The sequence below is a fragment of the Agelaius tricolor genome, unplaced genomic scaffold, assembly GCF_023055355.1.
Source record: "Agelaius tricolor isolate 1412-34295 unplaced genomic scaffold, bAgeTri1.0.p SCAF_3, whole genome shotgun sequence".
Lineage (NCBI taxonomy): Eukaryota > Metazoa > Chordata > Aves > Passeriformes > Icteridae > Agelaius > Agelaius tricolor.
Genome location: NW_027269263.1, coordinates 28740799 through 28812887, shown reverse-complemented (window position 1 = coordinate 28812887; position 72089 = coordinate 28740799). Strand labels below are relative to the sequence as shown.

Genomic DNA, 72089 nt, shown 5'->3' with positions numbered 1-72089 from the left:
GATTGTGGCCCAAGTTTGAAAATTAAGAGCTTAGTGTGAATACAGAAATGCTAATACTCACCTCTGCTTCTCATTCTATACAATTAATCCTTTCTTATAACCAACTCCATAAAACAGTCTGGAAATAAGAGATTCTGAGATACAAGGGGCCTGTTGGTTTTTAAAGTTCGAGCATGGGCTGTTGAATTCGTGTCCGCACATGAACATGTACACTTGGCTGAAAATTTGTAAAATCTTAAAATATGTTTTCTGAGGATACTTTAGATATGTGAGAAGTGGCATAGGACAGAGTACAGTGACCTTCTGCATTATTTACCATAACCTAAAGTCTAAACCTGACTTCAGTTTGGGTTTATGAGCTATTTTAAATTGTCCAGCAGCCTTAGAAAGGTTGAGAATACTTTCCTTCATAGCACCCTGAAAAATTCCTGCTTATTCTTTTGCCTTCCCCCAGCTTCCTTTTAAAAATGTTTGTAGAATTTACAGATTTTGTTTTGTTCCAAGAAATAGGAATCTGAGTATTGACCAAAAAAAGGCCAATAATTTTTTGTGAATCACAGTTATTATAATTTTTTTCTTTCTTTTAGCAATTTGGTAATTAATTTTAATTCAATTTATTAATGAAATTGTACGATAATATTTCTCAAATAGTTTTTATAATCCTTACTGTTCAAAAACTTTGAATGTGATTCTGCAGAATCACTCATTTATACCATGAATTATTATTTCTATTCTGAAATTTTTTGTTTTTTATTGTTTTGAATAGAAAACTGCTTAAGAAAAAACCTAGTATATACATTTCTATCTAAATTTCTTAAACTTTCAGGCTTATCTATGACTTGTATGACAATATCTAGTCATGAGTGTTAAGGCTAAAATCTATAGGCAAAAATGGATTTCTTACAGCTTTTTATGAATACAATAGTTTTATCAAAAGTAACCAAAATATGACTGGAGGAACTCTGAATTAAGCTTCCTTTAATTATTACTACAGCTAGGGCAGAAAAAACAGCTTTTGGATTTGTAATGTTTCAGTAAGAATTTACAAATTTCAAATTTATAATAGGATGAGGCTGAAAAAATATTTTTCCCTGGGGAAAAAGGTAGAAACTAATAATTCCTGCTTCACTGTATTTTTCTTTCCAAATATTTAATTTTTTTATATGAGAAGCTAAAAGAGTACAAAATGTGTTTTGATAAAGTTCGATATTTTGCTTTCAAAGTTTGGTTAAAATTATTTTAGCCATCAGTAGGAGTACAAATGTCTCTAAGGTGAAGAAATATGTGTAGTTATTATATAGCATTATCTTACTACTGTAGCTAGTAAAACATACATGTTCTAGACATTGATGAGGAAATTTTATTCTGGAGATGATGACATGGTTAAATTCAAAGGAAAACTGTTTCAAATACACTTTGACACACGCAGATCTGAAAATTAAGCATGGGCTTACAAGACATCTTAAGCAGGGCCTGAGATTTTTATATGGTGTTTGCCCTAGTCTTTATCTTTTTAATTTCCTCAGAAATATGACATGCCCACAAAAATATTTTTGCAAAGCATTGATACATATCATCAGCAACTACAAAGTAAAATATACTTGCAAATGAAAATGATGAAAGCAAAATTGTACGCTTCTATATGATTTGCCTTGGGATATGCTTATAGGATTCTGGAATTCAGACTTCTATCACACAACTTTTTGGCAAGGCTGAGGAACAACGTGGATATTAAGAGTATTATTTTTAAGTATGCTTTTCCACCCCTGTTCTTTCCAGTAATAGCTATAGGCTCAGATAAAGACCTGTGTTTATGCCCAAAGGTGTGTGATACTATGATACTGGCTTCCACAACATCTAAAAGTTTGACAGACGTATAAAGGATTGAGATCATAAATATCCAAATCCTGAGATATGCGCAGGGAAATCACACTGACATAAGACAATTGTTGAAGTAAGAACTTGGGGTTTTAAGGTTGTTACGGTGCCAAAAGGATAATACAGGGCCTTTGCAGATGAAAAAACCCCAGGTCCCTTTCTGGAGTATGCCACTCCTAACTACCTTGGCTCTGCAAAGCTAGAGTTATGTGCATACATATGCCATAGGAATATGAAAGCCTTTGGATAAGGCACCTTAGAAAATGCTATACTATTAAATTACAACAGCTGGTGCCTTCCTCTCATTTTATCTATGACATATTTCCTTGCAATTAGCAATGTTTCAAAAAAACCCCAAAAGCCTAATAACAAAACTCCAACATAGTACAGCTATTCTGGTATCACATTTTGATGGGAAAATCACACATAAATCAGATTGGTGTCAATATTCCTAATGTGGATATTCACCATAATTCAGTAATGTAATCTGCTAATCTAAATATTGAATTGTGCCTCTTGTTTGGTCTAAAATCCATACTTGAAATAATCAGATACCTAGCCAGTGTACTGCTCTGATGTAGGGTGTACATGAATGAATCCCAAACTCATTCTGTGTGCAGTGATCTTCAGAGATAATTTATGGTAAATGTCAACTTCAGGGTGAAATAAGATTTTGAGAGCAGGCAGTACATTCCACTTTATTTGTCTCAAGAAATTGATTTTATAGCAATCTTTCTTTACATTAATCTTTCTTGTCTACATTATTTGCCAGTACATTGGTTTTTCTGGTTTAAAGGGAAGACATGGATGACAAAGCTAAAACAGAATTGCAACTTCTTCCTCAAAATTCTACAGCAGTCATTATGTTCACTAACCTAAACCTGAAAAATCCATGTGAAGACTGAAAATATATTTGCATCTGCCAGTAATCTTTATTGAATAATTGTGGTCTTTTTTGTTTCCACAAACAGAGAGCAAGCTTTAATATTGTGCAACATATATGATCATTGTGCAACAAATTTAATTTTTTTTTAAGTCTGGAAAGCCAAGTAATTAAATATTTGTATCAGAGTTATAATTAAAGGTGAGAAGTGGAGTTATGCCCACCACTGATTGCTGAAGAGATTGTATAAATTAAGCAATAGGGACTTCTGGATGGGGGTTCCACTTCTAGACTGAATATTGCAAGTATTTGGAAAAGAACCAAGAAAGATGTTTAGTCTGTGTCTGCTTTGAATGCAAGTTTTAGTTCAACAATAATGCTTTGAAACAGTTTTGATTGGATGAGAACACATAATTAGTGGAAGAGAGAGAGAACCTCTCTCTTCCACTTGATTGGATGAGAACACATAATTAGTGGAACAAACATATAATTTATGGAAGAGAGAGAGAACCTATGAGGAAGCAGCATGTACAAATGAGATATCCAGCAGCAAAAGGGATCAGGGAGTAATGAAGTTTTGCCAGATATGGTAGCAGGTAAAGCTAATTATTTTTAAATAGTCAGCAAATCTATATGCTAAGAAAGTAATGAGTAATCTACACACCTGAGGTTTTAGTTTAGCAGTCCTCTGTAACATACTTAATCTATGTTAATCTCATTTTCTTAGTCAAATGCCTCAGGCTTTCACTTAATCCAAAATTCCAGTTAATCTAAGGGACCACGAAGATAGCATCAGGGTGGGAAAAGCTTGGCAGGGATCTAGTTAAACATGATATGAGCTGCATACATTAATGAGTCAGCAGCAAACTTACCAGCTAGATAAAACATGTAACACTGACAGGTAGGAATGGAAAATGAGTCGTGGATCTCCGTGTTAGTACATTATCACAAATTACTGATTTAGCTCAGAAAATGGCCAAATCATTTTGCAAATCGGAGGAATACAGTAGCTTCCTTGAAATTTTTATAGACTAAGAGACGTGTTAGAAAACACCCTCATCACACACACCCAATCACAGCCCCCCATTTAAAAGTTTTGAATGTAGATATATGGTATATTGTAATTAACTGAAAGAATAAAAAAAGATAGGAAAAAATTCAGAACCTTTGCCTAGAGAAAGGCTGAAGGAAGATGGGGGAGAAAGTAAATGGTCTTCTGCATAGAGGCCGTGGTGAAGTAGTATCTGAAAATGAGTGTGACAGAAGAGAAATAGAGCAGCAATTAGTTTTGCAGTACAACCTCAACATGATAGCAAAAAGACTACATTAATTCTGCTGTAACAAATATACAGAGTCTATGAAATAAAAACATTTGAAGTAAAAACTTCAGTATAACTATCAGTCTATATATACATAGCAGTAAAACTTCAGTATATAACTATCATCTTTTTCATAACCAACCCCTTGAAGTTGTTCTACTTAGTTTGGATTGATAGATTTGGACAAGAAGCATCTAATGGAGTGAAACCTGTGAGTGTCATCTTTTCCTCTTTCCTCATTACTCCTCCTGCCTGAACATCTTAGATGATGTGGACTTAGATTTTCCACTGCAAAACAGCATCTCTAGGCTAGAAGAACTCCTTTGTGGATGATGTGAAAGCAGGATTTCTAGTAAAATTATTTTAGATAAATCATCCCATCTGTAACCTGGAAGTCTATTTCTACCCTCAAGAGAAGATGAGATTTTACCTGTAACTTTACAACAATCAGCACTTTAGATTCAGCAGAAGCTGTTTGGCAAGTAGGGATAAAGAGGTAAAAGACAGAATCATCTTTTCTCTGTCTTTGTAACCACCTTGAAAAGGTAATTAAGGATGTTGCTGTGTTTATAGTGCTTTTGTAAATGAGATGTGTGAGAGCTGCTGTTATTCTGCTGTTCCTCCTGACTTGATGAGGAGAAGTGACTTGGTCTAGCACGTAAATATAAATGCTGTGATGTGTGAGACATGCAGAAGGGGAGTTGGGGGATTTATTTGTTTTTAACCAACATAATGGCAGACAAATAGCATTCCTTCAAATTGCAGCTGTTCTGGACACGAGGAAGACACTTCAGGTTGAGCATTTAAATCCCTACTTTTACATGTGATCTTTTTTTCTGCAGGGAAAATGGCAGGGATTTGCTAGACCCAGTTTTCCTTGGCAGTGAGGATGGCTGCAGCAAAAGTGCACCATGACTGTGACTACTGGCCTTGGCTGGAAGGAAGTCAAGCAGTGACATTGTTGTGGCTGTGTGGGAGAGTTGCCTGGCTGGAGCTGAGCTTTCAGGGAATAACCTTGGAGACCTGCCAAGTAAAGGGCCTTTTCCTCATGCTGACTGCAGATAGCACTGGCAGGGAGAAGCAGGGCTGGACATCTGCCAGAGCAGAGGGTGCCAAAGGGTGCTGACTCACAGAGCCTTTTTCTTAAAGCACAGCCCTTGTCCCCTCCTGAAAATCTGTCCTTTGGTGATGAAAATGTCATCACTGTCACTAGACGCTCACCAAAGCTCCCATTGGGTGACACACACCAGGATTTGCTGGAAGCTGTGGCCAGGAAGAAGCATTGGAGGATAGTCTGTCAAGTGTTTTATCAATCTCAGCTTCAGAAAGCAATGTGAAAGAAGAATCATAATTTTTGTATTTTCCTGCCAGGATTCCTGTGTTAGAATAAAAGCACACGTTTACATGATATTAACAGGTACATACTTAGTATTAACAGAATATCTAGATCAGAAACACTGTCAGAAACACTGATTCATCTAAACGTTGTGTCAACACACTGAGTGAACTGACTGGCTCACAGCCTTCATACAGGGGGCCTTTATTGCAAACTCAGATTTCCTTGGGTCCCATTTTATCTGGTAGTGGCGCTCTGCTCACCAAAGTTCTGACCCAGTGGTGTGAAGCTCTTCAAGTAGCAAAACGCTCTTTTCTCTCCTAGCGTAGCCTGTTTGGAAATATGGAACCTTCTGCTCCCAAGGTCATCTATCTGTATCTACAATTTCTTTCACTTCATGATAGGTAGAAACAGTAAAACTAAGAGGAATTATAAAAGAAATACTTTGGAAAATGAGACTGGGAACTTTATAGCAGTTCCAGTAAAAGGTGAGGTTATCTGGGGCTTAGTTGGGTTGGAGAGGTTAAGATAACTTCCTTGAGCAAGGTAAGAAGAGAATCACTTATTGCAGTATTCATCCACATCACTTTCAGGACCACTGCACAGATTAAAATTTTTTGGTTGTTGCTATATGGGGAATAAAACTCATTTTCATGCCCCATGTGTTAGAATATTGCTCCTCACAAGATTCCAGACGTTGGTGATTTCCACACCTTTGTGGACCTAGTTTGTGTCATTTATGTTGACAGGCGACACAGCATTGGATAAAGTTAAGCAATTAATATTGAAAAACATTTTTCAGATTATATGTTTCACTTCATCAACTGCAATACAACAATCCATTATTGTTTCTCTTGTATATAATGCCACAGGAATCCTCTCTTGCCTAGACAAGTGGTTGCATTTGCATAACTGAAGTCTGAAAATTAGGCCTCTTGAGAGTTTTAGAAGAATATGATGCAAAAGTAGCATCATATATTATATGTAATATCATATTTTTCAGTATTTTGGATATTAATTTCAGACACATTAATTTCTCATAATAATTGGCACTTAGATAAAGTCCTCTTTTTAATAATTCTTATAATTCATCATGCATATAAACAGTTCCAGGAAGTTCTATCACATCTTCTAAGAAAAGTTTATTATCTGAAGTGCTTCAATGATCTTCTGCTTTAGGTAAATTAAATTCAAATTTGAAATTATTTTTATCACAGACTCACAATTTAACTCCTATTAAACTAATTAACTAAGACTGAAAATCAGACTTTTAGGTAGAAGTCACCTTTATTTTAACTGAAACTAACAAAAATATTTAAGAATTAAGATTATTATTTCATCTTTGTTTTAGGAATAATGTACTGATAATGAAAAGTGTTCTGTTTGATTACAAAAGAAAATGGAAATTAATTATTCAAGAAAAATAAAATCTTTCAAAAGTTTTTTTAAAGGTATATTTCTTTGCTGGATTTTGTCTGCTAATGCTTGATTCCTTCTGCAATTTTAACTACAAGTATAGAATGTAATATTTCTCAGAGGAAACACTAACTAGGAAATGGTCAGAATACTGATTTTGAAAACAATCTATTTTATGAATATTACAAACACGGATCAATAAAACTTTAGATCAGATTGCTTTTAACACTACCCAGGCTACTTCAGTCATCCAGAAGGCAAAAGGCTCAGCAAGAGAGACAAAAAAAGCACATGGAACTTCCACTGCCTTGAACACAGCTTTTTTTCTAGTTAAAGTTTTGCACAAACGGTAAAATCTCTATCTACTATGTCCATATGCTACAACTAAGCAAAGGTGCAAAGTTCTAGCAAAAACCATAAGCATGAAATGATGCCACCATTATTTTTATGACTTTTTGTGCGACATACTGGCATCAGTTAACATTCTTTGTATCAAGTTAAATTTCATTTCTGAAAGCGTTTTTTGAAACACATGTATTTACACTTACACTCATGTCTTATGACATGGAAGAGGAAAGGATTCATAAGGAGAGTTAGAAGGATGGTTTCTTAGAAACACCACCAAATCTTTTTTTCAAGAGGCCTTCTGATTTTCTTTGTGTGATGGTAGAAAATTATTTCAGTCAGCTTAAAGTTTCCACTCTTCTTTGCAGGAGGAAACCATGGGGTTTTCAGGGTGCACATTTACTACTGCACTTATCTTGTGCAGGATATAAGAGCCTTAGGTTATCTAATCACTTCCATTTGCAATATTACAACACTGTATTTGTCCCTTACCACAGACATATTAGTCCACTGTGGTGTGCAAGACTTCCTGGATTTGACACTTAGTCTTCTGGGAGAATATCTCAAAAATTTTAATGCCTCACTAAACAAAGTACTCATGAGCTGGTGCACAAAGGCATTGAGTGATAGCAAGTCTGTTCTTCCCAGACTAATAAATGGATTTGGATCGTTGCTGCTTATATCTCAGGCACTCCCAGCTCTGAATATGTAGATAAAAAGCTTGCATCCTCTGGGAAATAGCTCTTTGAGTCTGATTTGTATTTGGAATTACTATGTTAATTGATTAAAGGTTAATCTCCATGAAAACTAAGAGCTAGAGGAGCACCGACAGGCAGAACACAGAAATGTAACTTTGAACAGGAGATTTATTCAGCAATGCCAAATAAAATTTACCAGCAGGAGATAGGAGTAACTACCTTTGAAACAAAAGTCAGTTCATGGAGAAGAGGTTTTCCAGCCTGAAGGAAGGTTGCCAGCAGCACAACAGCTAGCAGTGATCCTCTGCTTGCACACATAATTCTATGTTAGTTTCAATTTTTAATTTTTGCAAATGCTTTACATGGAATACCTATTTTGAAAATTAGAAAAAATTTTTACAGAGGATTGTGTCAAATTCGTCTGACAAAAAGTATCTTTTTGTAACTGTTCAGCAAGAAAATACTGCAATGTAATTATATATGCAGTCTTGAGAGATGAATAATCTCCCTCATGCCTCAGCATAGGAAAACAAACTATGATCCTGAAGCATCTGGCAGGCATGAACAGTCATAAGAGAGTGCTGATGTGCTTTACACATGTGAAGGAAAACTAGATGCTTTGAAGGAAAGTGAGGTGTATAAACATTACATAACATGTCCTAGACAGCTAAATATGGCCATTTCTCAATGACTGGTATCAAGAAACTGCTGACTGCAACCCTAGCCCATATAATCAGAAAATGCTGGAAGAAAATCAGACATTGTGGAGAGGAGACGGATTTTTGGTATCTATGATTAGCTTGGAAGGTGATTTAATTAAAAAATAAAAAAAAGGAGAATTTTTGATTAAAAGAAACAATAGAATATATGAGAAGCTTCATACATTAACCAAATCTCTGAAGGGTGATAATTAAATAATTCTTAGACACAGTATTAGCAGGCTAGACTTTCATCTTCCATTACAGTTCACCTCTTTGAAAGACAGAGATGATGAAACTGCAGTATATGCTTTATATCTCATTAAGGAAAAAGAAGACTCATGTCTTGTTTTGCTACAAGATTAAGGCCATGATTTAATATATTGCTTATCTTGTATAATCCTCTCCTGTGTATTGTTTTACATTCAAATTTGTTAGTATATACAGGTCAAAGAGAATTATGTTTCACAACATATTTAATTTATATATATGTATATAAACTGTTCAAAAATACAGTTTCAACAAAACCATCTTCAAATATTCTTAGACATTGTTGCAGTATCATTTTAGTCAAGTTCCCAAAGTGCTAATCTACATGCAGTGTAAGAAAATGAAATTTTTCCTTTTTCAGGGCATGGAAAAGATGCATCAGGTAGGGTGAAAAGCTGTGTAGATCAGGACAAAAGGAAGATTAGTCATGTCAAGAGACAATGCCTTCTGAGTCTACGTTCTTGCCTCACCTTGGCTGATGAATAAAGGCAGGTCAGCTTGCTAAAGGGAGATAGAACATGCTCAGTTGTGACATACACATCTTTCACTGGCAGCAACCCTGGGAGCTGCCCTCACTGAGCCACTTCCAGGGTAACCACTGTGTGCTTTCCTGGGAAGGCCCCCTCTGCTGGGGATGACCAGTGACCAGAACATGCTTGCTCTGAACCAGTGGAAATCACCCTGAAGATCTTTATGGGATGAAGTACAGGTAGCCACACTTTCACTGGCTCTACAGATTTCATGATAATTAGGAATGGAGCTCACAAATCAGGACTGTTCTTTATATATTGAAATCCTAAAGTGAGAATGTAGTGTTAGGCACAACACATGCCTAGATGTCCATTTGAGTCTGGCGTTCAAATGGGGATGGGGTATAGACAACACACACAGTAAATCTGTAAGAACAAGATCTGGCAGTGTTCCCTGATGATAGTCTTTTTATCCCAGGGCTAAAATTGTAACCCCTATGTTATGTCCTTAAAGACAGGACCATAGACACCCTAAGAAAGAGACTTGAACAATATAAAAAAATAAAACCAAAATCATAAACTGAGAATTCTAGTTAAAATTTCAGCTCCCTAGGAATTTCTGAATTAGACTATATTAAAGAAAGTATTAGCTCAAAGTTCTCTATTTCACTTTCACTTGAGAAAGCTTGGGCTTTTTTTACTGTGCTCTGGAGGGAATTATTGGGCTACATTTTCACTGGGGAGAGGAATTGCAGACAAAGCCAGATGTCCTTCCATAAAGATTAAAAGTAAAGTTTTTGTCCTATAATCAGTGATGCAAGGTTGAAAATCTAGTATGACTTTCAAACAAATGGCAAGTTCCAGGGGTTTCAAAATGTATTTTTAGAAGAAACATATGCTAATCAAGATATGCCCCACATAGTTCAAACAGCATGATTCACAAGGGAACTTCATTAGCCTCAAAGATGAATAGTGCTACAACTCTTGGGAGATCCAATAAAAGAGGTGATTTAAAAAAAACCAAAACCCCTGCATTCTCCTAGTTAATCCCCATGGACTTCCAAGAGGATTGGTGGTTTTTTTTCTCTTCTTCCATTACTATTTTGCTGTCACACAGAATGTAGATTGCCATCCAAAAGAAAACTGCATTACTTTCCATTCTGCCTGGAATGGACAGACAGATCATTAATGCTGTATAATAGCAGGTTGAGCATGTCCTGTCTTCAGCAAAACTGGGAGGTGAGCAACTCATCATCCAAAGGGGGCTGGACAGGTAGGGTCAAAAATGCCCCAAAACCATAAACCCAGCAGATTTAGTAGAATAAAAGTAGTCATTAATTTGTAGGTAATTTAGAATATTATGCCTTGATAAAATAATGTCTGCTATCTCTGAACTATGATAAATAGAGAAAAATGAAAATATAGAATATTAAGATTAATTTTTCTCATAATCCATTGTAAAAAGAGCAATCATTGCCAATTTATGTGATGCAACATCTATTGTATTCTTTTTTACACACAATTATGAATGAGATTTTAAAATATTCTTTCTGCTTTTTTTTCTTTCTGTATAGGAAGCTATTTTTCGAAAATGAAAATGACATGGAAAGCAACAACAGGCAGAAAAAATTCAGCATTGTGCCAGACTTTGTACATCTTGTGAATTTTTTCTTGAACAGAGAAGCCAAAGGGCAAAGCTGCTGCTGATGTCTCGCTGGCTTCATTTAAATCCTAAATCAGCCTCTCCTCTGTGACAGGAACAAATTCTGAGATACCAGAACAAATTCACTCCTGGAAAAGTTTCACAGAAGAGCCTCAGGGCTCTTGTGATATTTCATTCCTGCACCTGAACTGTGAGTAAGGACACATGAAAGCTATTCAGGAATGACTGGGAGGAGGATGAAGTCACTGTGTCTTCACTGTCAGGTCTGAAGTCAAACTGACTGACTGTCCATAACCCATTTACCTTCCACACCTCACTAAGGCCAGGCTGGAGAATATTAACAACTCTTGGCTTTCTCTAGCACACCCCTGGGCCATAGCAGAGAGGATTTGATCTGAAGGCTCTTGTGGGTGTGAGAGGCCAGTGGAGCTGGTCCCTGGCTGCTAGCTGGGCTTTGGGCCAGGATCCCCCAGTGCAGGAATGCTACAGCTGAAATCAGTTTGGCTTCTGGCAGCAAGAAATTAGCATCCGTGCATGGACCATTAGTCTCATTAATCCCATTCTCCTCAGCACTAACTGAAGAATTTCTCTATTCTTGGACATTAAGGTACCTTTTTGGTGTTTCTGTTAGAGAATTAGCAAGGCCTTTCCCTTTAAAATAATTAGTAATAATTAGTAGGACCTACAAAGGCTTTTAAGTTTCTGCATGGCTGCTTCTTAAAATGTATGTGGACATTTTTCCATGAAAACAGTTTGCAGCTGGAACCCAAACTGAAACCTTTTTGCTAATGGCAGGCATTTTTCCTGTGGTTGCTCTCCAGTGCTCTGTGATTTGAATCTTTCCATCTATAACCAGCTTGTATTAAATTTTGAAATTAGAGGCAGACAGCCATGCTACTTCTTTTTTCTCTCTTTGTTTTTCTGGAAATCAAAAGGTTGCAGAATAAAACTTGTGCATTTTGCTTACTAAGTGCAGAAATAATGATAAGTTACACTCTCCATTGCTCTTTACCTGAGAGTTATTTTGCAGTGTTACATGTAGGTTTTCTTGTCCAGTGACTCCAAACACCTTCTCTCTAACACACATTTTGTCTGGCTTCCATTTCAACTGGCATTCTATTTCAACTGGCCTTAGCATGTCTAGTTCCTACTGATTTTCATCTTTGACTGTGTTGGCAGCTTCTGAGTACCACTTCACACTAGTGTGGAACTTAGAAGTGCTTCAGTATTAACTATTAAAAATAAATATCACATGTTATACCTACAACTAAATGGGCTTTGCAATAGTTAAATGTACAAAAACACTAAGTATTCTTGTCCTTTAACCTGGTTATTTCACTTAGAGATAATTTTGATACAGCACATTACTAATAAAATATCTCTTGAAAGAACAGTTACTAAAAGTGTTTGCTTGTGTTTGTATGAATTTACTATGGCTGTGCACATAAACTGCAATTTTAGGACATAGAACAGCTAAATATTGGAATGAGCAAATCTGAAAAGGTGTCCCTTGAAGACCCAAGCCGGGGCATGAAGAGGCAGGTGTAACACAGCACACAACAAAGCAAGGTGCTGACAACTTTGGCTCTAATCCATCAAAGCACTTAAGCACATGTTTAATTTTAAGCACATGAGTAATTCTATCAAATTTAATAGGGCTACTCATGGTTTAAATGCTGTTATAGATGATTCTACTACTAAAAGTGTAGAACTAAGAGAAGAAAATTATTGCATTGAAACTTGAAAAAGAACTTGTAAGGACAATAAAGCTTATTGGTGAAATGCTACTCATTGCAGGATATTAGAGCTCTATGGCTTGAAAACCTTATCCAAGAATCAGGTTGTTTAGAAGAGCTAGAATTTATAATCAGAAAACATCCTAAAACACACATACTTCTCAAAATGCAATTAATGAACACAAGCTAGTCCACAGCGTATAACTTCTAACCATCCATGTTGTAGGGTTTAAAAAAAATCTAAAACAGAGCAGAAATGAGTAGTTGTATTGATTTTCCTCCTGATGGCAATAAATTTTTTATTACAGTACTATTTTCCTTAACATTGCTGTGTGACTGAAGATTTGTTTGGAAAATTTTGGGTTAAAAGACTGTTGAGAAGTTAGCCCCATGAGCTGCTGATAACAGCAGCTGCTGCTCTGTTTACTTGTGCGTTGAAATAAAGGATGGAGTTTCCTGCTGTAGATCATGTAAAGTCCAACCATTGTTAATCAAAGGAAGCTCCTTTCCCTGATATCTGGATTGAGATCTGATTGAAATATTCCAGAGAGTTACTAAGGTTGGACAGAGTTTTAACGACAGTAATTTTTGGCAGATTTCCTCAAAGGCTCCTGAAAAATATTAATCTTCAAGGAGGAGAGTTTGCAAAGGCTGGAGAACTCCCAGCTCACTCAGAGTGCTGCAGTTCCCCAGCTCTGAGCAGCTCCCCTGAGTCCATCAGCTTACAGCTCATTCAGGAAAGCCAGAAAGCACCAAGGGGGCTGCACCCAGGCTGCTTTGTCCCATGGAAAAGGCCACATATACCAACACCTCATCAACATTAACAATTCATCATAAAAACAACAACAATTTATGAATATATTAAGAAATTTACATATATAATATATATTGTATATTCTATATATTGTATATTAATATACATATATTTACACTAACTTTTCTAGAAGAGGAAGTATTGACTGTTTTACTCCAAATTTGTACAGACAATAAGTATCTTGTAACCCAACATCAGGAAATTGCATGTGCTACTTCTCACTCTTTTATACATGAATGTCACAGGAAGGGCAAAACAATGCCAGAGTGGTCTGAATTTAATCTACTGACTTTCCAGGAATTCTTCAGCTGTTACAGAGCTGAAAACAATTCTAAACCAGGATTTTATTCTTTTTGTTTTAGTTACTGCAGTCAGAACTTACATTTATAACGTTAAAATGATAACTCAAGAAAAGTAGAATCACATGATGCTGTTCTTGAGACTGCATACCAGTACCACAAAACACTTACTTCCATATATAAGAAATACTCTATGCAAACAGTATAAATATTCATATCAAACTGTAAAGTTAGGATGATGTTTAACATCACTTAAATTTTATTGTGAAATAGTGAACTGTATGGGTGATTTTTAGGTATATATAAAGAAAAATAACTGTCAGACTATGAATTCACTTGGCCAATAATTGAAATCATTATTGAACCATTTAAATGCATATTGCCAATTCCTGTTTTATTTAAAATAACTTGCTAAAATAAATTTCATTTGGAAGCCCATTTTTCTTGAGATATAGATTTCTCATTTCTGCAGCTTTCTCTTCTTTTTTTGCAGTTTTCTCTTCTCTCTTAATATATTCACATTCGTGATGCTTTCATTTAATATATTCCTCTCCCTTTCAACTGTTTCAACTTCAGACAACGCAGTATAACAGCAGAATACAACACCAAAGACTGGTGATATGCTGTGTTTATTGACACAAAATAAAGAGCTTTATTATAAAGCACTTTATCGCCAACTTTTTTTTTTTTAAATTTAACAAGAGACTAATAAACATATATATATGCGTGTGTGTGTGTATATGTGTATATATATATATTTTTTTTTTTTTTTAAACAACATGACTGGCTTGTAGAACATGTAAAAAAAACCTCAGACCTGCCAGGTAAATGAGCTGAACAGAGGCTGCAATCGACAGAAGTGTGGGGGCTCTATAGGTAGGAAAGGGTTCATTCTTTGAGGAGAGAATACACATATAAACACATCACCTTTTCTCACTGAAGAATTTTAAACTATCTTCTGTTTTTCTTGCCTTGGTTTTCTGCCCATGGTACCTCATACAATGGTTAGTTATATATTTATTTTTCAGTCTTTATTTGTTTTTAGTCCTGACACATAACCAAGATCAAACAAGGTCCAGACCCAAATTTGTATCCTCTCTATATAGTAAATTTTCATTATATTATTAAGGGTCTTCCTAATTTACAAATTTAAAGTTAAAAAATATTTTTAAAGCTTTAGAAAGTTAATAGAAAAAATGTGGGGTTATTTTTTTTTGTTTCTTTCCTTGTTTGTTTTTTCTGGGGTATTTTGTTTTTCCTCACCCGAAAATATCTCTAATAAGGATCATGCTAAAACAGATATTAAAATCTGAATGTATTTCAACTTCCCATTGAGAGAAAAATTATGCAGATGTTTCTGTTTTCACCTGAATGACATTACTTTGATGTTTTCTGCACTCATCTTTGCAGTGCTATCCTGCTAAAACTGGGAGTTTCTTAAAGGATATGCTCTCTCTCGGCCTGTGCTTCCTAGCTCTGCCTGTCTGACGAGTCTGCATGTACCTGATTATGTATAGATGGCTGCAAACTGTTTGGAAATGTAGGATATGTGTCATACAAACTCATAGTCCTTGCTTCCTAGAGGTTTATGCATTGAAACTGGAGGCAGCCGGGTATGTAAGCACATAGCAGTTAGCCTAAACAGTATTTCAGGGCCTAATCTCCAGTTTAACTCTCTAAATATCTTTCTGGACTTTGAAGGATCTAGGCTTTGAAGACTTCAAATTTATTTTGCTTCCTTACTTTCTTAAGATTCTCAGTTGTGTACTACTGTGAGATCAAGTTTTCTGTCCTTCCAAGCAATAAATACTTTTAATAGAGTAACTTACTAGAGGATTTACATTATTTTCTACCTTTCTAAAATTCTAATATTAAATACAGCTTTTGAGTGATCTATGTGTGCCATGTTGGCCTTTTGCTTCTAGAGATGTGAATTTAAGAACCCTGGTTGGCTTCATTTGATGCTAGAACTAATGTATATGTACAGCAGGCCAAAGGGAAGGTGCCTCCACAATATCTATCCCAAAGCATGTATTCTCTGCCTATTGGCACTGCAATAAATGTCCTGCAGATTTATGGGACTCTACATATGAAATAAATTTCTATATATTTGCCTGCATTTTTGTTGCTATATTTTGATATTTATATTTCCTTGTTGAGTTATTGTATAATATAATATGAGTAAAGATTTTCATTTAAAATTGCCATGAGAATGAATTGTTTTTATCTGTTGCTTAGACAAACTTTCCTTAAAAGGTGTAAGAAGCATTTATGTTTCCCTCATGTAATCAGAAGGCAGCATTATCCCTGCAAGATAAAAATGTAAGGAAGGCAGGCCTCTTCCTATTCAGGATAAGATATATGCAGAATCACAGTAATATGAGAAGATCATAATGCCTGGGAAAAAGCTTCAGGGCAAAAAAAAAAAATGGGTGGAGAGAGGAGGGAGCAAAGAAATGAACTGGGAGGGGTCTAGGGTTTTGGTTTGGGTTTTTTAAACTACTTCATTTAATTCTACCACAGAGGCAAATGATGACTGAAAAGTCTTGCCAAAAATCTATGGCTGTCTAAACACTGTTGGGAACAATGCTAAAAGTGAGCACTTTTGAATCCCAATAGGGCCTTTCCAAAGAAGAAAAGAACATTGTGCAACTTTGGACCAGATACCTTCTGAGTGGAGCTATTACATGGCTAGGAAAATAATTTGAAGCCTATTACAGAACAAGAAAGCAATTGTTTGTGGGAATATGAAAGTACTGGCAATAATAAAAAAACCCTCAAAACAGAACAGAGGAAAGAGTCCTTTAAAAAAACAAGAAGGAAATTTACATATATTAAAAAAATATGTGCAAATTACAGAAATCACTTGGTCAGTTTGGATAAGGTAGGTTGTAATCCAATTTGTACTCTGATACTTGAGAAACCGGAATAAGAAAATGAATTTATAATTTGTCCATTATAGTTTGGTCAACTTAACCTGGAAACAATTTCTTTTGGCAGGAAAGAATGAACTAATATTTTATTGAGAGCTCTGGAGAGAATTGGGTTCTGATTAATGAGAAACTGAGACACTCAACAAGCAGCAAAGGCTTTGGATCTAGTTGTGATTTTAATTACACCAATAGGAATAAGACTAATCTTTCTAATGCATTTTCCAGAGAGAAAGTCACATCACAAACAAGTCATTCAAACTTCAAGATCTACCTGGAAGAAGTCAACAGTGAACAGTAAAGAAAATTACTTACTCACAAATTATACTACTTAGAAGAATTACTATGGAATTTATAATAAAGAATGAAGACAGTTCATTATTTCCAAAGGGCAGCAGAGAAACTGAGTTTCCTAGCAAATTAAAATTTAAATTAAAATTTTAAAAAGGATTAGATACTATTTGCATTATTTCCATGCTCACGTAATATATTGCTCATGGATACCTTGATTATGACATGTTAACTTTCATAAATAAAATAATTATATCTGAAGTAAATGTGATAGAATCAAAATTAAGGTGGTGTTTGTTTTACTCTTTTTTTTCTTCTTTTTTTTTAAGCTGGAAAGTTCCAAAACAGCCTGAAGTGATGTGGCTCAGGATGATTTTCTAGGTAATATAGCCAAACTCCATAGATAGCACAGCTGGAGAACTCATAACTCTATTAAAAAGAGGGAAATTTTCACTATATTATACATGGCCTGTGAGTTAGTTTGGGAAATATGATGTGTAGAGGGGATTGTAGGGTTTTGAGTGATTTATCATCAAAAGGAGACTGCATCTTCATAATACATGAGACACACACAGCTCTTCCATCATTGTTTTGAACTCTGAAAAAGTCTGGATGTCACAACTTTATGACGTGTTGCCAATGCCTTTTTTATTTTCCCCCAGCCTCATCAGTTATTTTCTTCACATTTGTTTTTTTTTTTTGTGAGATCTTGTATCCTGGCCATATTGCCAAAGGCTACTAGACTGTAACATGCCCTGCATAAGAATTTCAAAGCATTGTACTCCATAGGAGAACATGAAAGAGTCCTTCATGTTCTTTGGAATAATAAACGAAAACAAAGGAAAAGATCATGCTCTTCTCTCCCGTGCTACTTTGAACACATGCTCAAAATGCTTACAAAATGAAATACTGCTGCCCAAAGGAGCCACAACAAAGAGCTGTAGTGGAACATTTACAGAAATGATGCAGAAACATCAGTTTATCAATTTTCTTCATTTCCCATGAGCTTCGAAGTCCAGCCCCTGTGACCACATTGCTCAACAAATAATTTCATGGAGAAAGTTTACAAATTTCATTGGATACATTCATAAAACGGAAGTGAAAGTAGTAAATGAAAATAATGTATTCATATTCATAGTAACTTGAAGTACATTCTCATTTTTAATTGTTGTTCAATCCACAAAAACATTTTAAGCATGTGTCTACTTGATTACTGTATTAAAGTTTTAAAATTAATGGTCTCATTGGGGTTTTTTAACATTGACTTCAAAGGGAAACAGATTAGGATTTATACAGATTTGGCTAGTAGTGCTGCTTGTTATTAAAACCCTTCTTTCATGTTGCATAAAAGTTTGCCAGATTTGAACCATTTAGGCTGAAATTCCGTATGCTTCATAGCTGCCTCAGGCTGAATTCTTCTGGAAAAATCCAAACAAAACTATTTAGCTCTTTTCAAGATTGAAGACTGACTTGGCAAGAAGGCTGGGACAGGTAAGCCAGGGAATGTGAGTGGGACTGGGAATGGATGGAAGTGAAAACTCAGACTGGCAGTGGCCAAAATAATCTTGGACTACAAAGAAAAGCTGAGAGAGAGAATCAAGAAATTGATGTCTTTAAAAAAGGACAAGCCTGAGGAGCTGGAGATAAAATATTACGGACAGGACAATATGACTGGTACAAGAAACCATGAGTGGAAAAGATGCAGAACAGGGAAAGAGAGAAGCTGGGACATAAGGATGGACAATAATGCTGGAATAGCCTGTGCTTTCACAGCATCACCTTCTCTGGAGCTTGGAGCAGAGCCCTGAGCTCCCTAAACTCATAGTTCATTTCTCTTGTGGGCAAATTCCCATAAAAGACACTAGCAAAATTTCTCATTCCTCTCTATGATTTGCCCATGAAGATATTTCATCAGCTTTGGTAAGCTTAAGACTTGTTTCTTATTCCACCAGTTAAAATAAAGGATTTAAATATTTTAACTTGAGTGACCCATACACATATCCATAGGAAACCACACCACAAAACTAATTTCCCCCAATTTCTTGTTCAAAAAATTTTCACTGTCCTCCTGACTCCTTTGATAAAAAGAACATTATTTTGCCTGTGAAATATCAGATTCAGTGGCAGGTATTGGAAACTGTTCCCTCTTGACCATGCAATTCCTGCTGCCACCTAAACTTTTTCTGGTGAGGAATAGGGATTGTATACTAATCAGAGACCAACAGTAAAAAAACAATACAAGAGACCTTTTGCAAACCAAGCAGGAAAACTCAGGAAAATTACAGAGAACTGAAATTTCAGAGACCAGCCCAGATCATTCTTAGAAGTTCTGACAAGACTGAAGAAAGTGTGTATTATTTATTTGCTCTCAACTTGCATGCCTTCTTCCCTATCATAGAGGGTGAGGCAGACCGCAGAGAAAAGCAGAATAAGAAAGAGGAAAACCACCAAGGAGCTGGGAGCATAAACCACTATTAAAGATCAGAGAATGGATGTCACTAAGATAATGGAAAGAGAAAATACCTAGGGACCAGCAGGGAGAGGTCATTTACTGCATGACTGGCAGACAGCCAGGAGGACCTGTCTTTAGGGACACAGTGGACAAGTAAATGGGACTTTTTTTGTTGCTACTCTTTTTCTAATTCTTTTTAACTGCATTGTAATGCCTAGTCCAAAATTAGCTTCAGATTTGATAGGGTTGCTTTGATAGATTTGATTGGTTAGATTTCTTTTTTTTTTTTTTTTTCACTTTAAAAACCTTGGGTTGCTCACCATAAACAAATGATCTAAGCCATTGGCTGAAGGATAAGAAAATCTGGAGTTCTGATATGATGATGAAATAGATGTTTCAGGAGAAATGAGTGATCTTGCATTCCTTGACTCCCAGACAGATAGAGATTCTGTAGGTGGCAGCTTGACATGTCTTCTGTCTTTCTGACAAACAGGACCATCCCATGTCATCCCTGTGCTGTGCATCACGTGTGGTTGCAGTGCTGAAGCTGCATTCCTTCCCTCCCCCCCCAGATGGACCATTTTTGCTCTTGACAACCTAATGTCTGAGACTCATTGAAATGTAAATTAAATCACTGGAGGTCAGGATTTTGAACATGTACCTTGTTTCATCGACTTTGTATCAATGAGGGCTGTACATTACTGCTATGAGTTAAGTGCTGAACTCATGTTTAACGTGCCATACTAATAGAAATATTTGACCTTAAACTCCCTCTGCTTCAGCTTCCCCTCTTCCAAGAGTGACTTTAAGAAGAAATTTGTAATTTTTTGTGAATCTTATGTGTCTTTGATTCTGTGGATGCTTCCCACAATGAAAGGAAGGGGAATGAATAAATTTTGTAATTGTCTGCATAGTGTGCAATGCATAGAGCAGGCAGCTAGAGAGGGAAGACTAGAGAATAATACCTAAAACAGGAGTACATTATGTGGTAAGAACTTCACCTGCACTCCATAAAGGAAGGTCCTGCTGAAAAATATTATGTTAATGTGATTGATGCCTGTATATTATAATGGAAGAAGTCAAAGGAAGTGAATTCATTTTGTGAAAGGAAACTAACCCTGGCATGCTTAATTTTTCAGCAAAATTACATGGTTTGAAGGACTTTTCTTGAATAGTTTATTTTAAAATAAAAATTATGCCTCCATAATCCCCATGCAGATATAACAAAAATATGAAAAAATAGGAAACTATTTTGATTTACCAAATGTTAATCATTGAAAAAGTATTTTTTTATCTTACTTGAAAATTCATAAATCTTCTTTCATATACAGTATCTGCATATGGATAAAATGGAAAGACAGCACTGTATTTTTTTCCATATAAATGTTATAAATTATCATTTAACATAGGTTTGATGTTAAAAATGGATAAAGTAATTTTACTATTAAAAAAAGGAAGTTTTAGCTTTGAAAGGCTGGGTTTCTGTACAAGTAATTGTTTGCTACTTTATATAATCCCAGAAATCTCCAAAAGGTGTTGTTCTATTTGCCATTTACTGTGTTGCCTGGATTAGATGGAAGAAAATCTTCCTGAAAGAAGGCAGAGTTAAAAACAGCTCGTCCCAGCAATAACTATTACTGAGGATCTTTTCATTCATCTAAATGGGAATGGGCAGAGAATAATGAAAAGAAGACTCCTCTAGAACTATGTGTTCCCTTTAAAAATTCCAATTTTCTCACTGACTGAATGACTAAGTGATCCTAGCCAACTCCATTTTCTTCTTCTGCCTAGCTTTACCTAGGAAACAGTAATACTAACATGTTCCATACAGTATTGTAAGGCCTCAAGATGAAAGCCATTAGAAGAGCTATGCTTTCCTAAAAGCTGTCACTCAAATGGTTAGATGCAATTAAAATGCTGCTGCATGTTATGAAATTCAGACATTCACATTTTTACTTTTTTTTTTTCCTTATTCATCCTCCCCAGTACACACCCACACATTATTTTTGTGTGTCTAAAACCATGCTTATGAATCTATCCCACATTCCTGTGCGTCCAATATGGGTCCCAGTGTGTACCTGCAAAAGATCTCAGCCCTCTCAGCAGGCACTTGAACATGGATTTTCTGTTCAGCTAGCATATAAGAAGGGAAGTTTTCAGAACATACCCCTAGTCACTGCTTAATAGACCCAAGTCATGGTCACAAGTGTCAATGGCTCTGACATTAGTACCTTTCTCTCTTGCTTTTGATTTGAAAATGTTTCATGATGTGATCCTATGTTGATAATAAATGCCATGAGCACCTATTATATTTGAAAGCAATGGCAGATTCTCCTTAATTTGTTGCCACAGCCATGCATTATCTGACCATGCCCCAGATAATGCATCATAAGGCAGAAAATTTAAAGTAAATGCTACATGCTCTTCCTACCTCAATACTCACAGCTCCTTTTCAGTACACAACTAAACAGAACTACAAATGTAGTAGAGAGGCTGTTGCATAACCTCTGTGCTCTTGGCAAAACCTCTGCTATTGTGTTTGAAAAACAACAGTTGGTAAACACTGAGAATTTTTGTGCAACAGAGACTTCTGCATGAGGAAGCAACAACTGGCTGTAAATCTGAGGGTTATTTTATTCCACACGTAATCAATTCTCAGTGGTCAGCTTACCTGGGGTCCCTGATCAGCCCCAGAGCAAGTACAAGTCTCCACAGATGGAGAAATGCCAGCTTGAGCTCTAAAAGGAAACCAGACCAGGGAGTGATATTCCTCCTGGTCATTGGCACTGCCAGCCACATTACACAATTTTTCACCCTCTTGTGAGCTGAGAGAGCCCTTTTCTCCCTTCCCTTCCCAGTCCTAGTGATAGCATGAGAGTATGGAGGGAATTTCAGTACTGGTGCACCTTAATTTCTACTCATTTCTTTGCGGTACAAAATCCATTCTCAAAGAATTCAAAGGAGACCTGCTCTGTTGGATGCCCGGATTGCAACAGATTTTGTAATGTAAAACTTTGCACAGTACCTTCTTATTAAAAAAATTTCCTTCTGTGGGTTGAGATTGATATGTCTAAAGTGAGTAGCAGCTGATTTAGGCAGATTTTAATACTGACTATTTTTCAGTATTGTACCATTTTTTCTTCTCACCCTTGTAAAATGTTGTTTTCTTAGAAATCTGCATTGCCATAACTAGTTTTGGATAGTTATTCCCAGATCAGTTTCTCTCTAGCACTTTCATCCTTTGATGTATTTATAAAATACCTTATGCTCCTTAATTCTTTTCCCTGACAGAAATAGTTTGCTACAAATTACTTCACTGTCAATGTTCCTGCAAAATTTTACACTTCTAAGTCACATGCAAATTTTCTGAAATTTATTAAAAAAAAACCCCAGCAGCCTATGCAAAGAGAAGGAGCTCATTATTAAAATTAAAAAAAAAAAAGTGTTTGGGGGAAGCTACCAGAATTTTTCCATTTTTAGTAAAAGGTCCATAGCATAGGCCTGCAAATTACACAATTTCATAAATTACTTGCTCTGGACTACTTGCATCCTCAACTGGGAGAGCATTATGCTGCATCCTGTATAAACACATGATACTTTCACACAGAATAGCAGAGAAATTGCTTCTTGGTGTTTGTAGCATCATATAGCATTTAATCATTACCATATTTGCTGCATCAAACTTGAAATTTCTTGAAGATTCAATATCATCTTTGCTGAAATGTCAGTCCTGCCTATTTTAGAACTAAGTGTACCAAGTTCCCTGCCAGTTACATGAAGTTAAATCATGTTTCCACACTGCCAACCCCTGAGCAAACCTTTCATTTTTTTCAATATCTCATGGCTTTTGCAGGCTTCATGGTACAGTTTCTAAGTACATCTAGGCTTTGGCAGACTATCAAAGAAGCAATCCCAGTTCTTCTTTTGGTCTTCTCTTTTCCCAAGAATATTGTATCATTTACCAAGTTGGGTAAGGAAAGGTGTATTTAAATAGTGAGAAAAGTCATAAAAATCTGTATAAAATAGCTATTCTGTAAGTAATAAATTGAGCTTAAATTGCAGATGTTCTGCTTTCACATGTAATTTGCTTCTCAGCATGGGTGTGTACATTCAGAGATTCACAGTTCTGCAGGAAAGCAGGCTGTTTCCAATAGAGTTTATTTAATAAAAGGCTATTTGAAAAATTACTTTCCAGAGGGTGCTATCAAAAAAGCACACTTGCACCAATAATCGAACAATTTTGTTGTATAGTAAATTATCCAATTTCCATTACAACTGATGGAGTGCAGCAATTAGAGGATGTCTCATATGGGATGATATGAATTTTATTAGCTGTTACCTTTGCTGAAACTAAAGCAGAAAAATTCACAGGAGCATTCTTACGTATTGTGACCTCACACCTTAAATGAGATCCTTCATCTTACTTTTGTCAATCAGAGTAAACACAATTATACTGAACTTTCTGAGACTGAACTGTCATTGTATTGAGTCCTTCATGTGTTAAAACATGAATAATCCATGATGAATTGCAGTTCAGTGCACCTGAATCTGCCATCCCAATGAAGTTCTGTAGAAAATTTAAAGATGGATAGGCTCTGGTAACACCTGTTTTTTGAGGTCCAAAAAGTTATACTTTTATGGAAAAGCTTTTGTTTTCTTTTGCTTCACTTTGACTCTTTAAACTAAATTCTCTTTTCTTCCAATACAGATATTAGAAGTATCAGTAAATAAGACAAAGAAAGTGAGATCAGATATTGATGCTAAATGAGTTGCAGTTAAGTAACTGTGGGTGAAATAATTCTCACAAAATGCTTTGCAAACCATGAGTGACGAATACCATGAAGGAGGGAATATTTCTGTTAAAATAAATTGAGAGATCAATCCTTAATCTTTTCCTTTTCCTGGCTAACATGCATTGTCCACAGTCCCGTCAAGCATCTTAAAGCATGATTTTGGGGTTGTTAAAATTTCATGCTTTGGTGACTAGAGATAATCAAACACCCCGGATTTCTCATCTTATATTACTTTTTCAAGTATTTTACCATACCCAGGTAGTATTAGGTCAGATATATTTTTTTATATTTTCTGATCTATCACTTTTCTTATTCAGGGATAAGTCTTCACATGCTATTCTTCTGAGAAATACCTTAGGTCTTTTCCAGCCATGACCAGTGTGTGATGTAGAGAGAGCTGAAAGGAACAAGGGACAGAAAGATGTTTTTCCTACAGTTTTCTGGAGTGGGGTCATCTGAAGGATCCACTGTATATAAACTTCTGGAAACATTATGAAAAAGATGAAGAACTCATTTTCCCTTGCCAACAAAAGGTTTCTTTTTTTCTGTGCAAACGCAAGAGAGCAGATCAATACTTTGTGATATAAAAGGGTATAAAAAGGTATATGTCAATACTGTGACAGTGTGTTCTCATGTTTTTGACATTTGTTCCAAGTACATGTAATGTACCTCTTATTCCATAACCTTACAAACAACTTCTGAGGATCTACTAAGCTGTGTAACTGGAAGTTCAAGTCAAACATCACTCCACCATTTCTCTTCCTGTGCTTCATGACTTAAAGTGAATGCATAAAGGAAAAAATGCAAAGTCCTCTTTGCAGCTACAGTTTTATAGAAATAAGTTAAAGCAACTTCACTATGATTACATGAAAGAAAGTTTATATAGATTGAATCAGATTTTAACTCTAATCAAATAAAACCAAGCAGCAGAGCTGTCCCAAACCTAAACAGAAATAGTGAATGGAGAATTAAAAATTAAAGTTGCACTAGTTGGAAAATTTACAATTCATTGTAAAGAGGATGAGGTGTACAGCTAAAAGCTAAAGCAGAAGATAGAATGAATAGCTTTTGGCTTTGGTATTTGCTTTCTCTATATTCTGCACTGTTTCAGAAAAGAGGCAGAAATTGCTTCCCTTCTCTTATTTCATATGGTAAATTATTTTCCCTTTGCATTAGTCCATTCCCCCATCTTCTATTTGGCTGTTTTAAAGTGAATACTCCCACTCTCTGAGCCCTGTGTAGTATCACAGTTCCAGTAAGAGGAAGCAGAAAAGATTTACTGTGTGCCAGGACTTTGACAGTCTAGTTCCCTAGGACCTTTTTTCTTCTCTTCCTCTCTTAAAATGCTTCATGATGAGCATTTCTGTGAGACAGAATGGCAAAAACTGGATAGGAGGGAGTGCCTTAACACTAGTAGCATGATAGATTCATGCCTAGTTCTATTTATTTCCTGGCTCTGCCAGAAACTTCACAGCTTTGAGTGACTCAATCGTCCTGAAAGTAGTTTCTTATATGTGAGAAGACACTATTTCTTTGTCTGCACAGACAGTCATTGCACAGGCAGGTAAATCTCTACATGGCTTGACATGAGTGATGCACACTGCGGAGGTGTAGGCAATATTTCTTTCAACTGCCAGAAGAGAAAGTAGTAGAGAATTCACAGATTGCTTTTTTTGTGTTGATGAAATTTTCAGTTAGGCCCTGTCCATGAACAAGTCTGGGGACGTAAAAGCTCCAAACAGACAGAAATGCCCTATGTTCTTGGAAACAATGGTGCTTTATTATAAGGAAAACATTTCAGATTGGTGTTTCAGTCCTCCTCTATCTCTTCATTATTTTGCTTACAAGGGGTATTTTGAGCAGCTGTAAATTTTAAGGAAATAAGATTTTAAGGACTTAAGATTTTAAGACATAAGGATCATTTGGTTTGATCTTCGCCTAACATAGGCCATAAAATTTCACCAATAATTCCTGTAGTGGAACAGACCATCTTCCCTTAAATTGTAAGTGAATACTGTCAAGCCCAATAACTTGTGGTTTACTAGAGCATAAAAACATCCTGTCTCAATTTAAGGAATTCTGGAGATGATGAATTTCCTTCTTCCTTGGCAATGCATGATTACTGTCACTGCAAACCATTTGTTTCTAATTATTGTTCTGAACCAAAACCAAATACAGGGCTGCCATACGATACTGTTGAGCATGGCCTGAGAGCTTGTCACACCCACAATGAGGAACAGAATATTCTGCTTTCTATCTCTGCATATGTCCTTTGTCTGCTGGCCTTTTGTAACTATGTTATATGGGTTTTATGCTGTGGTTGGCTCCAGTTCAACCCTTACTTTACTTTTACCCTATTTAATGCTAAACCACACTTAAATTTACTCCTTTCTCAGGCCTCACAAAAGTGGTCCCAGATCACAGAAAAGAGAAGGCAGGAATTATCTGGTATGTTATGGGATGCAACAGACAGTGCACTGTGTGATGATGGTCCTTTTTACTCATAGAAGATTATGTCTTAGGAGAAAAACCATGGTAGCACAAGGCAGCTATCTGCCTCTTGAGCCAAGCATCTGCCAAACATAAACTTACTGACTTCTGCGTAAAGTACACTGGGACTTCAATTTCCAGGCACAAATTGTCATTTCTGAGCCTGCCTGACTGAATCAGATTTAGGGGATCAAAGAGCAGCACTGTCCCAACAGGGTGGATTCCAGAAATATTAGTGTTGCAATAGTGAAACTTCAAATTGAAAAAGATACATCCAAATGCAACAGTCACAACAAGTCCTTTCTCAATGTGTCTGTTTCCATAATCTTGATTCTTAAGGAAAGGAACAAATCCCCTAACCTCTCCCACCATGAAATCCTACAGATAGGGTTCCTTTATTCTCTTTATGAGTTGGTGATTTTCCATTTTCATTGTTAATCTATCTGTAATTGTCAAAATCATGTGCTTGCCTCAGAAATAGATGTTTGAAAGTACAGCTACAAAGTCTATATCAACAGTGTAGTAGCTGCATTAACAAATCAATGTGTCTAAATCTGTGTGTATTGATGAGAGTCAAAATAGTATTTTGGGAGAGTCAAAGTCTAAACAGAAGAAAAACGAAATGTTAATTAACAAAGCACATATTGAAAAAAATGGTAAGATTATTACTTACCAACATAAATATTGGTCAATATATAGTGTATAAACCACTATATTATGTTTAAAAAAAGAAAATGGAAGTAAGGTAGCTAATGCTATTAAATTCTGGAAAATGAAGAGGGAATCACAACTAAGTGTTGTGCTTTTATGGAGAAATATCAAGATATTAATCTACTCTTAAAAAACAGATGAAAATATTCTTTCCTTCTTTTAGTCCACTGAGTTTGCTTATAGCAGAAATGTGAACTACTGCATCACTCTTTCAATATGTGAAGGAGTGCAACACTTACTGAGGAATTTACAGCAATGAAACAGTTACTTAAGAACAGGACTTGGCCTTTCTCTAAATGCCTATGTTGCATAGCTCAAATATTGACTTAACTATAAACACCCTCAGCCTGTAATTTTAGACATCAAAACCAAATATATGAAATATGTCTTGGAAAAGAATACTGAAGACAGCAATAGTACATAAGTGACTACTCTGTACAGCAAGGAATAATAGTATTTTTAAAGAACACTCGAGCTAAAATTCATTTCTATAATTTTGCTTTTTCAGAAAAAAGAGAAATGGAAAACAACTCAAGGTCTGCTTGTTAATGCTAAGTCCTTCCCAAAGAAAGGGGGAACCGAATTTTTTGCATAGTAAAATAATCATCCAGATGGCAAAAACAACCCATCCTGAAAATAGTGAATGTTAAGATGCAGGCTATGTTTCTTGAGGTCATCATCAGTAACAGTTTCATAACAACTCTTACAAGCTCTCAGCTGTGAGGGTACCAAAACAGTTTAGTGAACTTTGGCCAAACTGCATTTCTAATCTATTATTCTAGAAATGTGTGACTGCAATACAGTCCTGGGTTTATGATTGACCTGGCCCTGTTTGACATGAAAATACCAGAAAAGAAATAGCAGGTTTTTTTTTTTTTTCCATAGAACTCCTCTGCTTTCAGAATTCATTATTACATAAATATAGATAATGTTGGAAATATTTTAATGAAGACATTCCTATGTTACATAAAATCATCTTCTGATTCACATTACTTTTTTCATACTTAAAGAAGAGCAAAAGTTAGGGCAATTTACTATATACAGACTACTAAAAGGTTAATCACCTTGGTGAACTGAGATTTAAGTAGCAACCTCCTTCCTCAAGATAGTATGTACATCTATTTTGTGACCATTTGAGCAAAATAAAATATGAAGCTATTTAATCTACAGTTTAAAAAATGCATGAACTCAGAACCAAGAACTTGAATTATAGCTGTTCTGAAGCAAAATAAGAATTGACATAATATAAAAAAGCATGATATTTGATACTGGAAAACATTATTAATAAAATCTGATCTGACCACTGAATAACTCAAAAAATTGCAGATATGAACATAATGAAATGTGTGGAGCTGAAAATACATAAGATAGGCAATTATTTAACATAATTTATGGAGAAAAATCAAATCAGAATGGGAAAAATGGGCAAATAAGGTTTATGTTCATGCAATCAGTGGCAATTTGCAAAAGAATTAAAATTACCATGTGTGTTTTTCTGGCACTATAGTCTAATACAAAAGGAGTCCCCATTACTTCTAGGTCATGAATGACAAAAGCTCTCTACATCAGAAGGTCCCTCTCTGTGCCTAGCAAAACTTCTGAATACAGAGAGAAAGGTATTAACAACTACTTCCCTAGAGTAAACAACTTCCTAAGTAACTCTCTCCCCCTATAATCTGTGACAGAGTTGCTGGCAGGTATTATTCCTAAGAATGCACTAGTAAAGGGCTCAGTTACTTTTGGATCTTGTATACTCCAACTTTTTGCATTGTGGAACAGTTTTACATTGTGGAACAATCATAGCAAGTGACTGCATGACTTTCTCCATAGTTAATATATGATTTATCCAGCCTCACTACTTGGGATTACACTGTATTTATAGATTAAACTGAACTTCTTGTACCAGCTAATACCACTTTATTTTAAGTGCATCCTAGCAAAACAATCACTGTGTTGTTCTTGACAAAATAATTCCCCCGTACCCAGAATTATTATCTCCTGAAAAATTGGTGTTGGGGAATGAATTGAACATCATGAGTTTTCAAATATTTTAAAATTTCAACCAACAAGCTAGTAGAGCAAAACATGCATATAGTCATTGCATAAGCAAAACCCTGCATTTGCATGCACAAAGATTACATTTCCCACTCTTATGTGGATTGAACTGACAAGAACAGCAAATTCCAAATTCTTGCTGTAAATATTTTTGAAAATTCAATTATATGCTTTGTTGTTAACAAAAAATTGATGCAAATCTCCTTAAATTCTAGATGAATCATAGAAAACTGACTGGAATACTAGTCGGATTTTTTTCAACCTGAAAAATATATGCAGCAAAAAATGTAAGCATATAATTCATAATTTAAAAAAGCAATACACCACCCAGACATAAGTAGCTAGAGGTTCTTGTGAAGGTTTCTTGAACTAAATCTGGAGGTTTGTAAAACATATGCACAGCTCCCATTAAAATTAGTGACTGGATTCCAGTTGGACTTGATCTGCCAGCAATGCAAGGCAGCTACAAATCTAATGTCAGAAAATCAGTCTGTAATCATCTGTCTGAAATGCTATATTTGATGTAAGGCATATTAACTATATATTAGAATTGCTTAAGTATTAGGAAGAAAATCTTGATGTTTGTACTTTAAACACTGGCAGTCCTCTCTTTGGAAGATAATGACTTCAGTCATGGACAGTTTTGTTTGAGATTTTGACATAGTATAATATATTCTGCGTTGCTTATTAAATTTAAATAAAAAGAAACATCAGTAGCAAACTTCAGAATGAGACCATTACATTTTAAAAAATATTATATCACAAAGACAGTATAATCTAACCCTTATACTCATTTCAAATCCTTTCAGGAAAAATTAATGGGTTTAATATATGGAAAGATCATTCTATTATAGACATTGAAAATTTAGTAGTATTTTTTTTGAACTGTGTTTATGTTGTCAGATAGAGCCCTGAGAAAGATAGCAAGTAGCAATTTATTTTTGGAAGTTATAAAGGGCAAAATAGTGTAGATGTCTTTTAAATGACATAGTAAAATACCCAGAAGGATAAACAGCACAACTGTAGGAAAAGAAAAATACTCTGTGTGTAATAATTTTGAGCATGCCACTTTTGAAAAAATACAGTCATTTATGTTCAAGGTAATTAAACTGGTGAGACAGGAAGAGATAGTCTAAGGCAAGTTTAGAGAAAAAGTCCTTTGGATTAGAGATTTCTGTGCTAAAATGCATGTTTGACTTGCACTGTAAATGAAAATGCTTATCATTACCAAAGATCTTTTTTTTTACAAAACCAGATTTTCATGGGATGAAAATTGAAATTAATAAATTTTGGATTTTTTGTTGGTTTTTGTTTGTTAGTTTGTTTGTTTTTAGCAGAATGAACAGTCACAAGAATATTAGAAATTTAACAAAGAATGCTCAGATAGGATTAAAGAAAATATATGCCACACTGTGTTGCATTGATCTTGGCTGGACACTAGCTGCCCAAAGTTTCTCTATCCCTCCTCTCAGCTGAGCTGGGGAGTGAAAACACAGCCAAAGGCTCTTGGCTTGGAAGAAAGACAAGAGCTTTCTGTTGTGGACAAAACAGAGTCAACTCATGGAAATTAATTTAATTTATTAAGTAAAATATTAATCAAATCCTAGTAGGGTAATGAGAAGTAAAACCTAAACCTTAAAACACCTGCCTCCCACCCTCCCTTGTTCCCAGGCCCAGCATCACTCCTGATTTGGCTCTGCCTCCTGTCCCAGCAGTGCAAGGGGTCAGGGAACGGGGGTTGCAGGCAGTTTATCACACGTTGTTTCTGCTTGTCCTTCTCTCATTCTTGTCCTGCTTCAGCATGGGGTCTCTCCCTTGGGAAGACTCCTCCACGTGGGAGACTTCTCCAGTTTGGTCACAACCTTCCACAGGTTGCAGTCGCTCAGAAAGAGCCTGCTGCAGCATGGGTCTCCCATTGTTCCCAAGCCCTACCAGCACAGGGCCACAGGTCCTGCCAGATGCCTGATCCAGACCCTCCAGGGAGACACTGCCTTCTTCGGATGCATCCACTTACTCTCTAGTGAGGTCCTGCATGGGCTGCAGGGGAGAATCTGCTCCACTATGGACCCTCCCACGGGCTGCAGGGGAATCTGTGCTCCAGCACATCCTCCCCTCTTTCTCCCCTGACCTTGGCATCTGCAGGGCTGTTTCTCTCAGATATTCTCATTCCTCTCTCCAGCTGCTGTTGCCTAGCAGTTTTTTCCCCCTTCTTAAATGTTATCCCAGAGGCCTTGGGAGCCATGCCTTGTAGCAATCCTGGAAACAGCTGGAATAGGCTTTGTTGAATATGGTGGAAGCTTCTTGCAGTTTGTCACTGAAGACACCCTTGTACTCCCATCACTGCCAAAGTTTTGCAAAGCAAACTTAATGCAATCACACCAAATTATTCAAATTACTATTTGCTTAACACTAGATATAGCAGTACTTTGCTGGATTAGGTGCATGGATCTGAATCTTTCTCCAAAGTAAAGATTAGGCAATCAGAAATAGAAATTACATGACTTTGAAATACTGATTTGTTAAATTTCATTTATTTATATCCTTAAACAGTTGAAAATATGCAGAAAATAATGATTCTGAACATGCAGAGGAATGCAAAGCCGATCTTAGCAGTCTAAAGTTGCAAGTTGAAGCTCTAAACTATGCATTTCAATGTATCATATGACTGAATCTGTGTTAGTAATATGTATGTATGTATGTATGTATGTGTGTATGTATGTATGCATGTATAGAAAACATGTCAGCCAGTAGAACAACTGCTGAATGCACAATCTGAAGACAAATAAATAGTCTAAGAATTTGAAGCGATAAAAGCTCTTAGGGAGCCCTCACTTCTGCAGGAAAAGAAAGACAATAATTTTCTAATTATACAGTAATTTTTATGAACATAAATGGATAGTAAATACTGCAAATTTCTACATGACCAAGTGATAATTATGTTTTATATTTGAAATAGTCATCAAGGAACTGAAGCAGGTAATTAAATTGACTCATCTGCTTTCATCAAATTTGTAAAAGTACATAATAAAGTCAGTCAGAAACATGAATTTGGGGTATACACTGTTCCCTGGAAATTGCTGAAATTATATTGTTTATAAATATACGTGAGACAATTCATGCTTGCAGAATCCAGAGAACTTTGTGTTAGGCAAGTCCATTCATTTCAGCAATGTTGGCCCAGATGACAGTTGTTGAAGGTCTCTGCCTAGGTTTATATGATGAACTAGCCTATGCCACCCCAAACCAGTCATACTACAGGCGGAGTCTGGCACCTTTCACCACAATATTCCTCTAATGCTGGAAAAGCAGGAATGCTGTGACCAGGGCAGACAAACGGGGCATAGCACAGTGGTGTGCGTGTGGAAGGACATTTCTTTGAAGAGGAAGCATTCCACTGACTGAGTGGAGAGACTTGAAGTCCACATAACCCAGCAAATGGGCACCCTTCTGTAACCAACTGCACAGGCCAAGGGCACTACCTGGCCCTTAAGGCTCTGCTCTAGCTGGAAGGGCTGCACTGCCTACCTGGTGGTGGCCAATGCCTGCCCTCAGATGGAGCTGCTGAAGGGAGAGGGTGCCTTGCAGATCTCAGACTCTAGGAAAAGGACGCTTCTGCTGGGTTGGGGACTGGCAGCAGACCTGCCTGCAAAAGTTGTGCCCAGGCTGGGGGACTGTGGTTTCACCAGGGATACAGCCTGGAGTGCTCTGAGTATCAATGATGGATTACAGAGCTCTGGGAGTGGTGGCAAAGTAATCTGGAGTACAGGCACTTTTCTCCTTCATTCTCCCAAGGGTGTGAAAGGGACAATCAAATGTGGGGAACCAACAGTGCTAGAGGACTGGTGCCATAGCCAGGGCTCAGCCACTTGTACCACGGCACCAGCTTTGAGAAAACTGGGCTGCTGAGGGCTGATGGGGAACATTTGTCAGGGAAGTGGAAGATCACCTTTGGTCGTAGGCTTGCCAAGCTGGTGAAGAGGGCTTTAAAGTAAAGTTGTGGCAGGAGAGGAACCTCAACCCACCCCATGAACATCAGTTTGATGTCAGTGCCAGCAAGAGATGCCCAGAGCTTGGAAAAGGATCACAGGTTGGGCAGGACAGCAGCACAAAGGAATTTCTGCCTCTTCAGTCAGAAAATAGTCTTCATCTAGAGCTCAACTTATATGCCTGTATGCAAGTGCATGTAGTGTGGGAAATAAGAGTAGCTAGAGATGTGTGCTATGACCTTATTGGCATCACAAAGATGTGATGGGATGGCTCTTATGGCTGGACCATTGGAATGGAATGATACAGGCTCTTTAGGAAGGTCTGGCAGGGGAAACAAGGAGGGGACGTCGTGCTCTATGTCAGTGACCAGCTGGAATTCATAGAGCTCTGATTGCCCTTGGAGAGATGAGAAGTTGACCAAGAGACACCAAGCTCTGGTGCAGTGCACATGCTGGAGGGAAGGAATGATATCCAGAGGAGCCTTGACAGACTGGACAGCTGGGCCCATGTGAATCTCATCAGGCTGAACAAGGCCAAGTGTGCACGGTCCTGCATCCAAGCTGGGTCAATCCCATGCACAAATACAGGCTGGGCAAAGAATGGATCAAGACTAGCCATGGGAAAGAAGGACTTGGTGGGAGTGGTGGATGAGAAGCTCAAATTGACCTGGCAACGTGCAATCACAGCCCAGAAAGCCAACCACATCCTGGGCTGCATCACAAAGTGGTGACCAGCAGGTAAAGGGAAGGGATTTTTCTCCTTTGCTCTTGTGAGATCCCACTTAGCGTGCTGCATCCAGATCAGGGCTGAACACAGGCTGAGTTGGGGCTGTTCATCCTGGGGACGAGAAGGCTCTGGGGAGACCCTATAGCACCTTCCAGAACCTTATGGGAGCCTACAGAGAACTGCAGAGGCACTTTTTACAAGGGCATGGAGTGACGGGATAAGGAGGTATGGATTCAAACTGTAAGAAGGTAGGTTTCCATTAGGTATTAGGAAGAAGTTCTTTACTGTGATAGTGGTGAGACACTGGAATAAGTTGCCCAGAGAATCTGTGGATACCCCATCCCTGGAAATGTTCAAGGCCAAGCTGGATGCAACCTTTGTGCTACCTGGTGCAATGAAAGGCATCCCTACTCATGGCAGAGGGTTAAACAAGATGATCTTTAACGTCCCTTCCAACCCAAACTATGTTATGATTCTATGAAATAACCTCCCTTCTGATTTTTGTTTCATTTTACTTTGAAATTTCACATTTCAGCTTCCTGGGTAGAATTTGTCTCTCCTCTTATGCAGGATTTACTTGAGCTGCCTTTTGTCAGTAAGTGTTACATAGTCCATATAAAATTTTATAAAATAAAACCAAATTTGAAGATGGATATGCCAACTGGCTTAATGGAATGCCAGGAAATGATCCAAAGATTTTTACTGAGTATTTTAAATTGTGGGAATATTTAACTAAAATAAAATATTAGCTGTGACAAAGGAGGAAGTAAGGAGCATAAAGGTTCATAAAGAATACTTTTAGCATCCTAAAACCAGGTCAAACAAATATATGGAAAGTGTAGAAGCAGATAAACAGCAAAGAGTGCACACAGTCTTTAATCATCTTGAACATTCTGAATTCTGAAAGAAAAAAAGTTTATTTGAGATATCAAAGTACAAACTTCAAATAAATGCTTCAAAACACTGGATTTTTAATATTGTTTTATTTTTTTAAGAAATACTCTCTCTCAACCTATTTTACCTATTTTCTTCTTAAAACACAGTGATACTCTTAAGGCCTAGAAGTTGCAGGGAAGGTACAATCAACCACCAAGTGTGGATAAAGATCAGTTGAGAGAATCTGCACAAGTTCCTATGAGCAAAATAAATCTAGTAGAGTATGAGTGGAAATTAATTTTTTGCCCCACGGGTCTTGTACTAGCCTGCACAGCTGTGTATATTACTCTGTTTCAATTCTCTATCCTCTAAGTAATTATATATATAAAAAATGACTCAATAGAAATTGTAGCTATTGGTAACTAAACTCATAAGAACTCATAGAATACATTAGTCTACTCTCAGCATTCAGAGCTCTGGGCTTAACTGCTTTTAAGAGTGATACCACAGAGGTCAACAGATGCAGAGTTGCGTTAATAAATTATTACTAAGATAATATATTTCATACATCATGTTTCCATCAGAAGCTGATGAGTCTAAATATTACACATTATTATTGAAGCATTCAAATAACATTGCTTAAAAAAAAATACAATACAAAATATATTAAGGCAACTAGCATGCTTTGCTGAAAGAGAAACTATTTATAATAGCCAGGATTAGGAAAAAAACCCACAACAAATAAACCACAAAAATTTTCTTTCTTTTTCTCTTTTTTTTTTTTTTTTTTCTCTGCATTAAATATGTGCTAATCAGCAGTCCTAGCACTTTGGTCATTTTAGAAAACACATGGTTGACAGACAGGAGAAGAAAATTAAAGAAAAAGAAAGCAGTGTATCTGAAAGAATTTAGGAATTTTACATTTACACCTTCTAGGTACTGTCCATTTTCTTACTTTGCAGGCTGTTAATTCCATTATTGCTTTGAATTTTGCAGAACTGAACTTTGTTCAGAAATACTGTAATTATTTCTCCATTCAATTCTTTTAATCAAAAGTATTAAACAGATTGATCTGCAATATGAACATGACAACCCAGATATTATGCATGTGGTCTCCATTAGCATAGCCTCTAGCAGAGAGTTAGAAATCTTATTTGGTAACTGAGACAATTAAATTCTACAGCTTTGTTTTGGACTTATAGCAATATGCTGGAGAAGGGTTTGAGATAAACTACTATATCTTAAAGGAAAAAAATTGATTTAACCACATAGATTTAAAATTCTTATATTTTGCATTCCTTTTTTTTTTATTTTACCTGGAGCCCAATATTTTATTAACTATATGAAGGGGATCAGTTTTAGTTGTATCCCAAAGTCCCCACTGAGGAAGCAGGATTTACAGGTTCCTGCACCAAAACAGTACAAGATGGGATTTGAAAACCTACTTGCTATATGAAAATAGTTGCTGGCTAGCTATTGGGAAACAATGTCTAGCCAGAGACTAAAATGTCTGGTTCCTACCTGTTGCTTCTGCTATACTTTTTTTGGTAGTCATGATTTCAGGAGGCTTAAGACACTGGATCTAACCGGTGAGATAGGCAGGAGAAAGTCTTGCTGAAAATGCCCCTAGGGTTAGGTGTGAGCCTGGGATTTCAGCGTCTCGCATAAGCAGGACATAAGCAGTCCTGACATGCCTGCTGGCAGGAACTCTGTGGACTTAAACATCACTGGGGCAACTACAGGGTAACAACAGATAAGTAGGGGGTTTAAGACTCTTAAAAGCAGATAAAAGCTGCTGAAAGAGAATCAAAATTAAAAACCCATATGTGGAAGGTAACTTTTAAAATGGGACTTAGGAGTTTTTAAAAATATCATCCTGATATTATATATAAACTAAATTTAAAAATACAGCATAAATGCAATTATATTTCCTCTGTTCTACATTATCATAAAAACTATTTTTAACAAATTAAATGCTCAAGTATAATATCTTTTACAGCAGCTTCATAGCAAGGAACTCCATCTGTATAAAGCTAATGTAACAGAGCAGAAAATCAAGCTCTTGGTCTAGTTTTCTCTAGTCTCTACTTCACGTTCCTAAAAAGTTAGGGAGATGTAGGAACAGACCCAAAGACCAAAGGATACGAAATCTCCAAACTTTTGGTCCAAGAAAGTCAGAATGCTCCCATTTCACCGAGTATCAACATTACAAAGTATAAACAGTCTGTCTTGATGTAGCAAAGTCAACAACTTTGCACCTTTTACCAGTTAACCCATTCTAGCACATAGCATTCTAGCACAAGTACACTATTAAGGACATAAATAGACACCCTTTACTTTGCTAAAGCAGTGCCACAGCTTTAATACCTTGAAGAGCTTAACTTTCAAGACAACAGGTTTACTAATTCTTATAAATATCCTCCAAAATAAAATTTTAAAAAATGCGTAACTGTTTTCAACTATGTTGACAACAGTACCATGTCCCCTGCAGTTATTTCAGAGTCCTGACTGTGTGTGGAGCTGATTCCAGTGTCAGAGTCTGTATCGTTTATGTCCAGATTAGTCAGTCTATGAACAAAGTCAGGAACAGCAATGCTGTTACTGGAGATGCCACTGCCCTTGGATGGCTCTTCATTTAAATGAAGCCTAGTTTCAATGTTGTCCTTAACATGTAGTAAATTAAATTCTTCTGTAAGAAGTTCATATTCCTTTTCCTTCTTTTGAAGCAGCGAGTCCCTGTATGTAAGTTCTTTCTGAATGCAGCTCAGGTATGAGTTGATTCTCAGACCATCTTTCATACTTTTTTCCAGCTCGTATTTTACACTTTCCAAATCTGAGGTTTCCAGTTCAGCATTAGCTGCTCCTTCTGTGCGAACAGACTCTCCATTTTTTTCCATGCATATACCATGTACTTCTCTTTCAATTTCAGCACACAGGTTCTCTATTAATTGTTTGTGGTGTTTCAGTCTCTCTTCAACCTGTAAAATTCCCTCACTTTTGCTCAAATAGTCATGCATCTCTTTTTGATCATCTGGCCTACTCCCCAGCTGCTCAGTCTCACTTGTATTGATCATTAAATACGAGTCCTGCACATAATTTTCTCCATCATTTGCCACACGATCTAGATGGAATTTTGCTTCACATTTTTCAATTTCCATATCTAGTTCCTTCATTCTAAGGACTTGTTGATGAATGGTATGATCTTGAGAAATGATCAGATGAATCAGTGTCTCCATATTATCTCTCTCTTGCTGAACACTGTCCTGCTTAAGCTTGGCCAGTTTCCGGAAAGTCTTCCTCACAATTTTCTTTTGCTTGTCTATTGGCAACATCTTCATGTAGTTTGCTGGACTGAGGTCCCACTGCTTTTCTACATTTTGTACTACCTTGGCTTCAGCTGTCTTCCACAATGGAAACGAGAGGAAAGCATCTGACTTTACCAATACAAAATGCAAATTAGCCTGCTCTTCCCCCCAGGCCTTCCAAAGTCTCAGAATCTTTGTCAAGGGAGGCAGTACTCGCTCCGAGCCTCTCCATTTTTCTACAATGCAGTAATCACTAGGTTTTCCAAAAAGGACCTTTTTCTCTCCAAATGTTGTCTGATGTTCCTCAAGCAGTGCTTGAATCACCTCTGAGCAAGTTGTGCGCTTTGTCAGGCCACATACAATCTTCTCCTCCTGGCAAACCCAAACCACAATCTCTCTTTCATTTGATGCCATGTCCTTGCTGGGAGATCTGGAAAGCAAGAAGAGACCAAGTATAAATTACATATCAATGGCAGAGACAGTATGAATAATTACTATAATTTTGATATGACTAACACATTGTAAAACTCCTGTATTGTTGTACAAGGCAATATACTTGCTTAAATTGCATGAAGAAATGTCTTTGGATTAAGTAATAGCTTTAATTGACTACTGCTTTAATATTATTACTAGTCCAGCTGAATGAGAATCTCACAAAATGTCTTTTATCAAATCTTGGTTTTGTATACCTAGTAAGAGTGCATTAAAGTTTGGCAAACTGCATTACACTTTCAAACTGACCTAGGACAGCATAGCTTTCAGACCTTCATATTTGTTCTCATTACAAAGACTGCCCAGACACTTCTAAGCTATTAGAAATGGCTTCTGAAGGGAAGAATGCATTCAACATAGATGGACTGAGGAAAGACGACTGAACACCACCAATGAATCTGACAAAGGATAAATCTATAGCTCTTCTGCCACACTTGCACCTACACAAGCATAAAAAAAATTCTTTTCCTTTTTTTTCACTAATAAGCGTCAAGAAATTTGTTGCTCTTCCTGAAGTACCAAATAGCCTGAATTCCAGTGAGTTGTGAGAGAATATCAGCTGCAAAAGAATACATACATTGGTCTGCATTTTATTTTGTTATTTGAAATTATACAGAAATGCAAGAAAAGGAAAAAAGTTATTTTATTTAGTTGTTTATTTACTTGTTTGTTTATGAATTACAATGAATGTGTTATTAACCTGGTACTTCCTTATACATTGAGATATCTAACTCCAGGTGTCTGAGATCCCATTATGGTTTCTGTAGCTCCAGTGCCTAGACAGCAATTCAGTTGACCAAAGGCTGAAGTTTACTTCACAGCTAATTCTTCGGTTTACCCCCATCTGGTCCTGGACTGCTGTGGGCCAGTGTTGGCAGAGTTGCCTGGATATTCCTGACCTCAAGACTCCACTTGAATAGTCTTCTTCTTGCCCAGACCTGATGATTTCACCTCTCGCATAAAATGATAAAACAGTAAATTCCCTGAGGAAAACATGTCTTTGGATTTTCTAGTGTGCCTTGCAGTTAATTTGAATGAATGAGGTTTCACCTAGTCTGACAGAGAAAGCCTGAAAAGGAAAATAACTATTCAGACCATATTCAAAGGGTGCAATAGAGCATGTTTCTATCTAGGACTACTTATCACAGAACTTTTTTTAGTCCTCCTTGTAGTAAGCATGGAGTTTTATTTGCCTTAATTACAGCTACACCCTATGATTAGTAAAGCAATCCAGCTTGTTCGTTTTTCCTAATTATTACACAACATGACAGACACACTGCAATCCAATAAATTGAACTCAGCTCTAGGTGCCACTCTGACCAGGAGGCAAAAATCCTTAAAAGAAAGGAAACTGCAAATGAATACTAATAAAACTGACAAGTGTAAGTTTATTAGTATTATTGCACAGGAGAGCTCTGTCCAAGTACATTGCTTCAGGTCTTGGAACATTCTCTGAAAATGTGTGTTTTGGTAGATGACTCTGAGTAATAGCATCATTTTCCCTCTCCAATAGCTCCCCCTCACAGATCAGCATTTTGCAATAATTATTTTTTGAAACTGGTGCTCAAAAAGTTAATAATGTTTTCATAGGCTACTTCTCAAGATATGAAAGCACATATCACAGACACAGAAAATGGCAAAGTGGCACTAAGAAAGAGTAATATTCAAGTCTAAGAGGGGGGGAAGGAATGGAGATGATATTAGATTAAATGGCATTACTGTGAAGTATGTCACACACTAAAAAATCAATATCTGTAAGTCCTCTGAGATTTACAATTTGCAGGATGCTATATTTTTTCTGTTAACAGATTGGCAGTTAAGCAAAATGCAGGTAAATAGCCAGTTGCAACGTAAGTCAGCTGTGACTAAAAATAATTCATTATTTGCTTTACACTACAGATATGAAAAGGAAAAAAGCAACAAATAATTTATTATGCATAAAGTTATGCAAAATTAATCATGAAAACTACAGTGCCTCAAACCACGTTCACTACTGATGCCTAAATAATTGATTTACAAATTCAATTGTATTACTAGTCATTGAATTTAAATTTACAGAAGGACTGAAAATATAAAGAAAAGAGACATAAAAATATAAAAACCACCATACTGGGGACTCTGAGGCAGTAAATTCAGCCTGCATCTTTCCTGATTTCTTTTGCAATTAGGAAATAGATTTCAGGAAATGAATGTTGTCTCTTCTAACATTCTTCTGAGTCTCTTAGGCAATTTGTTTTCAAATCAAAACTATTCCTATTTTTTTTTTTTTCTTGCTTTTGTTTGATTGGCATATTTTCTCCTACTCAGTATTTTCAGTATGTAACTGATTATGTGGATTAAGCAGAAGCCTACTGTCTCTTCTGGCTCCTTTAAAGTTTTCTTATGAAGCCAGTTTCTCTCTGTGCTATTAGCAAATATTCAGATAAATCTGCAGACCCCCTAGACATCCCATCATTACTGTACTGATAAATTCTTCCACTTATACTTTCTTATACAGAATTCCCAGAGAGTTCAGCAGGAGTTAAACAAACTTCTGATGGAAACACTGTATATTGTAAAGCAATCTCCACAGGATCCCTGAAAACAATATGGATGTAGAAATAAGATCTTTAAATTACTGTTTTCAACACTTTTCTAGCTGTTTATCGCCCCCTGTAATTTTTTCAGTTATGATGCCCAGAGTTTACATTCAGCTTTCTTGGGGAAGGATTGTTCTTTATTTTGCCTATAAAATGTAACTTAGTTGCACAATTGGATAATGTATGCACATGCAGGTACACAAAGAAATCAAGCAGCTTATACATGAAAATAAGTACTTACAAATATATAAGCATATAATATATATACCTACATCTTTTAATTATGTGGTCATATTTTATATTTTACAGAAAAGGAGAGAAGAAATTAAAAGAATTTCTGAACATTTCTGTAATTCTTGGATCAAAGCAACATGGCAAAATATAAATTCTTTCCTTAATTCTTCTATGTATTTGTCTCAATAGATATTATCTTAATTTTTATTCAGTCACTCCACTCAATTTTTGATCTTTACTTCTAAGCAAAAATAATTAGCCAGACATTTATAATCTTACGTTGTCATGGAATTCTAATATATTCTAAAATATCAAAAGTGGTTCTTTATTATCTTCCACTAAAAATGGTAAACTGGAATCTTACCATGGACCTTTCAAGTAAAATGTATTGTATAATTCTTTTTTCATAGTTAAAATTCAGGTAGTTCCAAACAAAAATGAAATGTTGTTGTATCAATCACAGAATACCGATTACTAAAAACTTGCTTTCAGTATGCAAGAAGATGCCAGTACCAGGAAATATCTTTTGTTAAACTGCACATTCCTCATAGAAAGTGAAGAGCCGATTCTGCATTTATGAAGTGGAATTCATCTGAAAGTTAATATTTCAGTATAAATTCAACATCAAAATTCCTCTTCATTAAGAGAAGAGAGAAGACTTCCAAGAAGAATCCCTACTGCCTAGCCCATCTTTGATCGTTGGGGACCATCATCAGAGGAAACTATTTCTCTCTTTCATTAACTATAAGAGACTTATGTGGCCACCTTCAAACAAATAGCTCACTTTCAGGTAGTTGAAATCAGGTGAGATTAACCCAATCAGATTCATTCAGGTGAGATTAATTCAGATTCTGGTTTATCTGAGAGAAATGTTACAAAAATGGTTACAGCAGCAGTTGATTTAGTACAGACAACTAAATGTGGGACCTACACATCATAATTTCACAACTTAGTTTAGACCTTCACTGTTCAATTTAGCCAGTAATATATAAGGAAATCCATTAATTCATTTCAATACTAAGAAAGAGATCTTGAATAAATTTTGGTCATTGACAGGAATTCTTTTTTTTTTCTGAGATTCAATACTAAAAGTTTTAATCTTCAGGAACAAGATCTGCTTTTAAACAGTCATTTTAACAGAGAGGCAACCTTCTCATATTTACAGGTTCCTTGAATTTCCTGTCCTGCAGTTTTGTAAAGGACACAAAAGAACTAGCATTTTTAATAACCTAGCAGTTAATAGGAATGTAACAGCGAAGTGTTTTTCCAGTTTAAATGTTTCCTGACGACCACAATAACAATTTCTTCAAAACTAGCTAGGCAACTTATATTTTTTCAAAAATATAATGCTGCAGTAAACAGGCTTCGTAGCTTTCAGCTCTGTTTTGAAGTCTGTTTCTTTGAATTGATCACTGAAGTGTTCTGCTTATACATCTAAGATTATAAAGTCTTGATGATAACAACATGCAAGTCTATATTTTTTTTTACAAAGCCACTAATTACTTAGGACCCAATGGGAATGTAAACTTAATAATGGTCAAAACTACATTTCCCATGTTTTTGTTTGCTTGGTTTGATTACTATTTTTGTGCCTTCTGCTCCTTGTTTCTCTTCAAGATGACCCAAAGCCCCATCCCAAATCACGCTCTAGACCTCACACAGTCTTAATTACACCAGCACAACCTGAGTGTTATGTGTCAGATATATAATTTGTTAATTTATTCTTCAGGCCTAGGGGAAGGTAATACATTCCAGCAACGTATAGACAAAACAAAAACATTTACTTATGTCACACAAAGTCAAAATATGAGATAGCTTAAATGCTGGAAGGGGCACTTTTGATATTCACTGACTTTAAGGTATGTCTGGCCCAAAAATATAAATATCAAACATAATTGTTTGCCTTCCTGAAACTGTCTCCCTAAATATGTAATATATCAGTTTTACAACCAATCATACCAATCAAATAAAGGGATCCCCCTACTTTTTATAGTTTCACCTTCATGTGTACAAGATGCTTTTTTTTCTAGTCAAATTTCTGCAAACATTCTATTGGAACTAGATCACTTCTGTATCATATGGTTAGCAACTTAATGCAGTGTTTCTGAAATATAATGGACACTTAAAGAATACTTTCCCTTTGTTGAAAAAAAAGCATAGATAACCTTGACTCCCTTCACTGCAATAAATTATTTCTAGACTTCCCCGCCCAAAAAAAAAAAAAATTAATTCCTTTTTCTATATTACCATATTTCTTGACATACCTTCTGTGAAAATAAATCAAACTGATTAACTGATTTTAAAATACTTTGGAAACAAATTCAAACATGAGATTATGTTTATGACCAAAACGTTTACTAGTTGTCTCCTCCCAGTCATTGAAATAATTTATATGGAATATATGTCAGTTGGTGAAAATAGATAGCTCACCAAGCAATATATTAACCTTTTCCTTGAAAATGCATAGAACTCCTAATCATTTATAAATTTTCCATCAAAGAGCTCATGCTAGAAAGTAATTTGTGTAAAATATCTTAGTCATTCTTTCACTGATTTTTTGGGAAAATCATGTTTTATTGTATGACAGCCTAAGCCCTCTCGAACAGCACATGCAGTCTAATCTGCAACAAATCAGATGATAATTGTGTTTTATAACTGACAGACTGCTGTGGTGGGGTCCTCAGCTGACCAGAATATGTAGGTATGCTGCTGCTGTGACCTTCCCAGAGTAAGATCAAAATGCTTCTAAACTTTAAGTAAACCCTACATTATGCCAAGATACCACCAAGAACAATTCACTTTCTTCAATGGAGAAGACAAAAAGGCTCTAAGACACAATCTTGCTGCTGCCTGCTGTGTTCTTGCAGTGGAGCCCTTGCCAAGAGATTCAGGATCTGCCATCTAGGTGCTTTCCTGGAGTCCACTAAGAAATGTAACACTTTCAGGGAGACCCAGGCAGGGCTCTGCTCCCCGTGTTGTTCAGCAGTCCCTCTGTTCTTCCCTGAGCCGCACGCTCCCAGCTCCTCAGCAAGAGGTTCTGTGCCACGCTGCACAGGGCCTCCCAGCCAGGGCCTCCCAGCCAGGCCTGCTCAGTGCCTGAGACACCTGCTCTCCTTTGAAAATGTTGTGACACAATGGCACATCTCATCCTGAGAAAACAAGACACACTAAGTATTTAATAACCTAGTGTTTTCAAGGAGCTGGTCTTTGAGCATGCTGCTGGGGCACATACATATGCCTACTGGGAAGTATGTGTCTGTGCTATGGTCTTTGCTCAACATCCACAGATGCTTCTTCCATGTGAAGGGCTCAGAGAAAACTTGTCTTGTTTTCCTGCAATTTCTAAAAACCTTGTTATCTCAGTGCCAGGATTATTAATCTCTGTTATCTCTTAGATCTGAACTATAACTATCATCAAAGATAAGGTATCAATCAAAAATGTGATGGTTCTTAATTATATATCTACTTGCTGGAAATAATAAGCCAATACTACAATATTACCTACTTCACACAAACGGCCTATATTTGTAGCATAGGGCACATGCTACATGTAATTTGAGAGCTTCTGATACCAGTGACTCCTATGTGTCAGGGTATATAAGGGTAAACTTCAGCCACAGAATCACAGAATATCTCAAATTGAAAGAGACTCAAAGGGATCATTGACTCCAACACTCTGCTCCTCACAGAACTACCTAAGATTAAACCATGTAACTAAGAGCATCATCCAGAAGCTCCTTGAGCTCTGACAGGCTTGGTGCCATGAACAAATCCTTGGAGAGACTGTCCTCATACCCAACCCCACCCTCAGTGAAGAAACTTTTCCTAACATCCAATGATTTTGTGGAAATGGTGTGGTAATGCTCTTTCTACCAAACCTCTGACCTAATATGAAGTCAATGACCAAATATGAAGTCAAAGCATAGAAAATACATACAATATCACATACCATTTAGATAACACTGCTTTTATTGTTTTTATTGTATGTATTGCTTTTATTGCATTGCTTCTATTGTTTCTTTTCCAAAATCTCAGCATGTTACCATATATATGTGTGTGTATATATATGAGAATATGAGATAATAGATGAGAATTATGAGAGAAAAGATCAAAATATATTTTGGCTTTTTGTGATTTTTATCTGTGAAATTTGCAAAAATGTAAAGCTGTTGGGGCTGTGTTGCAGCTCTTGTGTGGAAGAAACTAACTTGATCCAAAGAGATTTTTGGAGGTGAATTTGAACATTAAAGGTATAGAGAATACACAGTCCATATGAAAGCTAGGGTCAGAAGTATATCAACCTTTCAGGAATAAATGGCTCATGTTGGAAGTCCATATTATGTTTATTCAGACTATCTACATTTAAACCGCCTTTTCTCTTAACTTTCTGCCCCCTTCTGTAAAGTTATTCAAAAGGCAATAAAGGCCAAATCTTATACTTGGTATGCCTCCTGCCTAAGTACATTACACACTTGTGAGTTTCCTAAGGGCAGCAATGAGGAAGTAGCTACTCTCTCACTACCCATTGAAGCTGGAATTACTCTAAAGCCTTAGGGATTCAAATGAGCCTATTAACCAACTGCATTGCCATTCCCCTTCACAAGTCCCTAAAAACAATATTAATGGAGGCACAGTTAATATCCATGTCATTTAGGACACAGAAATTCCGTACATGACATGTCAGAAACTTGCTTCTTCTTCCCTTTTGCATCATGTGAAAGTCAGGGAAAAGGTCACCTGAAGGGTATCATGGCAAGACAGAACCAGTACTTTAACTGTGAGAATAAAACTCTCAATACAGATAATCAGTGTAGTCCCAATGCCACAGAAAGACTTGGAAAGAACACCACAGAACTTCTGAAAACAAAGTAATTATTATTTATAGAGAGAAATAAACTTCTCTCTGCCATCTGCTTCTGTATCCATGCTCTATGATAAAACTTCCTCCTTTACAGAAATGTACATAGGCATTTACTAAAAATAACAGAAAATTAGGCATCTTGTGAGCCAGTGATATTTTTCAAACATACACATATACATGGTAGTTTGGATGCTCTAATTGAAATACTTCAGGTATTTGAAAGAAGAAAAAAAATTAAAGAAAGACTATTTTCATAACTAGCTAGTTATAACACTTTTTTCCTGGTATAAATTTAATGTTCATTTTTCTGTTCTTTTTTAAAGGCATAAATTTTTAATTCAGCAAAATACACATACTGTCTGGAAGGTTCTATGAAGCATTTTAATTAGCAACAGCTGTTGCAAATTATGTCCAACATGAATTAAAATTTATTCATATAAATTATATGTAAAATGTACTTAAAACTACAAGTAGGTCCTTCATCTCTTCTGCAGAGAAATGCCATCACCTTAGCTACTGTACAAAATTGCATAACAATTCAGCAACGATCTGTGGTTGAAACTCCTGTTCACCCAGACACTTTATACTACATTGATGCTCTATGTCAAATTTCAGTGGAATAACTTGGAATTGCAATGGGATAGTATTATTTTTTTATAGAATGAAAACATGAAAGGTATGACAGTTTAAAGAAAATAATTCTGATAATTATTTTACTGCAAATAACTCATTCACACCAGACTGCTGCTGACTTGAGATGTCAGACTTTGGTAAAAATCCCATGGGAAATCATGCGCTTCATTCTAATAACTGTACTGCATGGAAACAGGTGTCTGAACAAGGACCAACTGTTAAGAAAAATACAAAAAAGGAAAAAAGCCCTGATAGTACTTTAAACAGATAAAAAGGAAAATAAGCAGCCAAGAAGAAGGACCAACAAGGGCTGGCAGCAATAATTCTATCATCTGCTAAGTGGATGGATAGCAGAGTTTGTACTACAGAGAAAATAAGCCAAGAAATTGCACCAACTCAGGATACTGCACTAACAGAAGACAGCAGTAAGAGACACTGTAAGACGAATTATACACTTTGTTCACTAGATAAGAGCGGTAGTTATGATGGATTAACCTGAACACTCCCTGCTGCTCTTTTGAATAATGACATGACTCTGTGTCTTTGCTACAATGGCCAATATTATTTTGCAAAACCTCATTTGCAAGGGCTGAGTGCAGATGTTCAGCAAAGCTGACCAAAATTTTACTAGGTCCTCCCCTTCACTTATTAGCTCTGCCCCATACCATGTTTACACTTCCAATCACAGGCAAGTGCAAAGGCTGCAGTGGACACTGCATTTGCCCTTGCCCTTTCCTCCTGTCTTACCTCTGAAATTTTCCTCTGCCCCTAAGGGTGCACATTCTCTATAAATTACACCTGCTTTAAATCTGCCTTCCTGTCAGACTAATCATCATTTCTCCATTGTATGGTCAAAGTCATAAGGTTGGTGAGTGGATATTAGTCAAAAAAATGTTTGGAATTCCAACAAGCATGGTGTGTGCACAAAATGTCATGACAGGTAACACGTTTATCATACCAGGCCTGTATTTGGAGTAGCATAACATAGTGGAGGGGGTGGTTTGAGAAACGAAGAGGAGAACAAGCTGGCCACCAAAATATTTTCCAAGATGAGTAACAATAACATCAACAATTTACTTTACTGGGAAAACATGCTTTGATGTGTATGGTTCAACTGCTACTGAGGAAGCAGCTGTTATACAGGAATGGAAGATCCAGGAAAAACTCCAGAGCCAAAAAAAACACTGACATATTTAGTGATAGTAATTCTTTAGATCATGATGAGGGGGATGGGAAGACAGGCATTTTCAAATTCCTCAGTGTTAATGAGCAACATGAGAAGTTTAGAAATATCAATCCAGTAAATGCTACATTTTAATTTTGAGCAGTGGGTAGTTCTCACTAGTGAACACATGAAAATGCCACTGGTACTTTTCATCTACCACAAGAACTTTGCTACATTGCAAAAACACATTCCTTTAAATTGCTCCTGTGTTTAATTTAAGTGCCTAGGCATATTTAAGCACTGGCTACACTATACAAATTTCATGGAGCTCCTATTAATAATGTACAGAATGTGTTTAAAACTCCATCAATTTCAGTAGTTTAGAGGAAGCAAAATAATTTACAGCTCATTTGGAACACAGGCTTCTAAACGATAGAGTTGCTGTTAAGTTAATAGAAATTTGTGTTATCTAACTTCTCCCATTAGATTTTTTATAACAGCCTTTTAGAAGCACCCTGCTTGTTTATGAGCTTTTGAGATCAAAGAAGTTAGGGGAATTCCAAGCATTGAGAGTATGAAGGGGTTTTTTGTTTGGTTTGGTTTTTGGTTGGGTTTGTTTTTGTTTTTGTTTTTTTTCCTTTTTTTTTTGTGGTTCCATGAAATTTAGTTCAGGTTTTGTTGAAAGGCAAAAGTGTACTGCTTCCCTCCCTGCCTTTGTTGACATTTTGCTCAGTGAAGAAACAAGCACAAAATATTCAGAGGTTGGGTCTGAGCTGCCAAAACATGAACAAAGCATACTATATGTAGACAGATGATAACAATGCAAGTTAAATAATGGAATAAGATACGGACAAGGAAATAATAAGACTTCATGCTATTTTTCCAATACTCCCTGATCTGAAGGAGGCTGGGATAGTTACCTTCTTATGAATCCTTATATGCCGTGCATGTTTTGCACCTCTTCTCTGCTTCTGGTGGCATTCATTGCAAATGCAATGTCCTTGGTTTCTTTTTGCCAATCCTAAGGTTAAACTCAGGTTCAGGCAACAAAATAAGAAAAATACTCATTTGGGTTCTATGGTGTCAAGCAAGAATAGCAGCAATGCAAAGGGAATGGCAGAGAATGGCCAGGAGCCTGGAAAGGGGACTTAGGATTGCTCTTTGTGCTACAGCAAGCCTTTAGAGCTGTTCAACAACTTCATCAATCATTACCCTTTCCTAACTTCTCAAAATCTAATGATTTGTCAACACGGCGTTTTTGTATATCATAAGAACCAGTTTAAGTATCTCTCTAAGTTTGCTAGGAGGAAGAAAGACAGGATGGCCTTTAATATTCTCCTATATGTACCGCAATCAATTTTACAGAGTGAACCACCCCACTCTGAAACTACATTGCATGATCTTTCTCATTTCATTTGCTTGCAATAAATAATTTTGAAAACATCACCTCAAAGGATGTTCTATCAAGACTTAATTTACAATAAATTCTTTCTTTTCTTTTTTTTTCTTTTAAATTTCTGCCTCAAACTTTCTGAAAAACAATTCAGTGACAAATGTGTTCCATTACTTACAGTATCTGAAGAGCTGAAAGGAAAAAAAGATGAGATAATGAAGTGGACTCTTATATAAATGTTCATTCTAAAGAGCTAAATTGAGTACTAGATAAATAATTATGCTAACGAGAAGAGTGGACATAATTTTTTTTAAAAGAAACCTGAAGCATTTTTGCTGTCCATTGTCAGACTGAGAGATTTGTGCAGCTCATGCTTTCAAGTAATTTTCTAAAATTGCCTATCAATGAATGCTTCAATATGTAGTTAGTCAGGCACAGGCTGATAGGGTCTCTGAAATATAACCACATCGTCTCTAAAGAAGCTACTGAACAAATGAAATAAATTGTTAACCTCACCAACTGTGCTCTTCCCAAGCAATGGATATGCAAAATGAGGGCATAGGAGATTGCAAAACTAGCTCTAGCCAGCTGAGCAATACAGGTAGGAAAGGCAAAAAGGGATGAATTGCTATCTGGAAGCAAGTTTAAAGCTGGAGCGTAATGATTACCAAGAGTAATGAGAAATTTATTAAATTAATGCAAAGAAGAAAGGTGTAGACAAGAGAGACATACAGAGAATGATGTCTAGTAGCCCCTCCACCCCATCCCAATTTTTAGCTGTAAGAAGATGAAGGAAGATGAGTGCAGAGGAAAGACATTCCATGTGATTCAGATAAAAAGCTATGTGAATCCTAAAATATTTGAACAATTGTGACTTAAGCCTAAAACCTGTTCTATGACAGACATAATGGGTTCAGATAATGTGTTTCCACCTGGGTCCATATGAAGAGGCTCATAACCATGTCAGTCGTCCATCACAACCCTCCCGCTGGAGCTGAGCTTCTTGTCTGATCTCCAATGAGTCATGATGAATTAAGCCATAAAGATAAAAGCCTTGTTAAACCATCCAAGATAGCCATCCAAATGTGAGTGAACAGTTTAGGAAGAAACTTCAAAAATTTAATGCAGCTGAAAAGGTGCTAGCTTCTGGTGAGAGAACTGTGATGAACAGGGAGAGTAGATGCAGGCCCAAAATCTTCAGTGGGCACAGTGAAGCTAAGCATGGCTACATGACTGTGACCAAAGACCAAGGCAGGACCGAGAAATAATGGTGCCAGTCTTGTAAGACACATCTGTGGCAGCATAGTGATTACCCCAAGCAGGCTGTGACACCAGAAAGACACTACAAACTACTTGTTGTCATTGGTTCACAGAAAGTCACAGTGAGTCAACATTCAAATTAATCCTATGTTTCCTTATTTCACATATCCAAATGTCTTTGCAGGTGGGGATCCTGTCAACATATGAGTAACTCAGATGGCTTCACAGCACAGGGAGGATAAAAAAGCCTTTTAACAAGGTACTTCATAAGCTGAGTGGTTACCACAGTGACAGGTGGATGAAGGCATGCTTCCCTCTGCCATGTGAACAGCTCTGTCATGTTGGGAGAAATACACATTTTTAGCTTTCTTTTGTGACACGTGCACATTCTGTTTGTCACTTCTGACAGGCTGGAGTGTACTCAGGTTTGTAATATGTAGATGCATAAATATACCATCTACGGAAGTGGCTATTTTTACATTTATTGATTATAAATACAATAATTTGGGGTTTCTAATATATTTTACTGTATGTATGTGACAGTACATGAGCTATACACATGCATTCTGTGATCACATCTAACACAAGCTGTCATAAATTCATTTTATGCTGAATATATGCCTACCAGGCACAAATGCTTTAGCACAAAGAAATATGTTTAGCATGCATCCAAGTACTGAAAAATTTCAGATACTGCTACATAAGTTCAACAAAAATTAATTTGATTCAGTGTATCTATAGAAAGATTCATTCTCTGCTACACTGGTCACTTGCCTCACTTAAATCCATATAAGAGACAGTACTCAGTTTTGTCAAGACACAGAAGGTACTAAGGCATTGCAGACATCAAATATTATAACTTTCAAGTATCTCCTTTGCTGCTGTAATTCATAATGCTCACTTGGACACTTGGACTCGACTTCCACAGAAAGTACTACAAAAGAGTTGAACTCCTAACAATGGGGTTTGCTGACACCAGCAAGTTCATCAGGAACTGATCTAAAGCAGTCAGAAACATGAACAAAAGGGCAGGACTTAGATGCTGTTAGATCATTTCCAAATGTTCGCTGCATAAAAAACCAGAAATATTAATTAGTACAGCAACCCAAAACCTGATTCCCTTCTCTCCCTGAAGCTTTCAACACTAATCCTTGTCCTTGTGTAACTGTAACTTAAGCCAGTAGAAAAATGAAGCAGTTTCAAGATGAAATACTGAGAGAATTTCCATTTAGAATAACTTCACAAGACTTTCCTGAATAATGCATAATGAAGGAAGCACAAACTGCACGGTGTTCAAGACCAGTGTAAGACATGATAGAAGAACAGGGGTCTGAGGAATGTTACCAGTCAGAATTAACAAATCCAAAGTTCTTAAAAATTGTCTTAGGTGACTGGAATTTCATTTAGACACCTTCTTAAAACTAGTCCTTATTACTTGCATTTGTTCAGTATGTGCACATTTTTTATTTGTATCTTTTCTCCTAGGTATGGTACAAGCCTTTTAGAGGACACTTTTCAAAATTCAAACTTTTGATATATATGTCCTTTACCACCTTGTATTCAATTGCTTTTCAGGCTGACATTACAGAATTTATCTCCACATACTCTTGCAGGGAATGAACTCCCTTTTACAAACCAAAGCTATCCACTCATTTAAGTTCTCACTCTAATGAATTGATATCCACAGATGTGCAAAGCAAGACATCATAAACTTCCTTTGCTCAGCCCTTATGTAAAAAGAGTTTACAGGACACTGAATTAGCAAATGATGAGCAGACAGTGAATATAACCAGTTCTGAAAACTGTGGTTTATATGTCTTGCCCAAAACTAGGTAGGAATTTTGTGGCAGGGTCAGGGAAGACATCCATGCTATTAGGATGGTTCTCCCTTAATCATACATATCTACCTATAATTCACCTCTCCGTTCATGGTTCCCTTTTTAATTTCTAAAATGAGTGGTGCAAAAGATGGTTAATAACCTGCTCTACAAATCTGAGCATGCTCCATGAAGTGATTGGGTGGTGCTCATATCATCTACCTTAAGCTATTTAAAAATGTAGATGTGCAGTCAAAGATAATTTTCTGACCTTCCTCTGTAATCAGTGGCATAAAATAGGCACCTCCAAAAGGGTGACTAATCCCATACTGACAGCCTGTCTAAGACTAAATGAATTGCCCTCCAGAAGTGTTTAGATGTATCCATTAACTACAAAGAGTACCTAGATGACAAGATACCTAAATTTTCAGTAGGCTTAAGTAGAGTAAGATGGAGCCTGACATTTGTGTTTCTCTGTGTACTTGAATCTCAGGAGCAGTATGAGTGTCAGCAAAAGTACTATGACCATCCACAACTGCAGTTCCAAAAATATCTTAGATCTTTGCCAGACACCTGTAGGGACTTCCACGGGTAAACAAACACTATTAGTTATCTACCTAATCCTTAAAGTACCAGGAATCTGGGAAAGTGCAGTAAAGTCAATACCAATCCTAGACTGTCGTTATGAAACTGAATTTGTGCAGGGCTTTTCAGTAAAGTGGGATGTTAACAACAAAGTGGCCCCAAGAGATACAGGCAATAATCAAGTTAAAAAAGTATACCCAGCACCTTAGCAATCAGTCCAGAGGAAGTCTGTCAACAGTTAATGTCCAAACAAAACAGCAGTTCAGAACATCAGTTTACCAACCAAAACAGCAGCAGATGAACAAGATCAACACAAGATCCCACATTTAAAAATATCACTAAACCACTCTTTGATCAGTGAGCAAAATCTGGTAACTTCCTATGGCAGATGAGGTATACTTTAGGTCATCAAAATGGTGTCCCAGCTGTTACTCTGAAAAATGTTGTAGCTTTAAAGTGCTTTCACAGTGGAAAATACCCTCTGTAGAAAGAATTCCTTTGAATTGAAGGAGGTTGGGGAAAGCAACGTAAGATGTTCTACATGGATGATGGAATCTATTAACACAAAGCAAATTGCATGTTCAAGACCCAAGGGCAGACTCTCTTAAAAATTAGTAGTCTTCACTCAACTGCATTATTCCAGTGAGGTCATACACCCTTACAAGCTAAAGTAAGGTAAGCACATTTATATCTGACCAAAAAAAAGGTCTATTAGAATATTAAATTTTCATAAACCTGATTTTTTCCTTGCACATGAGAATATTATGCTTTTGCATATTTATTTTAAGCTTCAATACTTTTGTGTTATTAAAAGGAGGAAAAAATAAAATCTTCTGCTTTTTAATAGAGATGATTCTATTTACCATTATGATGGAAAATCTGTAACTCGGAACTCTTTACATCAATGAAAGAGAGCAAATAAGGGTGAAGAATAAAGAAAGCAACTTAATCAGATTCATGATTTTGACCTTCGATATAAAGAAATTATATATTATATCCACAGCAAACACTGTCTCTATAAACACGTTTTTCTCCTATGATTATTCTGCAACTTACTAATTAATGTGGAAAAAAGTCATAAAAAAGCAACCACAACCCAGAAAAACAGAGGTTTACATCACCTCCAAGATTACAACATAGCCTGGCTTCTTCTAATGCTGGTGCTCAAAAATGCATGTCTAGGAACCATCTAAACTACAATTTAAATGTCTCAAACTGACATTGGAAAAAATGCACTTGCACTCAGGCATACAGGAGTGGGAATGAAACAAGAAAATTGGTAAAAGAGAAACACATCTTCAAATAAAGGGTATAAATAAAGTGCATAAGAGATGTACCAAACATATACTAAAATTTTTTCTTTCAAGTTTGATGTCTTTTGCTCATTAACACATTACATGACTTATTATTATCATATTATTACATACAATTACATGACAATTTATTATCATTAACATCAAGAACCTTCCTTTCTGGTTTGGTTTTTTTTTTTTTTTTTAGTTTCTGCAGGTAATTTTCTTTTCTTTTGTTCACTTCACAAAACCACCTCAAAATATATTAAGATGCCCATGGCATTTCTTTATTTATTTCTTTCTCTTTCTGAGACATTAAAAGCCTCCTTACAAGACATTTTTAACATTATGGAAAATTTTAAACCATTGAAAAATTCCTCAGAAAGATCACAGAAAAGCAAACCTAAACAACCCACAGTGTATTCTCACTTTCCTGCATGGCATCTATGTTTAGTGGACTGCAGAAGGACTAGAATAAAAGAACTCATAGATTCTATTCTTACTTCTCCCACTAACTGGCTTTCACAGTCTCCACTTCTACACATTTTACACTGTCTAGTCATGTCCTACTTATTTTCCTGAGGCATGTAAATATTAACACCCAAATTACTGCTAAGGAAAACTATGTAAGCTTATCGGGTGTTTGAGGTCACAAAAAAATTGGTATTATCACTATTGCAACACCTGCACAGTAAGTGTATTTCTGGCTTGGTTAAACCAGGAAAAGGCAATGTGGTTAATCCCGGAGCCTATTTGAATCAAGTTCCAAAACGTGCTCAAAAAAGTATTCTTTTGGACAAGGCTTCCTGAAACTCTCTTATCTGTTTTGTCCTGTGTGATACCTGAGGAATTGGTAGCATGGAAACACTGTACAGAAGAAGACAGAAAGTCATCATCTCGAGAGTACCATAACATGTAAGAGAAACAACAGAAGTGACAATAATAGCCCAGTTACCTATGCACACAACTGGGTCCCAGCATGTCCAACATTCAGTCCTAGGCTTTACCTAATATGTGGTCTTAACATTTTTATATTGCATCATCCTTTCTGCCACTATTAATAAGGATTTACCAACATACTAAATATAGAAGCTGGATGGACTAATTAAGGCTTGTACAGAATATGAGATGTTAATGTTTTCAAATAATAGTGTTTCAGACCAGAGTTTTAAATTGTTATTATTACTCATATAAAACAAACAAAAAACTTTTTTTCTGAGCATAGGTAAATCAGGAGGTACTACTCTGTGATTATCACTGACTTTCATTAAAGTTAATAGAATTTTAAAAATGCCCAACTCTGAGATTTACTTCTGTCTACTGAATTAATGACATATTTAGCAATGTGTCTTTCTTCATGCACAATATCAGTTTTTCAACAGTAAAACAGGAAATGACAACTCACCAGCAAGATTTTTCCTATTTTTAATCTTTCACTAAAAAAAAATGGGAGTTTTGTCCAAAATGTATCTCTCAGCCTGACTCTACACTATATTAGTGTTTCAGATTAGCTTCAACTTAACTGAAGTCATGCTCTTAGGTGGTGTAGTATTACACTTCTATTACTCGTTTTATTTACTCCTTCAGGATGAAATTGCTGTCTGCCCTCCTGGAATAGTAGATAATTAACTCTTTAGAAATAAGGTTAGTGTTTTGCTAGACGAAAAGCTCTTCCTGAAAGTGAAATGAACAAATATGTACAAAGATTATTAGAAAATGTGTGCAACCATTTTGACCCCTGAGACAAAAGTTCTAAGGAAGACCAGAAAATAAATTATAATGTATGAAATCTAGCTCAAAAAAGAACAACTTTTAGAATTATTTGATAGTTCACTAATACATCTCATACTAAGAAGAAAAGTTAAAAAATTAAGTAAAAAAGAATGCGTTCTACCATTACAAAATAAGCACCATCTTTTCAATCTAAAAATTTAACACAGGTAGCACCAATGATTCCAAAACTTTTATCTACCCTCTCCAACATACATACCAAATACCTTGTAGTCTTGTATCAAAAAGCACCTTTATAGCTTCATATAGACTTTTATCCAGGTGTGCTCATCCAAGAGAAGTATTAGACATCTCACATGATCCCATGAGACTTACAGTGTGGGTCATACACAGTTCATTCACACAAGCAGCTGATCTCCAAGAGCTTTACCAGTCCAAACCTCAATGCTGAGCATTTTCAGTTTTACTTCATCAAGGTTTAAAATGTACAGCGGCGTACTCAACCGTAGGTAGAGCAGAAGAGATGTTCAGAGCAATACACAAATCACCAGGCTAACTAGATGCAATGAGAAACTACTGGAGGGAGGGAGGGAGAAAGGGAGGGATCATGGAAATGCTAAGTCAGTATCTGATAGATGAAGTCTCTAATCTAATTCATTACCCTGCTCTGTAATATATAAACTGAGAGAATAGTTGAATGTGTCTCTCACTGGGGAGGGGCCTCTGACTGTCAGGACAGGAAGAACTCCCTCTTCTATCCACAACATGGGATGGGGATACATGGTCTTTCTTTCTACCTCTGAACCAGAGATGAGCTGATTAAAGAAAAGCAGAATTAAAGACTAGGCAAGGTAAGTCTTTCCCTCCTACAGAGAAATACTAACTTCTGTGGCAGTGAGTAAAAGTGGAAAACAGTGAAAATAGTAAACAGTAAAAGGTAGAAAAAAATACAGGAAGGAAAAGCAAAACCAATAAACACATTTAAATATTAACAGATTTGTAACACAGTTGTTTAATCATGAAACACTACTCCAGGTTCAGAATTGTTGCATGCCAACAGAGCGTACAAACTTTTGTAGTAAACGTAGGACCAGCATGAAGTACACTGGCAAAATGTATTTCTCAAGCTGTTGAACATGACAGGACAGTCCTACAGCATCAAGATGGATTATGTGTACCCTCTCCCTTTCAGGATCCCAGCTACAACACTAATGAAACAGTAGAGATTCAACAATTTTGTCTGAGGCTTATGTGCAAAACCCAAGGAAGCGGGTGCGATGAAAGAAACAGCAATGAGGTCAGTTTTTGCACTATGGCATAGATCCTTGAAGTATTTAAATAAACCTAAAGACCCATTTTCAAAAGTGATCAAATCTAGCACCAAGAGCAGAGAAGTCTTAATCCTACTGAAAGTCAGTGCAGTATAAATTCCTGTTCTGCTTAGGAGCCAGGAAATCGAATACCATGTGAAACCCTGGTATCTAAACACTGCAAGCATCTGTGTTCTGTATTTCTCATATTTGGATAGGGAGCTGTTTTGTCTCTGTGCAGAGAAATGTGTTAGATCAATACTAGACCTTATGAGCAAAGAACTCAGAGCCTTTTCTCTTCCTCCACCCTCAGCTAAGCATTTCCTGCCCTCACTGCACTTCTGAAGTGTGATGTGAGCTGAGCATTCCTCTCACTCTCAAAGTAAGCATCTTTAAGAGATCTGCATAAAAATAAATCTCCTTGAGTTTATTCATGTTGCAGAGCCTTAGTCCTGCAGGAAACTTTCACTTTTCCTTTGTTGCCTTAGAGGGTACAACCTGTCCCTGCTGCGCACATTTGGGTTTGTAAGTGGGTGGAGTGTCTTGGAAGTATTGTTCTCTTGGGGACATAGTGACAAGCACATACACATTCTGGGGACATGTGATTAAAATATTCTTTTACAAAGAATACTGTAAAAACTACTTATAGCTCTTGAAAAAGATATCAAAATATCACTATTGTCTTTCTTGCCAAGAAACATATGCTGGAGTCACAATCCTAGAGGTCACTCCCCTGAAATCAAACAAGGGCTTAAGTGATCTACTGGCTACATGGGCTTTGTGCTGTCTCTGTATTAGTGACATTTCAGAAGCCCAAGAGAGTAATACTGACTGAAGATCTTTCAAATGCTAACAGTAGTTCAGCACAGGCTTTGTCTTTCTGAGGTTTAATCTCAGTTTCGTTCTCTAAAGACTGGTGGCATAATGGACAACGTCCCTTGCCTCTTGCTCAGACAAAGACTCAGTTAGTGTAACCTCTTTGTTTAAACTCTAAGGTCTTAGGGGCAGAGACTGACAATTTACAATCTGGATGTGAAGAGCCTACTATTAAACAGGGACGTGATCTGGAACCTCTGGGCAATGCTGCAAGACAAGCACTAATTACAGTGGTGTCATCTTGTTATCTGAGCAAATGACTGTAACGCCTTCATTTTCCTTCTGGCTCTCCTTCCACCTACCTTTGTTACCTCAACTTAGCTTTATGTCCTCATGTAAACAGAGATTTTATTCCCCATTTGCTTATCTTACAACTTTCAGGAGTTATATTTGCATGTAGCAAATGGTCGTTGAGAACTTCCAGAGAAAAAGAAAAAAGCTGAGTTTCCCAGAAATGTGAATGAGCACTAGGCCTATTTTAGAAAGCAGCTGCATAAAGATATACATTTGTGTATGTCCCTTTTTGGTCCTTCTTTACAGGTAGTTAGACAAAGTAGTGAGCCACAAGTTTTGACTCTCCAACTACTGGCCTAAACACAGTGAAGGATTTTAAGCTCCCTTCTCAAGGTTTCAAATGAGTTGACCAAGATACACTTAAAATAAGAAATAATTATTACATAGCTCTTCAGTCATACTGCAAAACCATTTTACTAACTGCATAAACAAAGTTTCATTCTCAAAAGTCAGTATCAAAGCTAACATTAAATATGCAGAAATTTAAATATCTGAATAGATAACGACACATCTTAAGAAGTATGTAGTTTGCTTTGTTCTTGACCCCCTCCCCCTACACTCCTCTGGTCACACAGGCCCCTTATTGCCACAAAACCTCTCAGCCATTAGAGGTGTTTATTTATTTCTGGGAATGTGAGGATAAAATGAATAGAAAGTCCTAGATGAACCAGTAAAGGTTCTTTTGGTATTTTAATTTTTATTGCTTATTTAAAGCTTTGGATTATGACTTTCTTTTCCTGAGGAATAAAATGTCACATCAGCAAACATAATGAGATTGATGCAATTAGTGTGAAGATATTGTAAATACCCAAAAGAGAAACAATTTCACCGTTGAACACAGTGGAACTGTGCTTTGTGATTTAATCCTTATTCACGTAAGTGATTACAGAAACAAAACTTCTACTTTAAGACTAATATATTTCCAGCTCTATGGGAAAGCAATTTCATAGAAAAGTTCATGTCCACCTTTCTAGATCTTCTACACAAAAAATGGCCACATGAGAATTATATCAAAGTTTTACTGTTTTCAGGCACATTACCAAAATAAGCTGTTTAGTCGTAAACTACAATATTAATAATTCTAAAATAGTATCCAATTTTTAAACATTGACTATTACAATCTTTCTAATTTATATTCAATATAATACACTAACTTAATATTTTTACACAATCCCAGCAAATACAAGCCCCCCCCCCAAATAATTTTCAATATATCAAATGTGAAAACCAAAAGCCAAACATGGAAATGGGATGTTTTTACAAGACTATTTAGAGTTCAATTACATTCCACATAGAAAAGTTCATCCTTTGCATTCCTTTAAATACAAAGTAAATCTTGGTGAGGAGCACTAGGCAAAATGGGGATGAGATTACAAGTGATTTTAGAGTTTCTCATTGAGGCAATGTAGCAGCTTGAATTCCAATCTGCTACAAGGCAAAATTCCAGTGACCTGTTTCTGTTCAACTTTAGCTAGATGGGCTCAACCACTGTATATTCCATAAGGGTCTAAGCAAATTCACTCCTTAAAAATCTAGTACCACCCTAGCACCTAACATGATTACATAACCTTCCTTCTTTTTGCAGCCCGCGTGTGGGGCATGTGGAAGCATGTACGGCGTAAGGGGCAAAGTCCCCATAAAGAAACTTCACAGTAGCAAACCAAAGGACCACAGCAGTCCCTCTGAAGAATTTTCTCAGCAAAAAAAAAATATATATATATATACAGTACAAGTCTATCCTGGACTAAAGGCTAAACAAAACAAAACAAAACAAAACAAACAAACAAACAAAAAACCCCCAAAAAATCATCATCCCCCCGCCTCCCCACGCTGAGAGCTCGATGCTCTCCTACCTCCCAGGCTGACAGCGAGCGGACAAGATAAGGCACGGGTTTGATTCGAAGGGATTGCAGGCTGCCGGTCAACCTCCCAGGGCAACGGGGCTAAGGCGCGGGGCCGGCAGCCCGGCCCTCCCGTGAGAAACTCGGGGAGTTTTGTCCCGGGGCGGGGGAAGAGCTCCGGGCTCCCCCGGCCGCCGGCGGGACGCGGACGCGGGGCTGCAGCCGGTTCTCCCGGCCCCGGCGAGCCTCACCTCCCCAGCGCGGGGCACCGCCGCTGCTCGCCTCGCTGCAGCCGGGGAGGGCTCCACGTCCGGAAGAGCTCCCTCCCGCTCAGGGAAAATGCTGCCCAGGAGTCAAAAGAGCCAGAGCGAAGAGGGGCATGGCAGGTCCGGGGGAAGGGGGCCAGGGAAAAGCCCCTTCCCTCGGCACACGCCGGCTGCCGCTCCCCTCAGCTCCCCCGGGCCGGCTGCCGCTCGCAGGTGAGCCCCGGAGTTCAGCTGCCCGGAACGGCACGGTCCGGATAACACATCCTGCCCCCAGAACCAAACAAAAAGTGTAAAAAATAATTCATCCATAGCGCCCTACCTTTTCCTTCGCATACCCACGCACTTTACCTGTTTTTATGCCGGGTTTTTAATAAATTCCTTCCAAAAGGAGCCATGATCCCAACGGCATAACATCAGCGATCCCAAAACAATTCGAGGGTGTTCCCTTCTCCCCTATTTTTTTGCCTGAGCGCCTTCCAGCTTGTTAATAGTCACCAAGCGTAGCGATGAGCTGGAAGTTGTGCAATTTACTGCTAACTTTGAACTCCAGCTTGTTGCTGCTGCTGCACCTTTGGAGTCCTGCCCAACTGCGAACTTGAAGGAGGTGTTTAGAAGCAGGAAAAAGAAAGGGGAGGGGGGGAATACGCACTTGCTCCTGTGATGTGGAGTTATGCACAGAACTTGCTAAACTTTCAGCCTTGTCACCCTCAGGGCAGCAGGCAGCAAATGGGAAAGAGGGGGCTTTGCTCCCGTGTGGAACTCCGTAAAGGCGCACACACACACACACACACACACGCACAAAAGCTCTGAAAACTTTCCCCGGGAGGCTCCAGCCACTTCAGGTCAAGTCGCTCAGCTTAAACGCACGTTAATGAAGGGCAAGCTACAGTTGCCACACCAGTTCTCGGTGCATAATATCCTGCCTTCTCAGTACCTCAGTACTTCTTCACAAGGTGTTGAACGAGTACGGGGAAAATGAAGGGAAAAAGACCGCTGTGGCCCTCTGTTCTTCCTGGACTTTTAAGTAAACGAGCTATTTGCATGGAAGCCTTTACAGATTAAATGCACCTTCGAAAATGTGGCCTAGCAGAGAACAAGTGAGGCAGCAACACGAAAGACTGGATTCGGACTAAGCTGTTCCACGACCTTTTTTGTTATTATTTTAAACTGGCTTTGCCAGAAGGGAAGTGAACACACGCCATGGTTCCTGTTCACAGCAACCCTCTGGGAATGAGAGATTTGGAGTAGAGCTTCAGAAGGAAAAATCTTTTATTCCCCTCCCGCCCAGCCCACCAATTTGGAGCAGAGCAGGGGAAAGAGGAGCCATTGTGCCCAAAAGGCTGATGCCAGCGGGTGGAGATCCCAGGGCAGGTGGGAAGTCCTGTGCACAGTCCTAGCACACCGTAGCCCTCTCCTTTCTGGAGTAATTTAACAGGTACATATTAGATGTAAGTAATTCCTTTTTCTTTTTTTTTTCCCTCTCACAGGGCAGATTCTTTGTGCGGCTGCCCAAAGGTACAGCACAATAGGGAATTGTTTTATCAGCCAGTGGCAATGATTAAATAGGAGCCTACCAGAGTAAGAGCTTATCTGAAAAAAGTATTTTTCTAAATTTCCCCCTTCCTCCCTTGTTCGAGAATTCAATTTTGCTGAGAAAACAAAGCAAAGGCCCGTTTCATGGTTTACCTATTACTGGCAGCTCTAGGAATACCCCACATATTTTCAGTTCAGTCCCACGCCTCTGAATTCTCTGAACTGTAACTACAAAGAGAAGTACCGGAGCCTCTTAAAAGCCTTGTTTGTGTATTCATTCAAATAAGACAAAAAATAGGGAACCTGAAATAAAATAACTTTCAGCTTTCTTATCCTGCTGTCAGAGTAGGCTTGAAATAGTCTGATTTCAGTGTTATGAACATAAGCACACATTAAGTCCATAGAAGTCTTTCTTTTTGCTTTGAATCGGGTTATATATGGCACAAAGAGGGAATTTTCCTATATCCAAAGGCCTGGGAAAATTTTTCAGTACCTAAGAGATGTTTAGGCATATTTGGCATAAAAATCAAATCAATGTAGAACTTCCAAGGGAATAATTAGTATTCAAGTAATTATTTCTATTGGGAAGTTAAAATGAAATAGCTTTATCTACAAAATAATATTCTCTTTAATTATGAAAATAAATGGGAATTCAAAGATATTTGTAGCTGGTTTTATTACTTATGAAGAATCATCTCACAATTTTAATTTATTCAAAAATTAAAATACCATGTAAATTGCTCCTCTTCCTCTAGCAAATGCAAAATCAATTTCAACCAAATATATGCAATGTGGGTCCCTCTACACAAGTAAATCAAAATGTTTGTTACATTCATGTAGTTATGCAAAGCATTGTAGAAAGGACTCCAGCATAATAAGTAAACATTTTCCCCACAACTGAGGGAGAAAGAGGCCTTTCAGTCTATGCACTTTCAAAATTAGGCTAGCCAAAACCAGGAAAAAGTACATGAGTGCATGATAAAGTCTTACAGAGTAATAAAGGAGAGAATCTTAAGAATGAGGAACACAGCCCTTTCCTAAAAAAACAAGAGCAAAGGATGTTTAGTACACCATGAGGGAGTATCTACATGCACTTTCTTCCAATATTCAATTAATCTGTAGAACGCAAGGAGAAGTAACATAGGGGGCAAAAAGACCTACTTAGCTTATAGAAAAACATACAAAACCACATGAAAATGCCTGGATATTGCTCTTATTAAAAGAAGGGACTTGAATTTCCATTCCCCAGCACCTAAGCTAGTTTCTGGATAGAGTAGAAATAGTAGCAAAACTTTGCAGAGAGACAGGTTAATTTTGTAGGCAGTGTTGACACAACACTTCAGTTAGCTTGTCCTTAACCTTCCAAAGTGCCTCAAATTATCTGTATCTGTATGTACATGTCCTTAGTTTTCTTTAAACTGCAGCTCTGATCTTCCAGGAATATTGTACTAACATTCCAGACCAGGGCCCTGGCACTTCCCAGCATGCCACGTTGACATAAAAAGCAACAACCACTCAAGTTTTGGGTATGATCACCTTCTAATCATACTTTCTGCATGCAAAGAGCTAAAAGGTGACTAGCTGGTAACATCACATTTTTTACCGGCAAGCTCACCAAATTGTTCTCTGAAAAAAATACATACATATGAATCTTGAGATCTTCAGAAAGTCATGCCAACAATTCATTCTTGTATTTAAAGTAGAAGGAAAGGGAATTATAAGCACTAGTGTATTACCCGCCATCTTCCAAAGCAAGTCACTCTGAATATTTTATTCTTCTCTGCCAAAATACTGCAGCACATAAGTGCTTTAAACCTCACCTTTAATTCAGATTTAGAACCCAGCTTTAACCATACCAGTCCATGGGTATAGTTTCAAATTAACATCTTAAGGCAACAAGGAACGGGAGTTCTAGTGCTCCCTCTTGCCCTTTCTCACCTCTCTTACCCACCACTCAGCTCCAGTGTTTATCTTAAACAGTCTCCAGGATCTCATCTGATCTCCTTGTAAGCTGATGCAATCTATGCAAATTGGAACCCAGCAAAAAAAATTTGTTTATTTTGCTTTGGCTGATTGCTGAGATGAGTTGACTTACCTCAGGATCTGAAAAGTTCAGTCAGGCAGTGTGATTTCCAGAGCTGATGCAAGGAAGGAATACTAAGACAAAAAAGAGAGGAATCAAAGGAGAACTTGGAAATAGGGGGAAGAAGGGAGACTTCCCTTGGCTGAATGGTTATGTAGCTTGGCAGCTTAGCCTGTTCTAAGAGGGGGTTCACAAGAAAGGACTTCTTGTCTAATGGCTCACTGTCTTTAAAAGTGAGGAGGTCTTACTACTTTCTCCAGCTACAGACTCCTGACCCTTTCCTTGTGCCAAATCAGGTTTTCAACAGGCTTTGTGCTCACACCATTCAGCTTTTTAAATGGATGGAAAATGGACTTGACACAGGAAACGAATAAACAGCTTTTTGTGGGCTAGGTAGTTAAATTGGCTTTTTGAGGTATCAGACAGTTGGCAGATCTGGTATGTGAAGACAGAAACAGGACGATGAGGCCAAGAATGTGGGAAGAGAGATGTGGGAGGAAGATGTCTTGTCTGAGCAGCCCCAAGCGGCTGGATTGGCTCAGCCACATTGTGTAACTTCATTCTGGCTGCAGCAGTGAGCAATGGAGACAGCAAAAGGTACCTTGGGAATAGGACAATTGCCCATTCCTTGCTCCGTGCATAGGGTGATTTGGGTACCTTGTCTTCCTCGTTTTAAACCTCATAAATATTGTGTCTGCTTGAATCAGCCAAATGTATGAATGAAAGACACTAGACCAGATGGTCCAGTAGTAGAAGAGGGAAAGGTCAATATTGGGATTATAATCCACTGAAAGTCAGAAAAGTTGGTGATCAGTATTCAGAGAGGTTTAGTATTTGCCCTGCTCAATTTACTTGAGAAGATTTCCATAAGGAACTCAAGAGGACTAGTGGTTGATAATAAAATAGCAGATAAGGGTCATGTTGATGAGTTTGGAGCAATCTACTCAGAAGGAAATCTAAACAAACCTTTAAATTAACTGTCACATCTTGGACATGTAATTTATTTGGAACAATTCATTAAAAGCCTTAGGTTAATGTTCTATACTGTTAAAAGCAAAGCTAAACCAAAACAAACAAAAAAGAGAGAGTTAACAATTAATGAGAGAGGAATGCAGAATGAGTTGGAAAAGGTTGTTATGCCACTGCAAACTTTCACTCTGAATCTACATTTTGAATAACAGAGCCCATCTGAAGGAAGACATTGAGTGCATGGCAGGAGGAGTCTTGACATACAGAATAGTTTCATATGTGAAAGTACCGAGATAAGACTCTTGGCTCAGAAGGAATGTGAATATCTGATTAATTTAAAAGACCTCTATGATAATCGTCGTCATGAAGAAAATAAACATGAAACAATTATTTCTCACACTGTAAATATAAGGACCTGCTGAAAGAAACAATCATAAAGCAAAGTTAAAATAAATACACATAAAAAGATTGTACTTTTAAGTAAATGGCTTGAAGATAGAAGTGCTATCTGACTACAAATAATGACAGAACTGCCATCTGACTGCAAATTTTGGAAAGGAAGAAAGTAGGAATAGTTAAAAAGAGAGATTAGCAAAACCATGGATCCTATGACCAAAAGAATTCAGAAAAATTGCTGTATTCTGTATCTTTATCACCTCAGTCCAGCTGTATCTCAAACTTCTTTTTCTTTTCCCTTCCTTTTCTTACAGCACACTAGCTACTGGCATGGCCTAAATACAGTAAACCTCACAGGTTACTTTTGACTTGCAGATTGGGTCCACATGAAGCATCACCTGGGCTGCTCTGCCCTCTTGGCAGCTCTGTCCTCTTGTAGAGGACTTCCATGTAAAGGTTTTCCTGTGCTTAAATAAAACAGTGAACAAAACTGTCAGCTTGATCCCCTGTAAGCAGGTTTTCATCCAGTGTTGCAGATACAGAACTAGTTTTTTATATTCCACAAGCCCTAAGTACTCCTAAGAACAGGCAAGGAGAAAACCCTCAGATACAAGGGAGTCAAGTTCTTTGTCTGCACAACCACAGTGGACCCATTATTTATCCAGCCCCAAATCTCTTTCTCTCCCTGTGTTCATTAGGTGCTGGGACAATGTCCTGTGACTGGATTTACCATTTTTCTATTTCCAAAACTCTCCTCCCTTATGTATTCCTACTTTTTCTGAAGTGGTGTAAATTTTTGTCAGTTAGGTACTTGAAGAGTCTGCAATAAAAGGCTGAAGGAAATTAAGTGAGCAGAATATCCTTCTGTCTGTAGTGGGGTTTGTTAAATATTATGGTCCAAATAAGCTTTCAGCTCTAAATCTTTGAATTGCTGATTACCTGATGCTAGGAGTGCAAAAGCCTACCTGATATTTGCCTTGCTTTTGCACTCTTCTCTAAACATCAAACACTCTTGTCTGCTAATGCCCACCTGCCAGAGACAGGACATGATGCCAGCAAGGTACTTGAGATGATCTCCTACAGCAGCTTTTCTGTTAAAGATTGGATGTAACGTGAAAATTAACATGAAATTATTTTTACTTTTGTCCTTTCTCCAGCTCTCCAGCAGATCCTTTTTTCCTGACTGTCATTTTGATAAAAGTGAGTTAAGATACATTAACTAAATTCTCAGCTCCTACAGATTTGCATGTTTATCTTGGAAACAGCAGTCAGGGTTAAATGATTTACCTATACCGTATTTTACTTTTTTTTTTTTTTTAATCCTCCTGTGAAGTACATAATACTATTACTTGTCATAATAGTTTTTGCTGCATGTTGCAATAGTATTTTGTGGCTGTATTCTTTGGTTCTAACTGCCTGACTTGTGGCATCTAAGTCAAATAGAGCAGTTTATACGAACTTCTGTGTTCCAAGCTGCTGGGTCAGCAATGCTTGGTGACCAAGATTTGGTTTTATCACCAAACCTAAAACTGATCTGAGCACACTTCCAACAGCCCTAGCTCAAACTGCATCCATTGAGAAAGACACATTGAAAACATACTGGCTACATCAAAGAAACTTTCTATGCCTGGAAGGTTTTAGAAGTTGAAGAGACACAAAATATTTTTCTTTTTTCAGAATTGTGACAAAAATACTTTCCTGATACAAATATATTGTAGGGTTTTGAATATCTTTAATAAAGCTTTTTCTATATAAAAATATTTTTCTTTCAAAAGACGTATACTAAGTTTGCATAATGTGCTATTACCTACTGAAAAAAAGCCACTTATGCTACCTACATCCAAAGATAATCAGTGTGAGTTCTTGCAGCACTAGAGGAAATATGATCACAGGACTTGTAGATAAGCAAGCTTTAAGAAGGACTAGGACCCCCTATCAACCAGACAGCCTCCAAGATAAGAGCCTTCACAAACCGTGTATAGAATTTACTTCTCTTCTTGAAAGATATATTTTTAAATTGCTTCTTATCATTGTCACTGGAATTAAAGATAAACTGTTGACACACTCATGGTCAGATACAATTCCTTAAATACACACATATGCAGAGGGAACATTTTTCTTGTGGCTGTGTTGCAGAAGCTTTTGTTCAATTGAGCTGGATCCATTGATTCATTATTTAACTTTGGGTCCTTATTTAATCTTTCACAAGAGGAACTAATTTTTAGATAATTTAAGTAGATTTTACAGTATTAAGAGGAACTGACCTTTTCAATTGAAAATGATTTTCAGAAAGAAACAAGACTCTGAGTGTGCTCATCTGTTAAAAGAGAACATCTTTTAGAGGCAAACATCTGAAACAAATGTCCCCTGGAGGTGTACACTATTCCAGTCATTACAGAGGGAGTACTCATGTTCTTATTTAATGCCAGTCCCTTGGATCCTGTCAGTACCTGCACCCATTAAGCCTATCACTTTGCAACTTTACACCAAAATCCTTGATAATGTTTTCCTGTGTAAGCTTCCAGCATGCCTGTTCTCGTCCTCCTGCACAGAGAGACAGAGATCTCCCCATGTCGTCTCTCAAATGGGCCAGACACACATTAACACACCAGCCCCCTTCCTTTGCTAGATTCCAGCCATGCATGCAAAGTACTCAAACCCTACTTAAATGGTAGAATTAATCCATCCCTCCAGCCTGTTTTTCAGAGGAACAGAAACAGATTTTTGTTTCTGTTTTTTGCACTCGTTTTTTCTCATCTAGGAAAGTGTGGAAACATCATTGAAAATTCCACAGTGGCAAAATGCTGCTGTTTCCTAATCTCATACTGGCTCTATAACGGTTCATTAACTACTTTTAAAGGTGATAAGGGCATAATGAAGAATAAGGAATCTTCTAATACACAACATATGATAAATTCTAGGCTGAAGCAGCTTCTAAATCTATCTCTCACTCCATTTCTAATAATAACATCCTAAAACCAGTACGGTAGAAATCTGCACATCATGTAATACCTGGAGACAATTAAATTCATATTTTTTGTGCTTTAGTTGAAGCTTTTTCATTGAAATCAATGAGGGTTTTGCCTGATCAATGTCTTGCACAAATGAACAACTGCAAATGTGCTAGGAAAAACTGATATCTGGGGCAGTGAATCACAAATGGTTTGTCACCCTTAGAAGTAAATAAAAGAAAAACCAACCATAATTTCTTGAGATGGTTTTTTAATTCCTATCCAAATGAATTTCTTACTTTTTTTCTAACCAGAAAGCAGATTTATTGCATGGAACAATAACTTAAGAATAAACGTTGTTTTAACTTCAGAATGAAACAATTAAAATAAAAACAAATTGAGACACAGAAATGAAAAAAAAACCCCAAAAAACAAAAAACAAACAAAAACCAAAAAAAACAACCAAACAAAAAGTATATTGTGCTTACTCTCCAGACAGGGAAAAGATTTTATATATCATTTTCTAACATCTTTGTCTATTTCAAGTCCAGTGATACAATCAAACTGAGTCCTTCCGAAATATGCTCTTTCACAGATTTAACTTTTAGCTCCAGTAAGGAAACCTAGGTCTCTAATGAAAGTTTTAGGTGGATTTCAGATGCCTTAATATTTCTGACACGGATGTCAGAGTTGGCATTTCAGACCAACTATAATCAGCAATATTTTCAAAGGGCAGAAAACCATGTGGGTTGCATGTTTGCATCTGACACCAACACAAAGCAGGAGAATGGGATGGTTTATGCAGCAGAGGTACACATGCCAAGGCATATATCTTCTCTTGAAGATATTCTCCTGTGTTGGACTGGGATATAATACCTCACAGTGAAGGATACTTGCTCCTGTGAAACTCTTCTGTGCCTCTTGGTCAAGTACATGTTTTTTCACTGCTAAATTGTTAATTATGACTTCAGCAAGATAATTCCCTGAGGCCCAGGCACCTAAACTCTAGAGAATAAAAGGAATGTACTCCACTGGCTTCTTCTCTGTTCTGCTAGCTGATAGTATCCTCATTCCTGAAGCAGTATAAAGGAAACAGTTATTTAGTAAAAGGCATAACGACTTTTGACTTAGTATTGACTCAGTCCAAAGCCACAAAGTTGTTTAGATAATTACCTCCCACTGATTTTAATATGTATGGATACTATGACTTACTATCTGTGCTAAAAGATGCAGCACTGGATAGAAGCCAGGCAGTCCCTGACTGTGACTGTGGCTTATTGTGCAGGCTTGTGTGGTGGCTTCAAGGCCTTACTCCAAAAGGACCTAGTTGGTTGGGAGCATAAACCTTTGACTTGAACTACTATAAAATCAGCTAAATAATCACAAAGATTATGATCTGGCAAGAAACTGCTGCTATTGAATTTTATATGCAAAAGGACATATTCTGCATAGCAAATTTGGATGATACCTAGCAGTAAAGTGTTGTGGAAGGGGGAAATGAAATGGTTGCTATGCATGACAGAGGAATGTCATATTCTCCTCTTGCCTCAATTGCTGTTAGAAACACACACAGTCTCACCCTGGTGCCAGGGCTGTAGGCTGTCTTGTTAATGATGCTGGTGTCTGCACACTGTAAGAATTTCAAAACACAACTGTCCTATCACATGAAAAGATGGTGACCAGGATCACCCAGAACAAGCTATCAGATTAAATCAGAATTATATCAAAACTAGATGTTATAAACAAATGTGTAAATAATAGCCAATTCCTTATCTCTGGTCAGTATCTCTCAGGTCAGTATGTGCTGGTGTTCTCTGGGATAGGGTTAATTTTCCTCACAGAAAGAAGAATTTTCTTCACAGGCTGGTATGGGGCTGTTTTGGATTTGTGTTAAACAGGGTTGATAATATAGACATGTTGTTACTGCTGAGCAGGGCTTACATAGAACCAAGGCCTTTTCTGCTTTCTGTACTGTCATGTTAGGGAGGAAGTTGGGGATGCATGGGAGGCTGGGAGGAGACACAGCCAGGACAGGTGACCCCAATTAATCAAAGGGTTATTCCAGACCACATATTAAGGTATATAAAGTGGGGGAAGGAGGGGAACATTTGGAGTGATGGTCTTTGTCTTCTCAAGTCACCGTTATATGTGATGGGGCCCTGCTCTCCTGAGAATGGCTGAATACCTGCCTGCCCATGGGAAGCAGTGAATTAATTTCTTGTTTTGCTTTGCTTGCATGTGTGGTGTTTGCTTTCCCTATTAAGCTGTCTTTATCTCAATCCATGAGTTTCCCAGCATTTTCCTTTCTGATTCTCTCCCCGGTCCCAACTCCCCAAACGAGGAGTGAGTGAAGGGCTGGATGAGGCTTGGCTGCTGGCTGGGTTTAAACCATGACACCAGATTCCTGAGAAGCTTTGTTGAGTGGTAAACTCTGTCAGCGTTGTCCTGTACTTAACACACCTCAAGTAATATGTTTAGTTTTGGGCCCCTCACTACCAAAGGACATTGAGGTGCTGGAGCATGTTGAGAGAAGGGCAACAAAGCTGATGAAGGTCTGGAGCACAAGTCTTACAAGAAGCAGCTGAGGGAGCTGAGGCTGTTTAGCCTTGAGAAAATGAGACTCATTGCTCTCTACAACCACCCAAAAGGAGGTTGTAGCCAGGTGAGTGTAGTAAACCCCATGGACCTGGGTAAGGCCCCAGGGAGAATTGAATAGTAGGAACTGCTGAGACAGCAACATAAGTTCCTGTCTCTCTGACCCCCGCCCCAAAACTTATCTGTGTAACCCTATAGGCTATGTTACCTAACCCTTACTATTGGTCAAGTTTGGATCCCCCTTAACCCTATAAAAGAGGCCTACTTTAGCCCATTAGACAGAAGAGCTGTCGCTGGGACCCTTCACAGACTCCCCCAATAAACATCGCTGTGGAACACCAGGACCTCTCCTTCTCCTCTCTTGCGTCTGCTGCAGTCTCAGCCAAGGGCTCCCTACCTAGCAAGCAAGAGCTGAGATCCTAAGAGAGCTTGCAATCACTAAAGGGCTGACAATCACCAAGCTTGCTAAGGGGGTTGGCCCGCGGCGTTGGC

General features: G+C 37.2%; 1 protein-coding gene across 3 annotated transcripts; it reads right to left on the bottom strand.

Annotated features, from left to right (window-relative positions):
- Nucleotides 1-35224: 35224 nt before the first annotated feature.
- On the bottom strand, nt 35225-61796 carry RASSF9 (Ras association domain family member 9). 3 transcript variants are annotated; one of them, XM_071423323.1, is made up of 2 exons: nt 61419-61796; nt 35225-38871 (listed from the first exon to the last, which is right to left on the bottom strand). In XM_071423323.1, the coding sequence occupies exons 1-2, from the start codon at nt 61463-61465 to the stop codon at nt 37596-37598; spliced, it is 1323 nt and encodes a 440-aa protein (XP_071279424.1). In that variant the 5' UTR covers nt 61466-61796; the 3' UTR covers nt 35225-37595. The 3 variants fall into 3 exon arrangements, with proteins under 3 accessions (XP_071279424.1, XP_071279426.1, XP_071279425.1); XM_071423325.1 differs by lacking the exon at nt 61419-61796 and adding an exon at nt 61056-61295; XM_071423324.1 differs by lacking the exon at nt 61419-61796 and adding an exon at nt 60817-61049.
- Between the last annotated feature and the right edge of the window lie 10293 nt (nt 61797-72089).

Bases quoted from the DNA above. Each gene is read 5' to 3' on its own strand.
- RASSF9 (XM_071423323.1), bottom strand. From the start codon at position 61,465: ATGGCTCCTTTTGGAAGGAATTTATTAAAAACCCGGCATAAAAACAG. The intron at 38,872-61,418 runs GTAAAGTGCGTG...CTTGCTTTCCAG, and splicing joins AAAACCCGGCATAAAAACAG to ATCTCCCAGCAAGGACATGG.